This window comes from Ambystoma mexicanum, chromosome 10, assembly GCF_040938575.1.
Source record: "Ambystoma mexicanum isolate Mex_15411 chromosome 10, UKY_AmexF1_1, whole genome shotgun sequence".
Classification (NCBI taxonomy): domain Eukaryota; kingdom Metazoa; phylum Chordata; class Amphibia; order Caudata; family Ambystomatidae; genus Ambystoma; species Ambystoma mexicanum.
In genome coordinates this window covers 585,329,128-585,401,216 of record NC_090932.1, presented here as the reverse complement: position 1 = coordinate 585,401,216, position 72,089 = coordinate 585,329,128, and positions in this window count along the sequence as shown.

Below are 72,089 nucleotides of genomic sequence, written 5' to 3'. Positions count from 1 at the left end.
AATGATTCTAATAACAAACCTGAGACCCGTCCTATAACATGAGATGGGATATCCAACTCCTTCCATTTCCAATCCTGAGACACTTCCGATAGCATGAGATGTGATATCTCAATGCTTCTACCAAACCCGAGACCCTTCCTTTAGCATGAGATGTGATATCCAACTCCTTCCCATTCCAATCCTGAGACCCTTCCTATAGCATGAGATGTGATATCTCAATACTTCTAATACCAATCCTGAGATCCTTCCTATAGCATGAGATGTGATATCTCAATGCTTCTAATACCAAACCTGAGACCCTTCCTACAGCATGCGATGTGATATCTCACTGCTTATACCAAACCTGAGACCCTTCCTATAGCATGAGATGTGATATCCAACTCCTTCCCATTCCAATCCTGAGACCCTTCCTATAGCATGAGATGTGATATCTCAATGCTTCTAATATCAAACTTGAGAGCCTCCCTATAGCATGAGATGTGATATCCAAGTCCTTCCCATTCCAATCCTGAGACACTTCCTATAGCATGAGATGTGATATCTCAATGCTTCTAATACCAAACCTGAGACTCTTCCTATAACATGAGATGGGATATCCAACTCCTTCCCATTCCAATCCTGAGACCCTTCCGATAGCAGAGATGTGATATCTCAATGCTTATACCAAACCTGAGACCCTTCCTACGGCATGAGATGTCATATACAACTCCTTCCCATTGCAATCCTGAGACCCTTCCTATAGCATGAGATGTGATATCTCAATGCTTATACCAAACCTGAGACCCTTCCTATAGCATGAGATGTGATATCCAACTCCTTCCCATTCCAATCCTGAGACCCTTCCTATAGCACGAGATGTGATATCTCAATGCTTATACCAAACCTGAGACCCTTCCTACGGCATGAGATGTCATATACAACTCCTTCCCATTCCAATCCTGAGACCCTTCCTATAGCATGAGATGTGATATCTCAATGCTTATACCAAACCTGAGACCCTTCCTATAGCATGAGATGTGATATCCAACTCCTTCCCATTCCAATCCTGAGACCCTTCCTATAGCATGAGATGTGATATCTCAATGCTTATACCAAACCTGAGACCCTTCCTATAACATGAGATGGGATATCCAACTCCTTCCCATTCCAATCCTGAGACACTTCCGATAGCAGAGATGTGATATCTCAATGCTTATACCAGACCTTAGACCCTTCCTATAACATGAGATCGGATATCCAACTCCTTCCCGTTCCAAACCTGAGACCCTTCCTTTAGCATGAGATGTGATATCCAGCTCCTTCCCATTCCAATCCTGAGACCCTCCCTTTAGCATGAGATGTGATATCTCAATGCTTCTAATATCAAAACAGAAACCCTCCCTATAGCATGATATGTGATATCTAAGTCCTTCCCATTCCAATCCTGAGACCCTTCCTATAGCATGAGATGTGATATCTCAATGCTTCTACCAAACCTCAGACCCTTCCTTTAGCATGAGATGTGATATCCAACTCCTTCCCATTCCAATCCTGAGACCCTTCCTATAGCATGAGATGTGATATCTCAATACTTCTAATACCAAACCTGAAATCCTTCCGATAACATGAGATGTGATATCCAAATCCTTCCCCTTCCAAACCTGAGACCCTCCCTTTAGCATGAGATGTGATATCCAACTCCTTCCCATTCCAATCCTGAGACCCTTCTGATAGCATGAGATGTGATATCTCAATGCTTCTAATACCAAACCTGAGATCCTTCCGATAGCATGAGATGTGATATCTCAATGCTTCTAATACCAAACCTGAGATCCTTCCTATAACATGAGATGTGATATCCAAATCCTTCCCCTTCCAATTCTGAGACCCTCCCTTTAACATGAGATGTGATATCCAACTCCTTCCCATTCCAACCTGAGACCCTTCCTATAGCATGAGATGTGATATCTCAATGCTTATACCAAACCTGAGACCCTTCCTATAACATGAGATGGGATATCCAACTCCTTCCCATTCCAATCCTGAGACACTTCCCATAGCAGAGATGTGATATCTCAATGCTTATACCAGACCTTAGACCTTTCCTATAACATGAGATCGGATATCCAACTCCTTCCCGTTCCAAACCTGAGACCCTTCCTTTAGCATGAGATGTGATATCCAGCTCCTTCCCGTTCCAATCCTGAGACACTTCTGATAGCATGAGATGTGATATCTCAATGCTTCTAATATCAAAACGGAAACCCTCCCTATAGCATGATATGTGATATCTAAGTCCTTCCCATTCCAATCCTGAGACCCTTCCTATAGCATGAGATGTGATATCTCAATGCTTCTAATACCAAACCTGAGATCCTTCTGATAGCATGAGATCGGATATCCAACTCCTTCCCATTCCAATCCTGAGACACTTCCGATAGCAGAGATGTGATATCTCAATGCTTATACCAGACCTTAGACCCTTCCTATAACATGAGATCGGATATCCAACTCCTTCCCGTTCCAAACCTGAGACCCTTCCTTTAGCATGAGATGTGATATCCAGCTCCTTCCCATTCCAATCCTGAGACACTTCCTATAGCATGAGATGTGATATCTCAATGCTTCTACCAAACCTGAGACCCTTCCTTTAGCATGAGATGTGATATCCAACTCCTTCCCATTCCAATCCTGAGACCCTTCCTATAGCATGAGATGTGATATCTCAATACTTCTAATACCAAACCTGAGATCCTTCCGATAACATGAGATGTGATATCCAAATCCTTCCCCTTCCAAACCTGAGACCCTCCCTTTAGCATGAGATGTGATATCCATCTCCTTCCCATTCCAATCCTGAGACCCTTCTGATAGCATGAGATGTGATATCTCAATGCTTCTAATACCAAACCTGAGATCCTTCCGATAGCATGAGATGTGATATCTCAATGCTTCTAATACCAAACCTGAGATCCTTCCTATAACATGAGATGTGATATCCAAATCCTTCCCCTTCCAATTCTGAGACCCTCCCTTTAACATGAGAAGTGATATCCAACTCCTTCCCATTCCAACCTGAGACCCTTCCTATAACATGAGATGTGATATCTCAATGCCTCTAATACCAAACCTGAGATCCTTCCTCTAACATGAAATGTGATATCCAACTCCTTCCCTTTCCAAACCTGAGAGATCTATAGCATGAGATGTGATATCCAAGTCCTTCCCATTCCAATCCTTAGACCCTTCCTACAGCATGCAATATGATATCTCAATGATTCTAATAACAAACCTGAGACCCGTCCTATAACATGAGATGGGATATCCAACTCCTTCCATTTCCAATCCTGAGACACTTCCGATAGCAGAGATGTGATATCTCAATGCTTATACCAAACCTGAGACCCTTCCTATAACATAAGATGTGATATCCAACTCCTTCCCGTTCCAAACCTGAGACTCTTCCTTTAGCATGAGATGTGATATCCAGCTCCTTCCCATTCCAATCCTGAGACACTTCCGATAGCATGAGATGTGATATCTCAATGCTTCTAATATCAAAACTGAGACCCTCCCTATAGCATGATATGTGATATCTAAGTCCTTCCCATTCCAATCCTGAGACCCTTCCTATAGCATGAGATGTGATATCTCAATGCTTCTACCAAACCTGAGACCCTTCCTATAGCATGAGATGTGATATCTCAATGTTTCTAATACCAAACCTGAGACCCTTCCTACAGCATTGGATGTGATATCTCACTGCTTATACCAAACCTGAGACCCTTCCTATAGCATGAGATGTGATATCCAACTCCTTCCCATTCCAATCCTGAGACCCTTCCTATAGCATGAGATGTGATATCTCAATGCTTCTAATATCAAACTTTAGAGCCTCCCTATAGCATGAGATGTGATATCCAAGTCCTTCCCATTCCAATCCTGAGACACTTCCTATAGCATGAGATGTGATATCTCAATGCTTCTAATACCAAACCTGAGACTCTTCCTATAACATGAGATGGGATATCCAACTCCTTCCCATTCAAATCCAGAGACCCTTGCGATAGCAGAGATGTGATATCTCAATGCTTATACCAAACCTGAGACCCTTCCTACGGCATGAGATGTCATATACAACTCCTTCCCATTCCAATCCTGAGACCCTTCCTATAGCATGAGATGTGATATCTCAATGCTTATACCAAACCTGAGACCCTTCCTATAGCATGAGATGTGATATCCAACTCCTTCCCATTCCAATCCTGAGACCCTTCCTATAGCATGAGATGTGATATCTCAATGCTTATACCAAACCTGAGACCCTTCCTACGGCATGAGATGTCATATACAACTCCTTCCCATTCCAATCCTGAGACCCTTCCTATAGCATGAGATGTGATATCTCAATGCTTATACCAAACCTGAGACCCTTCCTATAGCATGAGATGTGATATCCAACTACTTCCCATTCCAATCCTGAGACCCTTCCTATAGCATGAGATGTGATATCTCAATGCTTATACCAAAGCTGAGACCCTTCCTATAACATGAGATGGGATATCCAACTCCTTCCCATTCCAATCCTGAGACAGTTCCGATAGCAGAGATGTGATATCTCAATGCTTATACCAGACCTTAGACCCTTCCTATAACATGAGATCGGATATCCAACTCCTTCCCGTTCCAAACCTGAGACCCTTCCTTTAGCATGAGATGTGATATCCAGCTCCTTCCCATTCCAATCCTGAGACACTTCCGATAGCATGAGATGTGATATCTCAATGCTTCTAATATCAAAACGGAAACCCTCCCTATAGCATGATATGTGATATCTAAGTCCTTCCCATTCCAATCCTGAGACCCTTCCTATAGAATGAGATGTGATATCTCAATGCTTCTACCAAACCTGAGACCCTTCCTTTAGCATGAGATGTGATATCCAACTCCTTCCCATTCTAATCCTGAGACCCTTCCTATAGCATGAGATGTGATATCTCATTACTTCTAATACCAAACCTGAGATCCTTACGATAACATGAGATGTGATATCCAAATCCTTCCCCTTCCAAACCTGAGACCCTCCATTTTAGCATGAGATGTGCTATCCAACTCCTTCCCATTCCAATCCTGAGACCCTTCTGATAGCATGAGATGTGATATCTCAATGCTTCTAATACCAAACCTGAGATCCTTCCGATAGCATGAGATGTGATATCTCAATGCTTCTAATACCAAACCTGAGATCCTTCCTATAACATGAGATGTGATATCCAAATCCTTCCCCTTCCAATTCTGAGACCCTCCCTTTAACATGAGATGTGATATCCAACTCCTTCCCATTCCAACCTGAGACCCTTCCTATAGCATGAGATGTGATATCTCAATGCCTCTAATACCAAACCTGAGATCCTTCCTCTAACATGAAATGTGATATCCAACTCCTTCCCTTTCCAAACCTGAGAGCCTATCTATAGCATGAGATGTGATATCCAAGTCCTTCCCATTCCAATCCTTAGACCCTTCCTACAGCATGCAATATGATATCTCAATGATTCTAATAACAAACCTGAGACCCGTCCTATAACATGAGATGGGATATCCAACTCCTTCCCATTCCAATCCTGAGACACTTCCGATAGCAGAGATGTGATATCTCAATGCTTATACCAAACCTGAGACCCTTCCTATAACATGAGATGTGATATCCAACTCCTTCCCGTTCCAAACCTGAGACTCTTCCTTTAGCATGAGATGTGATATCCAGCTCCTTCCCATTCCAATCCTGAGACACTTCCTATAGCATGAGATGTGATATCTCAATACTTCTAATACCAAACCTGAGATCCTTCCTATAGCATGAGATGTGATATCTCAATGCTTCTAATACCAAACCTGAGACCCTTCCTACAGCATGCGATGTGATATCTCACTGCTTATACCAAACCTGAGACCCTTCCTATAGCATGAGATGTGATATCCAACTCCTTCCCATTCCAATCCTGAGACCCTTCCTATAGCATGAGATGTGATATCTCAATGCTTCTAATATCAAACTTGAGAGCCTCCCTATAGCATGAGATGTGATATCCAAGTCCTTCCCATTCCAATCCTGAGACACTTCCTATAGCATGAGATGTGATATCTCAATGCTTCTAATACCAAACCTGAGACTCTTCCTATAACATGAGATGGGATATCCAACTCCTTCCCATTCAAATCCAGAGACCCTTGCGATAGCAGAGATGTGATATCTCAATGCTTATACCAAACCTGAGACCCTTCCTACGGCATGAGATGTCATATACAACTCCTTCCCATTCCAATCCTGAGACCCTTCCTATAGCATGAGATGTGATATCTCAATGCTTATACCAAACCTGAGACCCTTCCTATAGCATGAGATGTGATATCCAACTCCTTCCCATTCCAATCCTGAGACCCTTCCTATAGCATGAGATGTGATATCTCAATGCTTATACCAAACCTGAGACCCTTCCTACGGCATGAGATGTCATATACAACTCCTTCCCATTCCAATCCTGAGACCCTTCCTATAGCATGAGATGTGATATCTCAATGCTTATACCAAACCTGAGACCCTTCCTATAGCATGAGATGTGATATCCAACTACTTCCCATTCCAATCCTGAGACCCTTCCTATAGCATGAGATGTGATATCTCAATGCTTATACCAAACCTGAGACCCTTCCTATAACATGAGATGGGATATCCAACTCCTTCCCATTCCAATCCTGAGACACTTCCGATAGCAGAGATGTGATATCTCAATGCTTATACCAGACCTTAGACCCTTCCTATAACATGAGATCGGATATCCAACTCCTTCCCGTTCCAAACCTGAGACCCTTCCTTTAGCATGAGATGTGATATCCAGCTCCTTCCCATTCCAATCCTGAGGCACTTCCGATAGCATGAGATGTGATATCTCAATGCTTCTAATTTCAAAACGGAAACCCTCCCTATAGCATGATATGTGATATCTAAGTCCTTCCCATTCCAATCCTGAGACCCTTCCTATAGCATGAGATGTGATATCTCAATGCTTCTACCAAACCTGAGACCCTTCCTTTAGCATGAGATGTGATATCCAACTCCTTCCCATTCTAATCCTGAGACCCTTCCTATAGCATGAGATGTGATATCTCAATACTTCTAATACCAAACCTGAGATCCTTCCGATAACATGAGATGTGATATCCAAATCCTTCCCCTTCCAAACCTGAGACCCTCCATTTTAGCATGAGATGTGCTATCCAACTCCTTCCCATTCCAATCCTGAGACCCTTCTGATAGCATGAGATGTGATATCTCAATGCTTCTAATACCAAACCTGAGATCCTTCCGATAGCATGAGATGTGATATCTCAATGCTTCTAATACCAAACCTGAGATCCTTCCTATAACATGAGATGTGATATCCAAATCCTTCCCCTTCCAATTCTGAGACCCTCCCTTTAACATGAGATGTGATATCCAACTCCTTCCCATTCCAACCTGAGACCCTTCCTATAGCATGAGATGTGATATCTCAATGCCTCTAATACCAAACCTGAGATCCTTCCTCTAACATGAAATGTGATATCCAACTCCTTCCCTTTCCAAACCTGAGAGCCTATCTATAGCATGAGATGTGATATCCAAGTCCTTCCCATTCCAATCCTTAGACCCTTCCTACAGCATGCAATATGATATCTCAATGATTCTAATAACAAACCTGAGACCCGTCCTATAACATGAGATGGGATATCCAACTCCTTCCCATTCCAATCCTGAGACACTTCCGATAGCAGAGATGTGATATCTCAATGCTTATACCAAACCTGAGACCCTTCCTATAACATGAGATGTGATATCCAACTCCTTCCCGTTCCAAACCTGAGACTCTTCCTTTAGCATGAGATGTGATATCCAGCTCCTTCCCATTCTAATCCTGAGACACTTCCGATAGCATGAGATGTGATATCTCAATGCTTCTAATATCAAAACTGAGACCCTCCCTATAGCATGATATGTGATATCTAAGTCCTTCCCATTCCAATCCTGAGACCCTTCTGATAGCATGAGATGTGATATCTCAATGCCTCTAATACCAAACCTGAGATCCTACCTCTAACATGAAATGTGATATCCAACTCTCTCCCCTTCCAAACCTGAGAGCCTTCCTATAGCATGAGATGTGATATCCAAGTCCTTCCCATTCCAATCCTGAGACCCTTCCTATAACATGAGATGTGATATCCAACTCCTTCCCATTCCAACCTGAGACCCTTCCTATAGCATGAGATGGGATATCCAACTCCTTCCAAATCCAATCCTGATACCATTCCGATAGCATGAGATGTGATATCCCAATGCTTCTACCAAACCTGAGACCCATACTATGGCATGAGATGTGATATCAAACTCCTTCCCATTCCAATTCTGAGACCCTTCCTATACCATGAGACTTGCTATCTCAATGCTTCTAATACCAAACCTGAGACCCGTCCTATAACATGAGATGTGATATCCAAATCCTTCCCCTTCCAAACCTTAGACCCTTCCTTTATCATGAGATGTGATATCCAACTCCTTCCCATTCCAATCCTGAGACCCTTCCGATATCATGAGATGTGATATCTCAATGCTTCTAATATCAAATTTGAGACCCTCCCTATAGCATGAGATGTGATATCCAAGTCCTTCCCATTCCAATCCTGACACCCTTCCTATAGCATGAGATGTGATATCTCAATGCTTCTAATACCAAACCTGAGACCCTTCCTATAACATGAGATGGGAATATCCAACTCCTTACATTCCAATCCTGAGACCCTTCCGATAGCAGAGATGTGATATCTCAATGTTTATACCAAACCTGAGATCCTTCCTATAACATGAGATGTGATATCCAACTCCTTCCCATTCCAATACTGAGACACTGCCTATAGCATGAGATGTGATATCTCACTGCTTATACCAAACCTGAGACCCTTCCTATAGCATGAGATGTGATATCCAACTCCTTCCCATTCCAATCCTGAGACCCTTCCTATAGCATGAGATGTGATATCTCAATGCTTCTAATATCAAACTTGAGAGCCTCCCTATAGCATGAGATGTGATATCCAAGTCCTTCCCATTCCAATCCTGAGACCCTTCCTATAACATGAGATGTGATATCCAACTCTCTCCCCTTCCAAACCTGAGAGCCTTCCTATAGCATGAGATGTGATATCCAAGTCCTTCCCATTCCAATCCTGAGACCCTTCCTATAACATGAGATGTGATATCCAACTCCTTCCCATTCCAACCTGAGACCCTTCCTATAGCATGAGATGGGATATCCAACTCCTTCCAAATCCAATCCTGATACCATTCCGATAGCATGAGATGTGATATCCCAATGCTTCTACCAAACCTGAGACCCATACTATGGCATGAGATGTGATATCAAACTCCTTCCCATTCCAATTCTGAGACCCTTCCTATACCATGAGACTTGCTATCTCAATGCTTCTAATACCAAACCTGAGACCCGTCCTATAACATGAGATGTGATATCCAAATCCTTCCCCTTCCAAACCTTAGACCCTTCCTTTATCATGAGATGTGATATCCAACTCCTTCCCATTCCAATCCTGAGACCCTTCCGATATCATGAGATGTGATATCTCAATGCTTCTAATATCAAATTTGAGACCCTCCCTATAGCATGAGATGTGATATCCAAGTCCTTCCCATTCCAATCCTGACACCCTTCCTATAGCATGAGATGTGATATCTCAATGCTTCTAATACCAAACCTGAGACCCTTCCTATAACATGAGATGGGAATATCCAACTCCTTACATTCCAATCCTGAGACCCTTCCGATAGCAGAGATGTGATATCTCAATGTTTATACCAAACCTGAGATCCTTCCTATAACATGAGATGTGATATCCAACTCCTTCCCATTCCAATACTGAGACACTGCCTATAGCATGAGATGTGATATCTCACTGCTTATACCAAACCTGAGACCCTTCCTATAGCATGAGATGTGATATCCAACTACTTCCCATTCCAATCCTGAGACCCTTCCTATAGCATGAGATGTGATATCTCAATGCTTCTAATATCAAACTTGAGAGCCTCCCTATAGCATGAGATGTGATATCCAAGTCCTTCCCATTCCAATCCTGAGACACTTCCTACAGCATGAGATGTGATATCTCAATGCCTCTAATACCAAACCTGAGACTCTTCCTATAACATGAGATGGGATATCCAACTCCTTCCCATTCCAATCCTGAGACCCTTCCGATAGCAGAGATGTGATATCTCAATGCTTATACCAAACCTGAGACCCTTCCTACGGCATGAGATGTCATATACAACTCCTTCCCATTCCAATCCTGAGACCCTTCCTATAGCATGAGATGTGATATCTCAATGCTTCTAATATCAAACTTGAGACCCTCCCTATAGCATGAGATGTGATATCCAAGTCCTTCCCATTCCAATCCTGAGACACTTCCTATAGCATGAGATGTGATATCTCAATGCTTCTAATACCAAACCTGAGACTCTTCCTATAACATGAGATGGGATATCCAACTCCTTCCCATTCCAATCCTGAGACCCTTCCGATAGCAGAGATGTGATATCTCAATGCTTATACCAAACCTGAGACCCTTCCTACGGCATGAGATGTCATATACAACTCCTTCCCATTCCAATCCTGAGACCCTTCCTATAGCATGAGATGTGATATCTCAATGCTTATACCAAACCTGAGACCCTTCCTATAGTATGAGATGTGATATCCAACTCCTTCCCATTCCAATCCTGAGACCCTTCCTATAGCATGAGATGTGATGTCTCAATGCTTCTAATACCAAACCTGAGATCCTTCCTATAACATGAGATGTGATATCCAACTCCTTCCATTCCAATCCTGAGACCCTTCCTATAGCATGAGATTTGATATCTCAATGCTTATACCAAACCTGAGACCCTTCCTATAGCATGAGATGTGATATCCAAGTCCTTCCCATTCCAATCCTTAGACCCTTCCTACAGCATGCAATATGATATCTCAATGATTCTAATAACAATCCTGAGACCCGTCCTATAACATGAGATGGGATATCCAATTCCTTCCCATTCCAATCCTGAGACACTTCCGATAGCAGAGATGTGATATCTCAATGCTTATACCAAACCTGAGACCCTTCCTATAACATGAGATCGGATATCCAACTCCTTTTCGTTCCAAACCTGAGACCCTTCCTTTAGCATGAGATGTGATATCCAGCTCCTTCGCATTCCAATCCTGAGACCCTTCCGATAGCATGAGATGTGATATCTCAATGCTTCTAATACCAAACCTGTGATCCTTCCTATAACAAGAGATGTGATATCCAAATCCTTCCCCTTACAAACCTGAGACCCTCCCTTTAGCATGAGTTGTGATATCTCAATGCCTCTAATACCAAATCTGAGATCCTTCCGATAGCATGAGATGTGATATCTCAATGCTTCTAATACCAAACCTGAGATCCTTCCTATAACATGAGACGTGATATCCAAATCCTTCCCCTTCCAAACCTGAGACCCTCCCTTTAGCATGAGATGTGATATCCAACTCCTTCCCATTCCAATCCTGAGACCCTTATGATAGATAGCATGAGATGTGATATCTCAATGCCTCTAATACCAAACCTGAGATACTTCCGATAGCATGAGATGTGATATCCAACTCTTTCCCCTTCCAAACCTGAGAGCCTTCCTATAGCATGAGATGTGATATCCGACTCCTTCCCATTCCAATCCTGAGACCCTTCCGATAGCATGAGATGTGATATCCCAATGCTTCTAATACCAAACCTGAGATCCTTCTTATAACATGTGATGTGATATCCAAATCCTTCCCCTTCCAAACCTGAGACCCTCCCTTTAGCATGAGATGTGATATCCAACTCCTTCCCATTCCAATCCTGAGACCCTTATGATAGATAGCATGAGATGTGATATCTCAATGCCTCTAATACCAAACCTGAGATACTTCCGATAGCATGAGATGTGATATCTCAATGCTTCTAATACCAAACCTGAGATCCTTCCTGTAACATGAGATGTGATATCCAAATCCTTCCCCTTCCAAACCTGAGACCCTCCCTTTAGCATGAGATGTGTTATCCAACTCCTTCCCATTCCAATCCTGAGACCCTTCCGATAGCATGAGATGTGATATCTCAATGCTTCTAATACCAAACCTGTGATCCTTCCTATAACAAGAGATGTGATATCCAAATCCTTCCCCTTCCAAACCTGAGACCCTCCCTTTAGCATGAGATGTGATATCTCAATGCCTCTAATACCAAACCTGAGATCCTTCCGATAGCATGAGATGTGATATCTCAATGCTTCTAATACCAAACCTGAGATACTTCCTATAACATGAGACGTGATATCCAAATCCTTCCCCTTCCAAACCTGAGACCCTCCCTTTAGCATGAGATGTGATATCCAACTCCTTCCCATTCCAATCCTGAGACCCTTCTGATAGCATGAGATGTGATATCTCAATGCCTCTAATACCAAACCTGAGATCCTACCTCTAACATGAAATGTGATATCCAACTCTTTCCCCTTCCAAACCTGAGGGCCTTCCTATAGCATGAGATGTGATATCCGACTCCTTCCCATTCCAATCCTGAGACCCTTCCAATAGCATGAGATGTGATATCTCAATGCTTCTAATACCAAACCTGAGATCCTTCTTATAACATGTGATGTGATATCCAAATCCTTCCCCTTCCAAACCTGAGACCCTCCCTTTAGCATGAGATGTGATATCCAACTCCTTCCCATTCCAATCCTGAGACCCTTATGATAGATAGCATGAGATGTGATATCTCAATGCCTCTAATACCAAACCTGAGATACTTCCGATAGCATGAGATGTGATATCTCAATGCTTCTAATACCAAACCTGAGATCCTTCCTATAACATGAGATGTGATATCCAAATCCTTCCCCTTCCAAACCTGAGACCCTCCCTTTAGCATGAGATGTGATATCCAACTCCTTCCCATTCCAATTCTGAGCCCCTTCCTATACCATGAGACTTGATATCCAACTCCTTCCCATTCCAATTCTGAGCCCCTTCCTATACCATGAGACTTGATATCTCATACTTCTAATACCAAACCTGAGACCCGTCCTATAACATGAGATGTGATATCCAAATCCTTCCCCTTCCAAACCTTAGACCCTTCCTTTATCATGAGATGTGATATCCAACTCCTTCCCATTCCAATCCTGAGACCCTTCCGATATCATGAGATGTGATATCTCAATGCTTCTAATATCAAACTTGAGACCCTCCCTATAGCATGAGATGTGATATCCAAGTCCTTCCCATTCCAATCCTGAGACCCTTCCTATAGCTTGAGTTGTGACATCCAACTCCTTCCCATTCCAATTCTGATCCCCTTTCTATACCATGAGACTTGATATCTCAATGCTTCTAATACCAAACCTGAGACCCGTCCTATAACATGAGATGTGATATCCAAATCCTTCCCCTTCCAAACCTTAGACCCTTCCTTTATCATGAGATGTGATATCCAACTCCTTCCCATTCCAATCCTGAGACCCTTCCGATATCATGAGATGTAATATCTCAATGCTTCTAATATCAAACTTGAGACCCTCCCTATAGCATGAGATGTGATATCCAAGTCCTTCCCATTCCAATCCTGAGACCCTTCCTATAGCATGAGATGTGATATCTCAATGCTTCTAATACCAAACCTGAGACCCTTTCTATAACATGAGATTGGAATATCCAACTCCTTCCCATTCCAATCCTGAGACCCTTCCGATAGCAGAGATGTGATATCTCAATTCTTATACCAAACCTGAGATCCTTCCTATAACATGAGATGTGATATCCAACTCCTTCCCATTCCAATCCTGAGACACTTCCTATAGCATGAGATGTGATATCTCACTGCTTATACCAAACCTGAGACCCTTCCAATAGCATGAGATGTGATATCCAACTCCTTCCCATTCCAATCCTGAGACCCTTCCTATAGCATGAGATGTGATATCTCAATGCTTCTAATATCAAACTTGAGAGCCTCCCTATAGCATGAGATGTGATATCCAAGTCCTTCCCATTCCAATCCTGAGACACTTCCTATAGCATGAGATGTGATATCTCAATGCTTCTAATACCAAACCTGAGACTCTTCCTATAACATGAGATGGGATATCCAACTCCTTCCCATTCCAATCCTGAGACCCTTCCGATAGCAGAGATGTGATATCTCAATGCTTATACCAAACCTGAGACCCTTCCTACGGCATGAGATGTCATATACAACTCCTTCCCATTCCAATCCTGAGACCCTTCCTATAGCATGAGATGTGATATCTCAATGCTTATACCAAACCTGAGACCCTTCCTATAGCATGAGATGTGATATCCAACTCCTTCCCATTCCAATCCTGAGACCCTTCCTATAGCATGAGATGTGATATCTCAATGCTTCTAATATCAAAACTGAGACCCTCCCTATAGCATGATATGTGATATCTAAGTCCTTCCCATTCCAATCCTGAGACCCTTCTGATAGCATGAGATGTGATATCTCAATGCCTCTAATACCAAACCTGAGATCCTACCTCTAACATGAAATGTGATATCCAACTCTCTCCCCTTCCAAACCTGAGAGCCTTCCTATAGCATGAGATGTGATATCCAAGTCCTTCCCATTCCAATCCTGAGACCCTTCCTATAGCATGAGATGTGATATCTCAATGCTTCTAATATCAAACTTGAGAGCCTCCCTATAGCATGAGATGTGATATCCAAGTCCTTCCCATTCCAATCCTGAGACACTTCCTATAGCATGAGATGTGATATCTCAATGCTTCTAATACCAAACCTGAGACTCTTCCTATAACATGAGATGGGATATCCAACTCCTTCCCATTCCAATCCTGAGACCCTTCCGATAGCAGAGATGTGATATCTCAATGCTTATACCAAACCTGAGACCCTTCCTACGGCATGAGATGTCATATACAACTCCTTCCCATTCCAATCCTGAGACCCTTCCTATAGCATGAGATGTGATATCTCAATGCTTATACCAAACCTGAGACCCTTCCTATAGCATGAGATGTGATATCCAACTCCTTCCCATTCCAATCCTGAGACCCTTCCTATAGCATGAGATGTGATATCTCAATGCTTATACCAAACCTGAGACCCTTCCTACGGCATGAGATGTCATATACAACTCCTTCCCATTCCAATCCTGAGACCCTTCCTATAGCATGAGATGTGATATCTCAATGCTTATACCAAACCTGAGACCCTTCCTATAGCATGATATGTGATATCCAACTCCTTCCCATTCCAATCCTGAGACCCTTCCTATAGCATGAGATGTGATATCTCAATGCTTATACCAAACCTGAGACCCTTCCTACGGCATGAGATGTCATATACAACTCCTTCCCATTCCAATCCTGAGACCCTTCCTATAGCATGAGATGTGATATCTCAATGCTTATACCAAACCTGAGACCCTTCCTATAGCATGAGATGTGATATCCAACTACTTCCCATTCCAATCCTGAGACCCTTCCTATAGCATGAGATGTGATATCTCAATGCTTATACCAAACCTGAGACCCTTCCTATAACATGAGATGGGATATCCAACTCCTTCCCATTCCAATCCTGAGACACTTCCGATAGCAGAGATGTGATATCTCAATGCTTATACCAGACCTTAGACCCTTCCTATAACATGAGATCGGATATCCAACTCCTTCCCGTTCCAAACCTGAGACCCTTCCTTTAGCATGAGATGTGATATCCAGCTCCTTCCCATTCCAATCCTGAGGCACTTCCGATAGCATGAGATGTGATATCTCAATGCTTCTAATTTCAAAACGGAAACCCTCCCTATAGCATGATATGTGATATCTAAGTCCTTCCCATTCCAATCCTGAGACCCTTCCTATAGCATGAGATGTGATATCTCAATGCTTCTACCAAACCTGAGACCCTTCCTTTAGCATGAGATGTGATATCCAACTCCTTCCCATTCTAATCCTGAGACCCTTCCTATAGCATGAGATGTGATATCTCAATACTTCTAATACCAAACCTGAGATCCTTCCGATAACATGAGATGTGATATCCAAATCCTTCCCCTTCCAAACCTGAGACCCTCCATTTTAGCATGTGATGTGCTATCCAACTCCTTCCCATTCCAATCCTGAGACCCTTCTGATAGCATGAGATGTGATATCTCAATGCTTCTAATACCAAACCTGAGATCCTTCCGATAGCATGAGATGTGATATCTCAATGCTTCTAATACCAAACCTGAGATCCTTCCTATAACATGAGATGTGATATCCAAATCCTTCCCCTTCCAATTCTGAGACCCTCCCTTTAACATGAGATGTGATATCCAACTCCTTCCCATTCCAACCTGAGACCCTTCCTATAGCATGAGATGTGATATCTCAATGCCTCTAATACCAAACCTGAGATCCTTCCTCTAACATGAAATGTGATATCCAACTCCTTCCCTTTCCAAACCTGAGAGCCTATCTATAGCATGAGATGTGATATCCAAGTCCTTCCCATTCCAATCCTTAGACCCTTCCTACAGCATGCAATATGATATCTCAATGATTCTAATAACAAACCTGAGACCCGTCCTATAACATGAGATGGGATATCCAACTCCTTCCCATTCCAATCCTGAGACACTTCCGATAGCAGAGATGTGATATCTCAATGCTTATACCAAACCTGAGACCCTTCCTATAACATGAGATGTGATATCCAACTCCTTCCCGTTCCAAACCTGAGACTCTTCCTTTAGCATGAGATGTGATATCCAGCTCCTTCCCATTCCAATCCTGAGACACTTCCGATAGCATGAGATGTGATATCTCAATGCTTCTAATATCAAAACTGAGACCCTCCCTATAGCATGATATGTGATATCTAAGTCCTTCCCATTCCAATCCTGAGACCCTTCTGATAGCATGAGATGTGATATCTCAATGCCTCTAATACCAAACCTGAGATCCTACCTCTAACATGAAATGTGATATCCAACTCTCTCCCCTTCCAAACCTGAGAGCCTTCCTATAGCATGAGATGTGATATCTAAGTCCTTCCCATTCCAATCCTGAGACCCTTCCTATAGCATGAGATGTGATATCTCAATGCTTCTACCAAACCTGAGACCCTTCCTTTAGCATGAGATGTGATATCCAACTCCTTCCCATTCCAATCCTGAGACCCTTCCTATAGCATGAGATGTGATATCTCAATACTTCTAATACCAAACCTGAGATCCTTCCGATAACATGAGATGTGATATCCAAATCCTTCCCCTTCCAAACCTGAGACCCTCCATTTTAGCATGAGATGTGCTATCCAACTCCTTCCCATTCCAATCCTGAGACCCTTCTGATAGCATGAGATGTGATATCTCAATGCTTCTAATACCAAACCTGAGATCCTTCCGATAGCATGAGATGTGATATCTCAATGCTTCTAATACCAAACCTGAGATCCTTCCTATAACATGAGATGTGATATCCAAATCCTTCCCCTTCCAATTCTGAGACCCTCCCTTTAACATGAGATGTGATATCCAACTCCTTCCCATTCCAACCTGAGACCCTTCCTATAGCATGAGATGTGATATCTCAATGCCTCTAATACCAAACCTGAGATCCTTCCTCTAACATGAAATGTGATATCCAACTCCTTCCCTTTCCAAACCTGAGAGCCTATCTATAGCATGAGATGTGATATCCAAGTCCTTCCCATTCCAATCCTTAGACCCTTCCTACAGCATGCAATATGATATCTCAATGATTCTAATAACAAACCTGAGACCCGTCCTATAACATGAGATGGGATATCCAACTCCTTCCCATTCCAATCCTGAGACACTTCCGATAGCAGAGATGTGATATCTCAATGCTTATACCAAACCTGAGACCCTTCCTATAACATGAGATGTGATATCCAACTCCTTCCCGTTCCAAACCTGAGACTCTTCCTTTAGCATGAGATGTGATATCCAGCTCCTTCCCATTCCAATCCTGAGACACTTCCGATAGCATGAGATGTGATATCTCAATGCTTCTAATATCAAAACTGAGACCCTCCCTATAGCATGATATGTGATATCTAAGTCCTTCCCATTCCAATCCTGAGACCCTTCTGATAGCATGAGATGTGATATCTCAATGCCTCTAATACCAAACCTGAGATCCTACCTCTAACATGAAATGTGATATCCAACTCTCTCCCCTTCCAAACCTGAGAGCCTTCCTATAGCATGAGATGTGATATCCAAGTCCTTCCCATTCCAATCCTGAGACCCTTCCTATAACATGAGATGTGATATCCAACTCCTTCCCATTCCAACCTGAGACCCTTCCTATAGCATGAGATGGGATATCCAACTCCTTCCAAATCCAATCCTGATACCATTCCGATAGCATGAGATGTGATATCCCAATGCTTCTACCAAACCTGAGACCCATACTATGGCATGAGATGTGATATCAAACTCCTTCCCATTCCAATTCTGAGACCCTTCCTATACCATGAGACTTGCTATCTCAATGCTTCTAATACCAAACCTGAGACCCGTCCTATAACATGAGATGTGATATCCAAATCCTTCCCCTTCCAAACCTTAGACCCTTCCTTTATCATGAGATGTGATATCCAACTCCTTCCCATTCCAATCCTGAGACCCTTCCGATATCATGAGATGTGATATCTCAATGCTTCTAATATCAAACTTGAGACCCTCCCTATAGCATGAGATGTGATATCCAAGTCCTTCCCATTCCAATCCTGACACCCTTCCTATAGCATGAGATGTGATATCTCAATGCTTCTAATACCAAACCTGAGACCCTTCCTATAACATGAGATGGGAATATCCAACTCCTTACATTCCAATCCTGAGACCCTTCCGATAGCAGAGATGTGATATCTCAATGTTTATACCAAACCTGAGATCCTTCCTATAACATGAGATGTGATATCCAACTCCTTCCCATTCCAATACTGAGACACTGCCTATAGCATGAGATGTGATATCTCACTGCTTATACCAAACCTGAGACCCTTCCTATAGCATGAGATGTGATATCCAACTCCTTCCCATTCCAATCCTGAGACCCTTCCTATAGCATGAGATGTGATATCTCAATGCTTCTAATATCAAACTTGAGAGCCTCCCTATAGCATGAGATGTGATATCCAAGTCCTTCCCATTCCAATCCTGAGACACTTCCTACAGCATGAGATGTGATATCTCAATGCCTCTAATACCAAACCTGAGACTCTTCCTATAACATGAGATGGGATATCCAACTCCTTCCCATTCCAATCCTGAGACCCTTCCGATAGCAGAGATGTGATATCTCAATGCTTATACCAAACCTGAGACCCTTCCTACGGCATGAGATGTCATATACAACTCCTTCCCATTCCAATCCTGAGACCCTTCCTATAGCATGAGATGTGATATCTCAATGCTTCTAATATCAAACTTGAGACCCTCCCTATAGCATGAGATGTGATATCCAAGTCCTTCCCATTCCAATCCTGAGACACTTCCTATAGCATGAGATGTGATATCTCAATGCTTCTAATACCAAACCTGAGACTCTTCCTATAACATGAGATGGGATATCCAACTCCTTCCCATTCCAATCCTGAGACCCTTCCGATAGCAGAGATGTGATATCTCAATGCTTATACCAAACCTGAGACCCTTCCTACGGCATGAGATGTCATATACAACTTCTTCCCATTCCAATCCTGAGACCCTTCCTATAGCATGAGATGTGATATCTCAATGCTTATACCAAACCTGAGACCCTTCCTATAGTATGAGATGTGATATCCAACTCCTTCCCATTCCAATCCTGAGACCCTTCCTATAGCATGAGATGTGATGTCTCAATGCTTCTAATACCAAACCTGAGATCCTTCCTATAACATGAGATGTGATATCCAACTCCTTCCATTCCAATCCTGAGACCCTTCCTATAGCATGAGATTTGATATCTCAATGCTTATACCAAACCTGAGACCCTTCCTATAGCATGAGATGTGATATCCAAGTCCTTCCCATTCCAATCCTTAGACCCTTCCTACAGCATGCAATATGATATCTCAATGATTCTAATAACAATCCTGAGACCCGTCCTATAACATGAGATGGGATATCCAATTCCTTCCCATTCCAATCCTGAGACACTTCCGATGGCAGAGATGTGATATCTCAATGCTTATACCAAACCTGAGACCCTTCCTATAACATGAGATCGGATATCCAACTCCTTTTCGTTCCAAACCTGAGACCCTTCCTTAAGCATGAGATGTGATATCCAGCTCCTTCGCATTCCAATCCTGAGACCCTTCCGATAGCATGAGATGTGATATCTCAATGCTTCTAATACCAAACCTGTGATCCTTCCTATAACAAGAGATGTGATATCCAAATCCTTCCCCTTACAAACCTGAGACCCTCCCTTTAGCATGAGATGTGATATCCCAATGCCTCTAATACCAAACCTGAGATCCTTCCGATAGCATGAGATGTGATATCTCAATGCTTCTAATACCAAACCTGAGATCCTTCCTATAACATGAGACGTGATATCCAAATCCTTCCCCTTCCAAACCTGAGACCCTCCCTTTAGCATGAGATGTGATATCCAACTCCTTCCCATTCTAATCCTGAGACCCTTCTGATAGCATGAGATGTGATATCTCAATGCCTCTAATACCAAACCTGAGATCCTACCTCTAACATGAAATGTGATATCCAACTCTTTCCCCTTCCAAACCTGAGAGCCTTCCTATAGCATGAGATGTGATATCCGACTCCTTCCCATTCCAATCCTGAGACCCTTCCGATAGCATGAGATGTGATATCCCAATGCTTCTAATACCAAACCTGAGATCCTTCTTATAACATGTGATGTGATATCCAAATCCTTCCCCTTCCAAACCTGAGACCCTCCCTTTAGCATGAGATGTGATATCCAACTCCTTCCCATTCCAATCCTGAGACCCTTATGATAGATAGCATGAGATGTGATATCTCAATGCCTCTAATACCAAACCTGAGATACTTCCGATAGCATGAGATGTGATATCTCAATGCTTCTAATACCAAACCTGAGATCCTTCCTGTAACATGAGATGTGATATCCAAATCCTTCCCCTTCCAAACCTGAGACCCTCCCTTTAGCATGAGATGTGTTATCCAACTCCTTCCCATTCCAATCCTGAGACCCTTCCGATAGCATGAGATGTGATATCTCAATGCTGCTAATAACAAACCTGTGATCCTTCCTATAACAAGAGATGTGATATCCAAATCCTTCCCCTTCCAAACCTGAGACCCTCCCTTTAGCATGAGATGTGATATCTCAATGCCTCTAATACCAAACCTGAGATCCTTCCGATAGCATGAGATGTGATATCTCAATGCTTCTAATACCAAACCTGAGATCCTTCCTATAACATGAGACGTGATATCCAAATCCTTCCCCTTCCAAACCTGAGACCCTCCCTTTAGCATGAGATGTGATATCCAACTCCTTCCCATTCCAATCCTGAGACCCTTCTGATAGCATGAGATGTGATATCTCAATGCCTCTAATACCAAACCTGAGATCCTACCTCTAACATGAAATGTGATATCCAACTCTTTCCCCTTCCAAACCTGAGGGCCTTCCTATAGCATGAGATGTGATATCCGACTCCTTCCCATTCCAATCCTGAGACCCTTCCGATAGCATGAGATGTGATATCTCAATGCTTCTAATACCAAACCTGAGATCCTTCTTATAACATGTGATGTGATATCCAAATCCTTCCCCTTCCAAACCTGAGACCCTCCCTTTAGCATGAGATGTGATATCCAACTCCTTCCCATTCCAATCCTGAGACCCTTATGATAGATAGCATGAGATGTGATATCTCAATGCCTCTAATACCAAACCTGAGATACTTCCGATAGCATGAGATGTGATATCTCAATGCTTCTAATACCAAACCTGAGATCCTTCCTATAACATGAGATGTGATATCCAACTCCTTCCCATTCCAATTCTGAGCCCCTTCCTATACCATGAGACTTGATATCCAACTCCTTCCCATTCCAATTCTGAGCCCCTTCCTATACCATGAGACTTGATATCTCAATGCTTCTAATACCAAACCTGAGACCCGTCCTATAACATGAGATGTGATATCCAAATCCTTCCCCTTCCAAACCTTAGACCCTTCCTTTATCATGAGATGTGATATCCAACTCCTTCCCATTCCAATCCTGAGACCCTTCCGATTTCATGAGATGTGATATCTCAATGCTTCTAATATCAAACTTGAGACCCTCCCTATAGCATGAGATGTGATATCCAAGTCCTTCCCATTCCAATCCTGAGACCCTTCCTATAGCTTGAGTTGTGACATCCAACTCCTTCCCATTCCAATTCTGATCCCCTTTCTATACCATGAGACTTGATATCTCAATGCTTCTAATACCAAACCTGAGACCCGTCCTATAACATGAGATGTGATATCCAAATCCTTCCCCTTCCAAACCTTAGACCCTTCCTTTATCATGAGATGTGATATCCAACTCCTTCCCATTCCAATCCTGAGACCCTTCCGATATCATGAGATGTAATATCTCAATGCTTCTAATATCAAACTTGAGACCCTCCCTATAGCATGAGATGTGATATCCAAGTCCTTCCCATTCCAATCCTGAGACCCTTCCTATAGCATGAGATGTGATATCTCAATGCTTCTAATACCAAACCTGAGACCCTTTCTATAACATGAGATTGGAATATCCAACTCCTTCCCATTCCAATCCTGAGACCCTTCCGATAGCAGAGATGTGATATCTCAATTCTTATACCAAACCTGAGATCCTTCCTATAACATGAGATGTGATATCCAACTCCTTCCCATTCCAATCCTGAGACACTTCCTATAGCATGAGATGTGATATCTCACTGCTTATACCAAACCTGAGACCCTTCCAATAGCATGAGATGTGATATCCAACTCCTTCCCATTCCAATCCTGAGACCCTTCCTATAGCATGAGATGTGATATCTCAATGCTTCTAATATCAAACTTGAGAGCCTCCCTATAGCATGAGATGTGATATCCAAGTCCTTCCCATTCCAATCCTGAGACACTTCCTATAGCATGAGATGTGATATCTCAATGCTTCTAATACCAAACCTGAGACTCTTCCTATAACATGAGATGGGATATCCAACTCCTTCCCATTCCAATCCTGAGACCCTTCCGATAGCAGAGATGTGATATCTCAATGCTTATACCAAACCTGAGACCCTTCCTACGGCATGAGATGTCATATACAACTCCTTCCCATTCCAATCCTGAGACCCTTCCTATAGCATGAGATGTGATATCTCAATGCTTATACCAAACCTGAGACCCTTCCTATAGCATGAGATGTGATATCCAACTCCTTCCCATTCCAATCCTGAGACCCTTCCTATAGCATGAGATGTGATATCTCAATGCTTATACCAAACCTGAGACCCTTCCTACGGCATGAGATGTCATATACAACTCCTTCCCATTCCAATCCTGAGACCCTTCCTATAGCATGAGATGTGATATCTCAATGCTTATACCAAACCTGAGACCCTTCCTATAGCATGAGATGTGATATCCAACTCCTTCCCATTCCAATCCTGAGACCCTTCCTATAGCATGAGATGTGATATCTCAATGCTTATACCAAACCTGAGACCCTTCCTATAACATGAGATGGGATATCCAACTCCTTCCCATTCCAATCCTGAGACACTTCCGATAGCAGAGATGTGATATCTCAATGCTTATACCAGACCTTAGACCCTTCCTATAACATGAGATAGGATATCCAACTCCTTCCCGTTCCAAACCTGAGACCCTTCCTTTAGCATGAGATGTGATATCCAGCTCCTTCCCATTCCAATCCTGAGACACTTCCGATAGCATGAGATGTGATATCTCAATGCTTCTAATATCAAAACGGAAACCCTCCCTATAGCATGATATGTGATATCTAAGTCCTTCCCATTCCAATCCTGAGACCCTTCCTATAGCATGAGATGTGATATCTCAATGCTTCTACCAAACCTGAGACCCTTCCTTTAGCATGAGATGTGATATCCAACTCCTTCCCATTCCAATCCTGAGACCCTTCCTATAGCATGAGATGTGATATCTCAATACTTCTAATACCAAACCTGAGATCCTTCCGATAACATGAGATGTGATATCCAAATCCTTCCCCTTCCAAACCTGAGACCCTCCATTTTAGCATGAGATGTGCTATCCAACTCCTTCCCATTCCAATCCTGAGACCCTTCTGATAGCATGAGATGTGATATCTCAATGCTTCTAATACCAAACCTGAGATCCTTCCGATAGCATGAGATGTGATATCTCAATGCTTCTAATACCAAACCTGAGATCCTTCTTATAACATGTGATGTGATATCCAAATCCTTCCCCTTCCAAACCTGAGACCCTCCCTTTAGCATGAGATGTGATATCCAACTCCTTCCCATTCCAATCCTGAGACCCTTATGATAGATAGCATGAGATGTGATATCTCAATGCCTCTAATACCAAACCTGAGATACTTCCGATAGCATGAGATGTGATATCTCAATGCTTCTAATACCAAACCTGAGATCCTTCCTATAACATGAGATGTGATATCCAACTCCTTCCCATTCCAATTCTGAGCCCCTTCCTATACCATGAGACTTGATATCCAACTCCTTCCCATTCCAATTCTGAGCCCCTTCCTATACCATGAGACTTGATATCTCAATGCTTCTAATACCAAACCTGAGACCCGTCCTATAACATGAGATGTGATATCCAAATCCTTCCCCTTCCAAACCTTAGACCCTTCCTTTATCATGAGATGTGATATCCAACTCCTTCCCATTCCAATCCTGAGACCCTTCCGATTTCATGAGATGTGATATCTCAATGCTTCTAATATCAAACTTGAGACCCTCCCTATAGCATGAGATGTGATATCCAAGTCCTTCCCATTCCAATCCTGAGACCCTTCCTATAGCTTGAGTTGTGACATCCAACTCCTTCCCATTCCAATTCTGATCCCCTTTCTATACCATGAGACTTGATATCTCAATGCTTCTAATACCAAACCTGAGACCCGTCCAATAACATGAGATGTGATATCCAAATCCTTCCCCTTCCAAACCTTAGACCCTTCCTTTATCATGAGATGTGATATCCAACTCCTTCCCATTCCAATCCTGAGACACTTCCGATAGCAGAGATGTGATATCTCAATGCTTATACCAAACCTGAGACCCTTCCTATAACATGAGATCGGATATCCAAGTCCTTTTCGTTCCAAACCTGAGACCCTTCCTTAAGCATGAGATGTGATATCCAGCTCCTTCGCATTCCAATCCTGAGACCCTTCCGATAGCATGAGATGTGATATCTCAATGCTTCTAATACCAAACCTGTGATCCTTCCTATAACAAGAGATGTGATATCCAAATCCTTCCCCTTACAAACCTGAGACCCTCCCTTTAGCATGAGATGTGATATCTCAATGCCTCTAATACCAAACCTGAGATCCTTCCGATAGCATGAGATGTGATATCTCAATGCTTCTAATACCAAACCTGAGATCCTTCCTATAACATGAGACGTGATATCCAAATCCTTCCCCTTCCAAACCTGAGACCCTCCCTTTAGCATGAGATGTGATATCCAACTCCTTCCCATTCCAATACTGAGACCCTTCTGATAGCATGAGATGTGATATCTCAATGCCTCTAATACCAAACCTGAGATCCTACCTCTAACATGAAATGTGATATCCAACTCTTTCCCCTTCCAAACCTGAGGGCCTTCCTATAGCATGAGATGTGATATCCGACTCCTTCCCATTCCAATCCTGAGACCCTTCCGATAGCATGAGATGTGATATCTCAATGCTTCTAATACCAAACCTGAGATCCTTCTTATAACATGTGATGTGATATCCAAATCCTTCCCCTTCCAAACCTGAGACCCTCCCTTTAGCATGAGATGTGATATCCAACTCCTTCCCATTCCAATCCTGAGACCCTTATGATAGATAGCATGAGATGTGATATCTCAATGCCTCTAATACCAAACCTGAGATACTTCCGATAGCATGAGATGTGATATCTCAATGCTTCTAATACCAAACCTGAGATCCTTCCTGTAACATGAGATGTGATATCCAAATCCTTCCCCTTCCAAACCCGAGACCCTCCCTTTATCATGAGATGTGTTATCCAACTCCTTCCCATTCCAATCCTGAGACCCTTCCGATAGCATGAGATGTGATATCTCAATGCTTCTAATACCAAACCTGTGATCCTTCCTATAACAAGAGATGTGATATCCAAATCCTTCCCCTTCCAAACCTGAGACCCTCCCTTTAGCATGAGATGTGATATCTCAATGCCTCTAATACCAAACCTGAGATCCTTCCGATAGCATGAGATGTGATATCTCAATGCTTCTAATACCAAACCTGAGATCCTTCCTATAACATGAGACGTGATATCCAAATCCTTCCCCTTCCAAACCTGAGACCCTCCCTTTAGCATGAGATGTGATATCCAACTCCTTCCCATTCCAATACTGAGACCCTTCTGATAGCATGAGATGTGATATCTCAATGCCTCTAATACCAAACCTGAGATCCTACCTCTAACATGAAATGTGATATCCAACTCTTTCCCCTTCCAAACCTGAGGGCCTTCCTATAGCATGAGATGTGATATCCGACTCCTTCCCATTCCAATCCTGAGACCCTTCCGATAGCATGAGATGTGATATCTCAATGCTTCTAATACCAAACCTGAGATCCTTCTTATAACATGTGATGTGATATCCAAATCCTTCCCCTTCCAAACCTGAGACCCTCCCTTTAGCATGAGATGTGATATCCAACTCCTTCCCATTCCAACCCTGAGACCCTTATGATAGATAGCATGAGATGTGATATCTCAATGCCTCTAATACCAAACCTGAGATACTTCCGATAGCATGAGATGTGATATCTCAATGCTTCTAATACCAAACCTGAGATCCTTCCTATAACATGAGATGTGATATCCAAATCCTTCCCCTTCCAAACCTGAGACCCTCCCTTTAGCATGAGATGTGATATCCAACTCCTTCCCATTCCAATTCTGAGCCCCTTCCTATACCATGAGACTTGATATCCAACTCCTTCCCATTCCAATTCTGAGCCCCTTCCTATACCATGAGACTTGATATCTCAATGCTTCTAATACCAAACCTGAGACCCGTCCTATAACATGAGATGTGATATCCAAATCCTTCCCCTTCCAAACCTTAGACCCTTCCTTTATCATGAGATGTGATATCCAACTCCTTCCCCTTCCAATCCTGAGACCCTTCCGATATCATGAGATGTGATATCTCAATGCTTCTAATATCAAACTTGAGACCCTCCCTATAGCATGAGATGTGATATCCAAGTCCTTCCCATTCCAATCCTGAGACCCTTCCTATAGCTTGAGTTGTGACATCCAACTCCTTCCCATTCCAATTCTGATCCCCTTTCTATACCATGAGACTTGATATCTCAATGCTTCTAATACCAAACCTGAGACCCGTCCTATAACATGAGATGTGATATCCAAATCCTTCCCCTTCCAAACCTTAGACCCTTCCTTTATCATGAGATGTGATATCCAACTCCTTCCCATTCCAATCCTGAGACCCTTCCGATAATATGAGATGTAATATCTCAATGCTTCTAATATCAAACTTGAGACCCTCCCTATAGCATGAGATGTGATATCCAAGTCCTTCCCATTCCAATCCTGAGACCCTTCCTATAGCATGAGATGTGATATCTCAATGCTTCTAATACCAAACCTGAGACCCTTCCTATAACATGAGATTGGAATATCCAACTCCTTCCCATTCCAATCCTGAGACCCTTCCGATAGCAGAGATGTGATATCTCAATTCTTATACCAAACCTGAGATCCTTCCTATAACATGAGATGTGATATCCAACTCCTTCCCATTCCAATCCTGAGACACTTCCTATAGCATGAGATGTGATATCTCACTGCTTATACCAAACCTTTGACCCTTCCAATAGCATGAGATGTGATATCCAACTCCTTCCCATTCCAATCCTGAGACCCTTCCTATAGCATGAGATGTGATATCTCAATGCTTCTAATATCAAACTTGAGAGCCTCCCTATAGCATGAGATGTGATATCCAAGTCCTTCCCATTCCAATCCTGAGACACTTCCTATAGCATGAGATGTGATATCTCAATGCTTCTAATACCAAACCTGAGACTCTTCCTATAACATGAGATGGGATATCCAACTCCTTCCCATTCCAATCCTGAGACCCTTCCGATAGCAGAGATGTGATATCTCAATGCTTATACCAAACCTGAGACCCTTCCTACGGCATGAGATGTCATATACAACTCCTTCCCATTCCAATCCTGAGACCCTTCCTATAGCATGAGATGTGATATCTCAATGCTTATACCAAACCTGAGACCCTTCCTATAGCATGAGATGTGATATCCAACTCCTTCCCATTCCAATCCTGAGACCCTTCCTATAGCATGAGATGTGATATCTCAATGCTTATACCAAACATGAGACCCTTCCTACGGCATGAGATGTCATATACAACTCCTTCCCATTCCAATCCTGAGACCCTTCCTATAGCATGAGATGTGATATCTCAATGCTTATACCAAACCTGAGACCCTTCCTATAGCATGAGATGTGATATCCAACTCCTTCCCATTCCAATCCTGAGACCCTTCCTATAGCATGAGATGTGATATCTCAATGCTTATACCAAACCTGAGACCCTTCCTATAACATGAGCTGGGATATCCAACTCCTTCCCATTCCAATCCTGAGACACTTCCGATAGCAGAGATGTGATATCTCAATGCTTATACCAGACCTTAGACCCTTCCTATAACATGAGATCGGATATCCAACTCCTTCCCGTTCCAAACCTGAGACCCTTCCTTTAGCATGAGATGTGATATCCAGCTCTTTCCCATTCCAATCCTGAGACACTTCCGATAGCATGAGATGTGATATCTCAATGCTTCTAATATCAAAACGGAAACCCTCCCTATAGCATGATATGTGATATCTAAGTCCTTCCCATTCCAATCCTGAGACCCTTCCTATAGCATGAGATGTGATATCTCAATGCTTCTACCAAACCTGAGACCCTTCCTTTAGCATGAGATGTGCTATCCAACTCCTTCCCATTCCAATCCTGAGACCCTTCCTATAGCATGAGATGTGATATCTCAATACTTCTAATACCAAACCTGAGATCCTTCCGATAACATGAGATGTGATATCCAAATCCTTCCCCTTCCAAACCTGAGACCCTCCCTTTAGCATGAGATGTGATATCCATCTCCTTCCCATTCCAATCCTGAGACCCTTCTGATAGCATGAGATGTGATATCTCAATGCTTCTAATACCAAACCTGAGATCCTTCCGATAGCATGAGATGTGATATCTCAATGCTTCTAATACCAAACCTGAGACCCTTCCTATAACATGAGATTGGAATATCCAACTCCTTCCCATTCCAATCCTGAGACCCTTCCGATAGCAGAGATGTGATATCTCAATTCTTATACCAAACCTGAGATCCTTCCTATAACATGAGATGGAATATCCAACTCCTTCCATTCCAATCCTGAGACACTTCCTATAGCATGAGATGTGATATCTCACTGCTTATACCAAACCTGAGACCCTTCCTATAGCATGAGATGTGATATCTCAATGCTTCTAATACCAAACCTGAGACTCTTCCTATAACATGAGATGGGATATCCAACTCCTTCCCATTCCAATCCTGAGACCCTTCCGATAGCAGAGATGTGATATCTCAATGCTTATACCAAACCTGAGATCCTTCCTATAACATGAGATGTGATATCCAAATCCTTCCCCTTCCAAACCTTAGACCCTTCCTTTATCATGAGATGTGATATCCAACTCCTTCCCATTCCAATCCTGAGACCCTTCCGATATCATGAGATGTAATATCTCAATGCTTCTAATATCAAACTTGAGACCCTCCCTATAGCATGAGATGTGATATCCAAGTCCTTCCCATTCCAATCCTGAGACCCTTCCTATAGCATGAGATGTGATATCTCAATGCATCTAATACCAAACCTGAGACCCTTCCTATAACATGAGATTGGAATATCCAACTCCTTCCCATTCCAATCCTGAGACCCTTCCGATAGCAGAGATGTGATATCTCAATTCTTATACCAAACCTGAGATCCTTCCTATAACATGAGATGTGATATCCAACTCCTTCCCATTCCAATCCTGAGACACTTCCTATAGCATGAGATGTGATATCCAACTCCTTCCCATTCCAATCCTGAGACCCTTCCTATAGCATGAGATGTGATATCTCAATGCTTCTAATATCAAACTTGAGAGCCTCCCTATAGCATGAGATGTGATATCCAAGTCCTTCCCATTCCAATCCTGAGACACTTCCTATAGCATGAGATGTGATATCTCAATGCTTCTAATACCAAACCTGAGACTCTTCCTATAACATGAGATGGGATATCCAACTCCTTCCCATTCCAATCCTGAGACCCTTCCGATAGCAGAGATGTGATATCTCAATGTTTCTACCAAACCTGAGACCCTTCCTACGGCATGAGATGTCATATACAACTCCTTCCCATTCCAATCCTGAGACCCTTCCTATAGCATGAGATGTGATATCTCAATGCTTATACCAAACCTGAGACCCTTCCTATAGCATGAGATGTGATATCCAACTCCTTCCCATTCCAATCCTGAGACCCTTCCTATAGCATGAGATGTGATATCTCAATGCTTATACCAAACCTGAGACCCTTCCTACGGCATGAGATGTCATATACAACTCCTTCCCATTCCAATCCTGAGACCCTTCCTATAGCATGAGATGTGATATCTCAATGCTTATACCAAACCTGAGACCCTTCCTATAGCATGAGATGTGATATCCAACTCCTTCCCATTCCAATCCTGAGACCCTTCCTATAGCATGAGATGTGATATCTCAATGCTTATACCAAACCTGAGACCCTTCCTATAACATGAGATGGGATATCCAACTCCTTCCCATTCCAATCCTGAGACACTTCCGATAGCAGAGATGTGATATCTCAATGCTTATACCAGACCTTAGACCCTTCCTATAACATGAGATCGGATATCCAACTCCTTCCCGTTCCAAACCTGAGACCCTTCCTTTAGCATGAGATGTGATATCCAGCTCTTTCCCATTCCAATCCTGAGACACTTCCGATAGCATGAGATGTGATATCTCAATGCTTCTAATATCAAAACGGAAACCCTCCCTATAGCATGATATGTGATATCTAAGTCCTTCCCATTCCAATCCTGAGACCCTTCCTATAGCATGAGATGTGATATCTCAATGCTTCTACCAAACCTGAGACCCTTCCATTAGCATGAGATGTGATATCCAACTCCTTCCCATTCCAATCCTGAGACCCTTCCTATAGCATGAGATGTGATATCTCAATACTTCTAATACCAAACCTGAGATCCTTCCGATAACATGAGATGTGATATCCAAATCCTTCCCCTTCCAAACCTGAGACCCTCCCTTTAGCATGAGATGTGATATCCATCTCCTTCCCATTCCAATCCTGAGACCCTTCTGATAGCATGAGATGTGATATCTCAATGCTTCTAATACCAAACCTGAGATCCTTCCGATAGCATGAGATGTGATATCTCAATGCTTCTAATACCAAACCTGAGACCCTTCCTATAACATGAGATTGGAATATCCAACTCCTTCCCATTCCAATCCTGAGACCCTTCCGATAGCAGAGATGTGATATCTCAATTCTTATACCAAACCTGAGACCCTTCCTATAACATGAGATGTGATATCCAACTCCTTCCCATTCCAATCCTGAGACCCTTCCGATAGCAGAGATGTGATATCTCAATTCTTATACCAAACCTGAGACCCTTCCTATAACATGAGATGTGATATCCAACTCCTTCCCATTCCAATCCTGAGACCCTTCCTATAGCATGAGATGTGATATCTCAATGCTTCTAATATCAAACTTGAGAGCCTCCCTATAGCATGATATGTGATATCTAAGTCCTTCCCATTCCAATCCTGAGACCCTTCCTATAGCATGAGATGTGATATCTCAATGCTTCTACCAAACCTGAGACCCTTCCATTAGCATGAGATGTGATATCCAACTCCTTCCCATTCCAATCCTGAGACCCTTCCTATAGCATGAGATGTGATATCTCAATGCTTCTAATACCAAACCTGAGATCCTTCCGATAGCATGAGATGTGATATCTCAATGCTTCTAATACCAAACCTGAGACCCTTCCTATAACATGAGATGTGATATCCAACTCCTTCCCATTCCAATCCTGAGACCCTTCCTATAGCATGAGATGTGATATCTCAATGCTTCTAATATCAAACTTGAGAGCCTCCCTATAGCATGAGATGTGATATCCAAGTCCTTCCCATTCCAATCCTGAGACACTTCCTATAGCATGAGATGTGATATCTCAATGCTTCTAATACCAAACCTGAGACTCTTCCTATAACATGAGATGGGATATCCAACTCCTTCCCATTCCAATCCTGAGACCCTTCCGATAGCAGAGATGTGATATCTCAATGCTTCTACCAAACCTGAGACCCTTCCTACGGCATGAGATGTCATATACAACTCCTTCCCATTCCAATCCTGAGACCCTTCCTATAGCATGAGATGTGATATCTCAATGCTTATACCAAACCTGAGACCCTTCCTATAGCATGAGATGTGATATCCAACTCCTTCCCATTCCAATCCTGAGACCCTTCCTATAGCATGAGATGTGATATCTCAATGCTTATACCAAACCTGAGACCCTTCCTACGGCATGAGATGTCATATACAACTCCTTCCCATTCCAATCCTGAGACCCTTCCTATAGCATGAGATGTGATATCTCAATGCTTATACCAAACCTGAGACCCTTCCTATAGCATGAGATGTGATATCCAACTCCTTCCCATTCCAATCCTGAGACCCTTCCTATAGCATGAGATGTGATATCTCAATGCTTATACCAAACCTGAGACCCTTCCTATAACATGAGATGGGATATCCAACTCCTTCCCATTCCAATCCTGAGACACTTCCGATAGCAGAGATGTGATATCTCAATGCTTATACCAGACCTTAGACCCTTCCTATAACATGAGATCGGATATCCAACTCCTTCCCGTTCCAAACCTGAGACCCTTCCTTTAGCATGAGATGTGATATCCAGCTCTTTCCCATTCCAATCCTGAGACACTTCCGATAGCATGAGATGTGATATCTCAATGCTTCTAATATCAAAACGGAAACCCTCCCTATAGCATGATATGTGATATCTAAGTCCTTCCCATTCCAATCCTGAGACCCTTCCTATAGCATGAGATGTGATATCTCAATGCTTCTACCAAACCTGAGACCCTTCCATTAGCATGAGATTTGATATCCAACTCCTTCCCATTCCAATCCTGAGACCCTTCCTATAGCATGAGATGTGATATCTCAATACTTCTAATACCAAACCTGAGATCCTTCCGATAACATGAGATGTGATATCCAAATCCTTCCCCTTCCAAACCTGAGACCCTCCCTTTAGCATGAGATGTGATATCCATCTCCTTCCCATTCCAATCCTGAGACCCTTCTGATAGCATGAGATGTGATATCTCAATGCTTCTAATACCAAACCTGAGATCCTTCCGATAGCATGAGATGTGATATCTCAATGCTTCTAATACCAAACCTGAGACCCTTCCTATAACATGAGATTGGAATATCCAACTCCTTCCCATTCCAATCCTGAGACCCTTCCGATAGCAGAGATGTGATATCTCAATTCTTATACCAAACCTGAGATCCTTCCTATAACATGAGATGTGATATCCAACTCCTTCCCTTCCAATCCTGAGACACTTCCTATAGCATGAGATGTGATATCTCACTGCTTATACAAAACCTGAGACCCTTCCTATAACATGAGATTGAAATATCCAACTCCTTCCCATTCCAATCCTGAGACCCTTCCGATAGCAGAGATGTGATATCTCAATTCTTATACCAAACCTGAGATCCTTCCTATAACATGAGATGTGATATCCAACTCCTTCCCATTCCAATCCTGAGACACTTCCTATAGCATGAGATGTGATATCTCAATGCTTCTAATATCAAACTTGAGAGCCTCCCTATAGCATGAGATGTGATATCCAAGTCCTTCCCATTCCAATCCTGAGACACTTCCTATAGCATGAGATGTGATATCTCAATGCTTCTAATACCAAACCTGAGACTCTTCCTATAACATGAGATGGGATATCCAACTCCTTCCCATTCCAATCCTGAGACCCTTCCGATAGCAGAGATGTGATATCTCAATGCTTATACCAAACCTGAGACCCTTCCTACGGCATGAGATGTCATATACAACTCCTTCCCATTCCAATCCTGAGACCCTTCCTATAGCATGAGATGTGATATCTCAATGCTTATACCAAACCTGAGACCCTTCCTATAGCATGAGATGTGATATCCAACTCCTTCCCATTCCAATCCTGAGACCCTTCCTATAGCATGAGATGTGATATCTCAATGCTTATACCAAACCTGAGACCCTTCCTACGGCATGAGATGTCATATACAACTCCTTCCCATTCCAATCCTGAGACCCTTCCTATAGCATGAGATGTGATATCTCAATGCTTATACCAAACCTGAGACCCTTCCTATAGCATGAGATGTGATATCCAACTCCTTCCCATTCCAATCCTGAGACCCTTCCTATAGCATGAGATGTGATATCTCAATGCTTATACCAAACCTGAGACCCTTCCTATAACATGAGCTGGGATATCCAACTCCTTCCCATTCCAATCCTGAGACACTTCCGATAGCAGAGATGTGATATCTCAATGCTTATACCAGACCTTAGACCCTTCCTATAACATGAGATCGGATATCCAACTCCTTCCCGTTCCAAACCTGAGACCCTTCCTTTAGCATGAGATGTGATATCCAGCTCTTTCCCATTCCAATCCTGAGACACTTCCGATAGCATGAGATGTGATATCTCAATGCTTCTAATATCAAAACGGAAACCCTCCCTATAGCATGATATGTGATATCTAAGTCCTTCCCATTCCAATCCTGAGACCCTTCCTATAGCATGAGATGTGATATCTCAATGCTTCTACCAAACCTGAGACCCTTCCTTTAGCATGAGATGTGCTATCCAACTCCTTCCCATTCCAATCCTGAGACCCTTCCTATAGCATGAGATGTGATATCTCAATACTTCTAATACCAAACCTGAGATCCTTCCGATAACATGAGATGTGATATCCAAATCCTTCCCCTTCCAAACCTGAGACCCTCCCTTTAGCATGAGATGTGATATCCATCTCCTTCCCATTCCAATCCTGAGACCCTTCTGATAGCATGAGATGTGATATCTCAATGCTTCTAATACCAAACCTGAGATCCTTCCGATAGCATGAGATGTGATATCTCAATGCTTCTAATACCAAACCTGAGACCCTTCCTATAACATGAGATTGGAATATCCAACTCCTTCCCATTCCAATCCTGAGACCCTTCCGATAGCAGAGATGTGATATCTCAATTCTTATACCAAACCTGAGATCCTTCCTATAACATGAGATGTGATATCCAACTCCTTCCCTTCCAATCCTGAGACACTTCCTATAGCATGAGATGTGATATCTCACTGCTTATACCAAACCTGAGACCCTTCCTATAGCATGAGATGTGATATCTAACTCCTTCCCATTCCAATCCTGAGACCCTTCCTATAGCATGAGATGTGATATCTCAATGCTTCTAATACCAAACCTGAGACTCTTCCTATAACATGAGATGGGATATCCAACTCCTTCCCATTCCAATCCTGAGACCCTTCCGATAGCAGAGATGTGATATCTCAATGCTTATACCAAACCTGAGATCCTTCCTATAACATGAGATGTGATATCCAAATCCTTCCCCTTCCAAACCTTAGACCCTTCCTTTATCATGAGATGTGATATCCAACTCCTTCCCATTCCAATCCTGAGACCCTTCCGATATCATGAGATGTAATATCTCAATGCTTCTAATATCAAACTTGAGACCCTCCCTATAGCATGAGATGTGATATCCAAGTCCTTCCCATTCCAATCCTGAGACCCTTCCTATAGCATGAGATGTGATATCTCAATGCTTCTAATACCAAACCTGAGACCCTTTCTATAACATGAGATTGGAATATCCAACTCCTTCCCATTCCAATCCTGAGACCCTTCCGATAGCAGAGATGTGATATCTCAATTCTTATACCAAACCTGAGATCCTTCCTATAACATGAGATGTGATATCCAACTCCTTCCCATTCCAATCCTGAGACCCTTCCTATAGCATGAGATGTGATATCTCAATGCTTCTAATATCAAACTTGAGAGCCTCCCTATAGCATGAGATGTGATATCCAAGTCCTTCCCATTCCAATCCTGAGACACTTCCTATAGCATGAGATGTGATATCTCAATGCTTCTAATACCAAACCTGAGACTCTTCCTATAACATGAGATGGGATATCCAACTCCTTCCCATTCCAATCCTGAGACCCTTCCGATAGCAGAGATGTGATATCTCAATGCTTATACCAAACCTGAGACCCTTCCTACGGCATGAGATGTCATATACAACTCCTTCCCATTCCAATCCTGAGACCCTTCCTATAGCATGAGATGTGATATCTCAATGCTTATACCAAACCTGAGACCCTTCCTATAGCATGAGATGTGATATCCAACTCCTTCCCATTCCAATCCTGAGACCCTTCCTATAGCATGAGATGTGATATCTCAATGCTTATACCAAACCTGAGACCCTTCCTACGGCATGAGATGTCATATACAACTCCTTCCCATTCCAATCCTGAGACCCTTCCTATAGCATGAGATGTGATATCTCAATGCTTATACCAAACCTGAGACCCTTCCTATAGCATGAGATGTGATATCCAACTCCTTCCCATTCCAATCCTGAGACCCTTCCTATAGCATGAGATGTGATATCTCAATGCTTATACCAAACCTGAGACCCTTCCTATAACATGAGATGGGATATCCAACTCCTTCCCTTTCCAATCCTGAGACACTTCCGATAGCAGAGATGTGATATCTCAATGCTTATACCAGACCTTAGACCCTTCCTATAACATGAGATAGGATATCCAACTCCTTCCCGTTCCAAACCTGAGACCCTTCCTTTAGCATGAGATGTGATATCCAGCTCCTTCCCATTCCAATCCTGAGACACTTCCGATAGCATGAGATGTGATATCTCAATGCTTCTAATATCAAAACGGAAACCCTCCCTATAGCATGATATGTGATATCTAAGTCCTTCCCATTCCAATCCTGAGACCCTTCCTATAGCATGAGATGTGATATCTCAATGCTTCTACCAAACCTGAGACCCTTCCTTTAGCATGAGATGTGATATCCAACTCCTTCCCATTCCAATCCTGAGACCCTTCCTATAGCATGAGATGTGATATCTCAATACTTCTAATACCAAACCTGAGATCCTTCCGATAACATGAGATGTGATATCCAAATCCTTCCCCTTCCAAACCTGAGACCCTCCATTTTAGCATGAGATGTGCTATCCAACTCCTTCCCATTCCAATCCTGAGACCCTTCTGATAGCATGAGATGTGATATCTCAATGCTTCTAATACCAAACCTGAGATCCTTCCGATAGCATGAGATGTGATATCTCAATGCTTCTAATACCAAACCTGAGATCCTTCCTATAACATGAGATGTGATATCCAAATCCTTCCCCTTCCAATTCTGAGACCCTCCCTTTAACATGAGATGTGATATCCAACTCCTTCCCATTCCAACCTGAGACCCTTCCTATAGCATGAGATGTGATATCTCAATGCCTCTAATACCAAACCTGAGATCCTTCCTCTAACATGAAATGTGATATCCAACTCCTTCCCTTTCCAAACCTGAGAGCCTATCTATAGCATGAGATGTGATATCCAAGTCCTTCCCATTCCAATCCTGAGACCCTTCCTACAGCATGCAATATGATATCTCAATGATTCTAATAACAAACCTGAGACCCGTCCTATAACATGAGATGGGATATCCAACTCCTTCCCATTCCAATCCTGAGACACTTCCGATAGCAGGGATGTGATATCTCAATGCTTATACCAAACCTGAGACCCTTCCTATAACATGAGATGTGATATCCAACTCCTTCCCGTTCCAAACCTGAGACTCTTCCTTTAGCATGAGATGTGATATCCAGCTCCTTCCCATTCCAATCCTGAGACACTTCCGATAGCATGAGATGTGATATCTCAATGCTTCTAATATCAAAACTGAGACCCTCCCTATAGCATGATATGTGATATCTAAGTCCTTCCCATTCCAATCCTGAGACCCTTCTGATAGCATGAGATGTGATATCTCAATGCCTCTAATACCAAACCTGAGATCCTACCTCTAACATGAAATGTGATATCCAACTCTCTCCCCTTCCAAACCTGAGAGCCTTCCTATAGCATGAGATGTGATATCCAAGTCCTTCCCATTCCAATCCTGAGACCCTTCCTATAACATGAGATGTGATATCCAACTCCTTCCCATTCCAACCTGAGACCCTTCCTATAGCATGAGATGGGATATCCAACTCCTTCCAAATGCAATCCTGATACCATTCCGATAGCATGAGATGTGATATCCCAATGCTTCTACCAAACCTGAGACCCATACTATGGCATGAGATGTGATATCAAACTCCTTCCCATTCCAATTCTGAGACCCTTCCTATACCATGAGACTTGCTATCTCAATGCTTCTAATACCAAACCTGAGACCCGTACTATAACATGAGATGTGATATCCAAATCCTTCCCCTTCCAAACCTTAGACCCTTCCTTTATCATGAGATGTGATATCCAACTCCTTCCCATTCCAATCCTGACACCCTTCCGATATCATGAGATGTGATATCTCAATGCTTCTAATATCAAACTTGAGACCCTCCCTATAGCATGAGATGGGAATATCCAACTCCTTACATTCCAATCCTGAGACCCTTCCGATAGCAGAGATGTGATATCTCAATGTTTATACCAAACCTGAGATCCTTCCTATAACATGAGATGTGATATCCAACTCCTTCCCATTCCAATACTGAGACACTGCCTATAGCATGAGATGTGATATCTCACTGCTTATACCAAACCTGAGACCCTTCCTATAGCATGAGATGTGATATCCAACTCCTTCCCATTCCAATCCTGAGACCCTTCCTATAGCATGAGATGTGATATCTCAATGCTTCTAATATCAAACTTGAGAGCCTCCCTATAGCATGAGATGTGATATCCAAGTCCTTCCCATTCCAATCCTGAGACACTTCCTACAGCATGAGATGTGATATCTCAATGCCTCTAATACCAAACCTGAGACTCTTCCTATAACATGAGATGGGATATCCAACTCCTTCCCATTCCAATCCTGAGACCCTTCCGATAGCAGAGATGTGATATCTCAATGCTTATACCAAACCTGAGACCCTTCCTACGGCATGAGATGTCATATACAACTCCTTCCCATTCCAATCCTGAGACCCTTCCTATAGCATGAGATGTGATATCTCAATGCTTCTAATATCAAACATGAGACCCTCCCTATAGCATGAGATGTGATATCCAAGTCCTTCCCATTCCAATCCTGAGACACTTCCTATAGCATGAGATGTGATATCTCAATGCTTCTAATACCAAACCTGAGACTCTTCCTATACCATGAGATGGGATATCCAACTCCTTCCCATTCCAATCCTGAGACCCTTCCGATAGCAGAGATGTGATATCTCAATGCTTATACCAAACCTGAGACCCTTCCTACGGCATGAGATGTCATATACAACTCCTTCCCATTCCAATCCTGAGACCCTTCCTATAGCATGAGATGTGATATCTCAATGCTTATACCAAACCTGAGACCCTTCCTATAGTATGAGATGTGATATCCAACTCCTTCCCATTCCAATCCTGAGACCCTTCCTATAGCATGAGATGTGATGTCTCAATGCTTCTAATACCAAACCTGAGATCCTTCCTATAACATGAGATGTGATATCCAACTCCTTCCATTCCAATCCTGAGACCCTTCCTATAGCATGAGATTTGATATCTCAATGCTTATACCAAACCTGAGACCCTTCCTATAGCATGAGATGTGATATCCAAGTCCTTCCCATTCCAATCCTTAGACCCTTCCTACAGCATGCAATATGATATCTCAATGATTCTAATAACAATCCTGAGACCCGTCCTATAACATGAGATGGGATATCCAATTCCTTCCCATTCCAATCCTGAGACACTTCCGATAGCAGAGATGTGATATCTCAATGCTTATACCAAACCTGAGACCCTTCCTATAACATGAGATCGGATATCCAAGTCCTTTTCGTTCCAAACCTGAGACCCTTCCTTAAGCATGAGATGTGATATCCAGCTCCTTCGCATTCCAATCCTGAGACCCTTCCGATAGCATGAGATGTGATATCTCAATGCTTCTAATACCAAACCTGTGATCCTTCCTATAACAAGAGATGTGATATCCAAATCCTTCCCCTTACAAACCTGAGACCCTCCCTTTAGCATGAGATGTGATATCTCAATGCCTCTAATACCAAACCTGAGATCCTTCCGATAGCATGAGATGTGATATCTCAATGCTTCTAATACCAAACCTGAGATCCTTCCTATAACATGAGACGTGATATCCAAATCCTTCCCCTTCCAAACCTGAGACCCTCCCTTTAGCATGAGATGTGATATCCAACTCCTTCCCATTCCAATACTGAGACCCTTCTGATAGCATGAGATGTGATATCTCAATGCCTCTAATACCAAACCTGAGATCCTACCTCTAACATGAAATGTGATATCCAACTCTTTCCCCTTCCAAATCTGAGGGCCTTCCTATAGCATGAGATGTGATATCCGACTCCTTCCCATTCCAATCCTGAGACCCTTCCGATAGCATGAGATGTGATATCTCAATGCTTCTAATACCAAACCTGAGATCCTTCTTATAACATGTGATGTGATATCCAAATCCTTCCCCTTCCAAACCTGAGACCCTCCCTTTAGCATGAGATGTGATATCCAACTCCTTCCCATTCCAATCCTGAGACCCTTATGATAGATAGCATGAGATGTGATATCTCAATGCTTCTAATACCAAACCTGAGACTCTTCCTATACCATGAGATGGGATATCCAACTCCTTCCCATTCCAATCCTGAGACCCTTCCGATAGCAGAGATGTGATATCTCAATGCTTATACCAAACCTGAGACCCTTCCTACGGCATGAGATGTCATATACAACTCCTTCCCATTCCAATCCTGAGACCCTTCCTATAGCATGAGATGTGATATCTCAATGCTTATACCAAACCTGAGACCCTTCCTATAGTATGAGATGTGATATCCAACTCCTTCCCATTCCAATCCTGAGACCCTTCCTATAGCATGAGATGTGATGTCTCAATGCTTCTAATACCAAACCTGAGATCCTTCCTATAACATGAGATGTGATATCCAACTCCTTCCATTCCAATCCTGAGACCCTTCCTATAGCATGAGATTTGATATCTCAATGCTTATACCAAACCTGAGACCCTTCCTATAGCATGAGATGTGATATCCAAGTCCTTCCCATTCCAATCCTTAGACCCTTCCTACAGCATGCAATATGATATCTCAATGATTCTAATAACAATCCTGAGACCCGTCCTATAACATGAGATGGGATATCCAATTCCTTCCCATTCCAATCCTGAGACACTTCCGATAGCAGAGATGTGATATCTCAATGCTTATACCAAACCTGAGACCCTTCCTATAACATGAGATCGGATATCCAAGTCCTTTTCGTTCCAAACCTGAGACCCTTCCTTAAGCATGAGATGTGATATCCAGCTCCTTCGCATTCCAATCCTGAGACCCTTCCGATAGCATGAGATGTGATATCTCAATGCTTCTAATACCAAACCTGTGATCCTTCCTATAACAAGAGATGTGATATCCAAATCCTTCCCCTTACAAACCTGAGACCCTCCCTTTAGCATGAGATGTGATATCTCAATGCCTCTAATACCAAACCTGAGATCCTTCCGATAGCATGAGATGTGATATCTCAATGCTTCTAATACCAAACCTGAGATCCTTCCTATAACATGAGACGTGATATCCAAATCCTTCCCCTTCCAAACCTGAGACCCTCCCTTTAGCATGAGATGTGATATCCAACTCCTTCCCATTCCAATACTGAGACCCTTCTGATAGCATGAGATGTGATATCTCAATGCCTCTAATACCAAACCTGAGATCCTACCTCTAACATGAAATGTGATATCCAACTCTTTCCCCTTCCAAATCTGAGGGCCTTCCTATAGCATGAGATGTGATATCCGACTCCTTCCCATTCCAATCCTGAGACCCTTCCGATAGCATGAGATGTGATATCTCAATGCTTCTAATACCAAACCTGAGATCCTTCTTATAACATGTGATGTGATATCCAAATCCTTCCCCTTCCAAACCTGAGACCCTCCCTTTAGCATGAGATGTGATATCCAACTCCTTCCCATTCCAATCCTGAGACCCTTATGATAGATAGCATGAGATGTGATATCTCAATGCCTCTAATACCAAACCTGAGATACTTCCGATAGCATGAGATGTGATATCTCAATGCTTCTAATACCAAACCTGAGATCCTTCCTGTAACATGAGATGTGATATCCAAATCCTTCCCCTTCCAAACCCGAGACCCTCCCTTTAGCATGAGATGTGTTATCCAACTCCTTCCCATTCCAATCCTGAGACCCTTCCGATAGCATGAGATGTGATATCTCAATGCTTCTAATACCAAACCTGTGATCCTTCCTATAACAAGAGATGTGATATCCAAATCCTTCCCCTTCCAAACCTGAGACCCTCCCTTTAGCATGAGATGTGATATCTCAATGCCTCTAATACCAAACCTGAGATCCTTCCGATAGCATGAGATGTGATATCTCAATGCTTCTAATACCAAACCTGAGATCCTTCCTATAACATGAGACGTGATATCCAAATCCTTCCCCTTCCAAACCTGAGACCCTCCCTTTAGCATGAGATGTGATATCCAACTCCTTCCCATTCCAATACTGAGACCCTTCTGATAGCATGAGATGTGATATCTCAATGCCTCTAATACCAAACCTGAGATCCTACCTCTAACATGAAATGTGATATCCAACTCTTTCCCCTTCCAAACCTGAGGGCCTTCCTATAGCATGAGATGTGATATCCGACTCCTTCCCATTCCAATCCTGAGACCCTTCCGATAGCATGAGATGTGATATCTCAATGCTTCTAATACCAAACCTGAGATCCTTCTTATAACATGTGATGTGATATCCAAATCCTTCCCCTTCCAAACCTGAGACCCTCCCTTTAGCATGAGATGTGATATCCAACTCCTTCCCATTCCAATCCTGAGACCCTTCTGATAGATAGCATGAGATGTGATATCTCAATGCCTCTAATACCAAACCTGAGATACTTCCGATAGCATGAGATGTGATATCTCAATGCTTCTAATACCAAACCTGAGATCCTTCCTATAACATGAGATGTGATATCCAAATCCTTCCCCTTCCAAACCTGAGACCCTCCCTTTAGCATGAGATGTGATATCCAACTCCTTCCCATTCCAATTCTGAGCCCCTTCCTATACCATGAGACTTGATATCCAACTCCTTCCCATTCCAATTCTGAGCCCCTTCCTATACCATGAGACTTGATATCTCAATGCTTCTAATACCAAACCTGAGACCCGTCCTATAACATGAGATGTGATATCCAAATCCTTCCCCTTCCAAACCTTAGACCCTTCCTTTATCATGAGATGTGATATCCAACTCCTTCCCCTTCCAATCCTGAGACCCTTCCGATATCATGAGATGTGATATCTCAATGCTTCTAATATCAAACTTGAGACCCTCCCTATAGCATGAGATGTGATATCCAAGTCCTTCCCATTCCAATCCTGAGACCCTTCCTATAGCTTGAGTTGTGACATCCAACTCCTTCCCATTCCAATTCTGATCCCCTTTCTATACCATGAGACTTGATATCTCAATGCTTCTAATACCAAACCTGAGACCCGTCCTATAACATGAGATGTGATATCCAAATCCTTCCCCTTCCAAACCTTAGACCCTTCCTTTATCATGAGATGTGATATCCAACTCCTTCCCATTCCAATCCTGAGACCCTTCCGATAATATGAGATGTAATATCTCAATGCTTCTAATATCAAACTTGAGACCCTCCCTATAGCATGAGATGTGATATCCAAGTCCTTCCCATTCCAATCCTGAGACCCTTCCTATAGCATGAGATGTGATATCTCAATGCTTCTAATACCAAACCTGAGACCCTTCCTATAACATGAGATTGGAATATCCAACTCCTTCCCATTCCAATCCTGAGACCCTTCCGATAGCAGAGATGTGATATCTCAATTCTTATACCAAACCTGAGATCCTTCCTATAACATGAGATGTGATATCCAACTCCTTCCCATTCCAATCCTGAGACACTTCCTATAGCATGAGATGTGATATCTCACTGCTTATACCAAACCTTTGACCCTTCCAATAGCATGAGATGTGATATCCAACTCCTTCCCATTCCAATCCTGAGACCCTTCCTATAGCATGAGATGTGATATCTCAATGCTTCTAATATCAAACTTGAGAGCCTCCCTATAGCATGAGATGTGATATCCAAGTCCTTCCCATTCCAATCCTGAGACACTTCCTATAGCATGAGATGTGATATCTCAATGCTTCTAATACCAAACCTGAGACTCTTCCTATAACATGAGATGGGATATCCAACTCCTTCCGATTCCAATCCTGAGACCCTTCCGATAGCAGAGATGTGATATCTCAATGCTTATACCAAACCTGAGACCCTTCCTACGGCATGAGATGTCATATACAACTCCTTCCCATTCCAATCCTGAGACCCTTCCTATAGCATGAGATGTGATATCTCAATGCTTATACCAAACCTGAGACCCTTCCTATAGCATGAGATGTGATATCCAACTCCTTCCCATTCCAATCCTGAGACCCTTCCTATAGCATGAGATGTGATATCTCAATGCTTATACCAAACCTGAGACCCTTCCTACGGCATGAGATGTCATATACAACTCCTTCCCATTCCAATCCTGAGACCCTTCCTATAGCATGAGATGTGATATCTCAATGCTTATACCAAACCTGAGACCCTTCCTATAGCATGAGATGTGATATCCAACTCCTTCCCATTCCAATCCTGAGACCCTTCCTATAGCATGAGATGTGATATCTCAATGCTTATACCAAACCTGAGACCCTTCCTATAACATGAGCTGGGATATCCAACTCCTTCCCATTCCAATCCTGAGACACTTCCGATAGCAGAGATGTGATATCTCAATGCTTATACCAGATCTTAGACCCTTCCTATAACATGAGATCGGATATCCAACTCCTTCCCGTTCCAAACCTGAGACCCTTCCTTTAGCATGAGATGTGATATCCAGCTCTTTCCCATTCCAATCCTGAGACACTTCCGATAGCATGAGATGTGATATCTCAATGCTTCTAATATCAAAACGGAAACCCTCCCTATAGCATGATATGTGATATCTAAGTCCTTCCCATTCCAATCCTGAGACCCTTCCTATAGCATGAGATGTGATATCTCAATGCTTCTACCAAACCTGAGACCCTTCCTTTAGCATGAGATGTGCTATCCAACTCCTTCCCATTCCAATCCTGAGACCCTTCCTATAGCATGAGATGTGATATCTCAATACTTCTAATACCAAACCTGAGATCCTTCCGATAACATGAGATGTGATATCCAAATCCTTCCCCTTCCAAACCTGAGACCCTCCCTTTAGCATGAGATGTGATATCCATCTCCTTCCCATTCCAATCCTGAGACCCTTCTGATAGCATGAGATGTGATATCTCAATGCTTCTAATACCAAACCTGAGATCCTTCCGATAGCATGAGATGTGATATCTCAATGCTTCTAATACCAAACCTGAGACCCTTCCTATAACATGAGATTGGAATATCCAACTCCTTCCCATTCCAATCCTGAGACCCTTCCGATAGCAGAGATGTGATATCTCAATTCTTATACCAAACCTGAGATCCTTCCTATAACATGAGATGTGATATCCAACTCCTTCCCTTCCAATCCTGAGACACTTCCTATAGCATGAGATGTGATATCTCACTGCTTATACCAAACCTGAGACCCTTCCTATAGCATGAGATGTGATATCTAACTCCTTCCCATTCCAATCCTGAGACCCTTCCTATAGCATGAGATGTGATATCTCAATGCTTCTAATACCAAACCTGAGACTCTTCCTATAACATGAGATGGGATATCCAACTCCTTCCCATTCCAATCCTGAGACCCTTCCGATAGCAGAGATGTGATATCTCAATGCTTATACCAAACCTGAGATCCTTCCTATAACATGAGATGTGATATCCAAATCCTTCCCCTTCCAAACCTTAGACCCTTCCTTTATCATGAGATGTGATATCCAACTCCTTCCCATTCCAATCCTGAGACCCTTCCGATATCATGAGATGTAATATCTCAATGCTTCTAATATCAAACTTGAGACCCTCCCTATAGCATGAGATGTGATATCCAAGTCCTTCCCATTCCAATCCTGAGACCCTTCCTATAGCATGAGATGTGATATCTCAATGCTTCTAATACCAAACCTGAGACCCTTCCTATAACATGAGATTGGAATATCCAACTCCTTCCCATTCCAATCCTGAGACCCTTCCGATAGCAGAGATGTGATATCTCAATTCTTATACCAAACCTGAGATCCTTCCTATAACATGAGATGTGATATCCAACTCCTTCCCATTCCAATCCTGAGACACTTCCTATAGCATGAGATGTGATATCCAACTCCTTCCCATTCCAATCCTGAGACCCTTCCTATAGCATGAGATGTGATATCTCAATGCTTCTAATATCAAACTTGAGAGCCTCCCTATAGCATGAGATGTGATATCCAAGTCCTTCCCATTCCAATCCTGAGACACTTCCTATAGCATGAGATGTGATATCTCAATGCTTCTAATACCAAACCTGAGACTCTTCCTATAACATGAGATGGGATATCCAACTCCTTCCCATTCCAATCCTGAGACCCTTCCGATAGCAGAGATGTGATATCTCAATGCTTCTACCAAACCTGAGACCCTTCCTACGGCATGAGATGTCATATACAACTCCTTCCCATTCCAATCCTGAGACCCTTCCTATAGCATGAGATGTGATATCTCAATGCTTATACCAAACCTGAGACCCTTCCTATAGCATGAGATGTGATATCCAACTCCTTCCCATTCCAATCCTGAGACCCTTCCTATAGCATGAGATGTGATATCTCAATGCTTATACCAAACCTGAGACCCTTCCTACGGCATGAGATGTCATATACAACTCCTTCCCATTCCAATCCTGAGACCCTTCCTATAGCATGAGATGTGATATCTCAATGCTTATACCAAACCTGAGACCCTTCCTATAGCATGAGATGTGATATCCAACTCCTTCCCATTCCAATCCTGAGACCCTTCCTATAGCATGAGATGTGATATCTCAATGCTTATACCAAACCTGAGACCCTTCCTATAACATGAGATGGGATATCCAACTCCTTCCCATTCCAATCCTGAGACACTTCCGATAGCAGAGATGTGATATCTCAATGCTTATACCAGACCTTAGACCCTTCCTATAACATGAGATCGGATATCCAACTCCTTCCCGTTCCAAACCTGAGACCCTTCCTTTAGCATGAGATGTGATATCCAGCTCTTTCCCATTCCAATCCTGAGACACTTCCGATAGCATGAGATGTGATATCTCAATGCTTCTAATATCAAAACGGAAACCCTCCCTATAGCATGATATGTGATATCTAAGTCCTTCCCATTCCAATCCTGAGACCCTTCCTATAGCATGAGATGTGATATCTCAATGCTTCTACCAAACCTGAGACCCTTCCATTAGCATGAGATGTGATATCCAACTCCTTCCCATTCCAATCCTGAGACCCTTCCTATAGCATGAGATGTGATATCTCAATACTTCTAATACCAAACCTGAGATCCTTCCGATAACATGAGATGTGATATCCAAATCCTTCCCCTTCCAAACCTGAGACCCTCCCTTTAGCATGAGATGTGATATCCATCTCCTTCCCATTCCAATCCTGAGACCCTTCTGATAGCATGAGATGTGATATCTCAATGCTTCTAATACCAAACCTGAGATCCTTCCGATAGCATGAGATGTGATATCTCAATGCTTCTAATACCAAACCTGAGACCCTTCCTATAACATGAGATTGGAATATCCAACTCCTTCCCATTCCAATCCTGAGACCCTTCCGATAGCAGAGATGTGATATCTCAATTCTTATACCAAACCTGAGATCCTTCCTATAACATGAGATGTGATATCCAACTCCTTCCCTTCCAATCCTGAGACACTTCCTATAGCATGAGATGTGATATCTCACTGCTTATACCAAACCTGAGACCCTTCCTATAACATGAGATTGGAATATCCAACTCCTTCCCATTCCAATCCTGAGACCCTTCCGATAGCAGAGATGTGATATCTCAATTCTTATACCAAACCTGAGATCCTTCCTATAACATGAGATGTGATATCCAACTCCTTCCCATTCCAATCCTGAGACACTTCCTATAGCATGAGATGTGATATCTCACTGCTTATACCAAACCTTTGACCCTTCCAATAGCATGAGATGTGATATCCAACTCCTTCCCATTCCAATCCTGAGACCCTTCCTATAGCATGAGATGTGATATCTCAATGCTTCTAATATCAAACTTGAGAGCCTCCCTATAGCATGAGATGTGATATCCAAGTCCTTCCCATTCCAATCCTGAGACACTTCCTATAGCATGAGATGTGATATCTCAATGCTTCTAATACCAAACCTGAGACTCTTCCTATAACATGAGATGGGATATCCAACTCCTTCCCATTCCAATCCTGAGACCCTTCCGATAGCAGAGATGTGATATCTCAATGCTTATACCAAACCTGAGACCCTTCCTACGGCATGAGATGTCATATACAACTCCTTCCCATTCCAATCCTGAGACCCTTCCTATAGCATGAGATGTGATATCTCAATGCTTATACCAAACCTGAGACCCTTCCTATAGCATGAGATGTGATATCCAACTCCTTCCCATTCCAATCCTGAGACCCTTCCTATAGCATGAGATGTGATATCTCAATGCTTATACCAAACCTGAGACCCTTCCTACGGCATGAGATGTCATATACAACTCCTTCCCATTCCAATCCTGAGACCCTTCCTATAGCATGAGATGTGATATCTCAATGCTTATACCAAACCTGAGACCCTTCCTATAGCATGAGATGTGATATCCAACTCCTTCCCATTCCAATCCTGAGACCCTTCCTATAGCATGAGATGTGATATCTCAATGCTTATACCAAACCTGAGACCCTTCCTATAACATGAGCTGGGATATCCAACTCCTTCCCATTCCAATCCTGAGACACTTCCGATAGCAGAGATGTGATATCTCAATGCTTATACCAGACCTTAGACCCTTCCTATAACATGAGATCGGATATCCAACTCCTTCCCGTTCCAAACCTGAGACCCTTCCTTTAGCATGAGATGTGATATCCAGCTCTTTCCCATTCCAATCCTGAGACACTTCCGATAGCATGAGATGTGATATCTCAATGCTTCTAATATCAAAACGGAAACCCTCCCTATAGCATGATATGTGATATCTAAGTCCTTCCCATTCCAATCCTGAGACCCTTCCTATAGCATGAGATGTGATATCTCAATGCTTCTACCAAACCTGAGACCCTTCCTTTAGCATGAGATGTGCTATCCAACTCCTTCCCATTCCAATCCTGAGACCCTTCCTATAGCATGAGATGTGATATCTCAATACTTCTAATACCAAACCTGAGATCCTTCCGATAACATGAGATGTGATATCCAAATCCTTCCCCTTCCAAACCTGAGACCCTCCCTTTAGCATGAGATGTGATATCCATCTCCTTCCCATTCCAATCCTGAGACCCTTCTGATAGCATGAGATGTGATATCTCAATGCTTCTAATACCAAACCTGAGATCCTTCCGATAGCATGAGATGTGATATCTCAATGCTTCTAATACCAAACCTGAGACCCTTCCTATAACATGAGATTGGAATATCCAACTCCTTCCCATTCCAATCCTGAGACCCTTCCGATAGCAGAGATGTGATATCTCAATTCTTATACCAAACCTGAGATCCTTCCTATAACATGAGATGTGATATCCAACTCCTTCCCTTCCAATCCTGAGACACTTCCTATAGCATGAGATGTGATATCTCACTGCTTATACCAAACCTGAGACCCTTCCTATAGCATGAGATGTGATATCTAACTCCTTCCCATTCCAATCCTGAGACCCTTCCTATAGCATGAGATGTGATATCTCAATGCTTCTAATACCAAACCTGAGACTCTTCCTATAACATGAGATGGGATATCCAACTCCTTCCCATTCCAATCCTGAGACCCTTCCGATAGCAGAGATGTGATATCTCAATGCTTATACCAAACCTGAGATCCTTCCTATAACATGAGATGTGATATCCAAATCCTTCCCCTTCCAAACCTTAGACCCTTCCTTTATCATGAGATGTGATATCCAACTCCTTCCCATTCCAATCCTGAGACCCTTCCGATATCATGAGATGTAATATCTCAATGCTTCTAATATCAAACTTGAGACCCTCCCTATAGCATGAGATGTGATATCCAAGTCCTTCCCATTCCAATCCTGAGACCCTTCCTATAGCATGAGATGTGATATCTCAATGCTTCTAATACCAAACCTGAGACCCTTCCTATAACATGAGATTGGAATATCCAACTCCTTCCCATTCCAATCCTGAGACCCTTCCGATAGCAGAGATGTGATATCTCAATTCTTATACCAAACCTGAGATCCTTCCTATAACATGAGATGTGATATCCAACTCCTTCCCATTCCAATCCTGAGACACTTCCTATAGCATGAGATGTGATATCCAACTCCTTCCCATTCCAATCCTGAGACCCTTCCTATAGCATGAGATGTGATATCTCAATGCTTCTAATATCAAACTTGAGAGCCTCCCTATAGCATGAGATGTGATATCCAAGTCCTTCCCATTCCAATCCTGAGACACTTCCTATAGCATGAGATGTGATATCTCAATGCTTCTAATACCAAACCTGAGACTCTTCCTATAACATGAGATGGGATATCCAACTCCTTCCCATTCCAATCCTGAGACCCTTCCGATAGCAGAGATGTGATATCTCAATGCTTCTACCAAACCTGAGACCCTTCCTACGGCATGAGATGTCATATACAACTCCTTCCCATTCCAATCCTGAGACCCTTCCTATAGCATGAGATGTGATATCTCAATGCTTATACCAAACCTGAGACCCTTCCTATAGCATGAGATGTGATATCCAACTCCTTCCCATTCCAATCCTGAGACCCTTCCTATAGCATGAGATGTGATATCTCAATGCTTATACCAAACCTGAGACCCTTCCTACGGCATGAGATGTCATATACAACTCCTTCCCATTCCAATCCTGAGACCCTTCCTATAGCATGAGATGTGATATCTCAATGCTTATACCAAACCTGAGACCCTTCCTATAGCATGAGATGTGATATCCAACTCCTTCCCATTCCAATCCTGAGACCCTTCCTATAGCATGAGATGTGATATCTCAATGCTTATACCAAACCTGAGACCCTTCCTATAACATGAGATGGGATATCCAACTCCTTCCCATTCCAATCCTGAGACACTTCCGATAGCAGAGATGTGATATCTCAATGCTTATACCAGACCTTAGACCCTTCCTATAACATGAGATCGGATATCCAACTCCTTCCCGTTCCAAACCTGAGACCCTTCCTTTAGCATGAGATGTGATATCCAGCTCTTTCCCATTCCAATCCTGAGACACTTCCGATAGCATGAGATGTGATATCTCAATGCTTCTAATATCAAAACGGAAACCCTCCCTATAGCATGATATGTGATATCTAAGTCCTTCCCATTCCAATCCTGAGACCCTTCCTATAGCATGAGATGTGATATCTCAATGCTTCTACCAAACCTGAGACCCTTCCATTAGCATGAGATGTGATATCCAACTCCTTCCCATTCCAATCCTGAGACCCTTCCTATAGCATGAGATGTGATATCTCAATACTTCTAATACCAAACCTGAGATCCTTCCGATAACATGAGATGTGATATCCAAATCCTTCCCCTTCCAAACCTGAGACCCTCCCTTTAGCATGAGATGTGATATCCATCTCCTTCCCATTCCAATCCTGAGACCCTTCTGATAGCATGAGATGTGATATCTCAATGCTTCTAATACCAAACCTGAGATCCTTCCGATAGCATGAGATGTGATATCTCAATGCTTCTAATACCAAACCTGAGACCCTTCCTATAACATGAGATTGGAATATCCAACTCCTTCCCATTCCAATCCTGAGACCCTTCCGATAGCAGAGATGTGATATCTCAATTCTTATACCAAACCTGAGATCCTTCCTATAACATGAGATGTGATATCCAACTCCTTCCCTTCCAATCCTGAGACACTTCCTATAGCATGAGATGTGATATCTCACTGCTTATACCAAACCTGAGACCCTTCCTATAACATGAGATTGGAATATCCAACTCCTTCCCATTCCAATCCTGAGACCCTTCCGATAGCAGAGATGTGATATCTCAATTCTTATACCAAACCTGAGATCCTTCCTATAACATGAGATGTGATATCCAACTCCTTCCCATTCCAATCCTGAGACACTTCCTATAGCATGAGATGTGATATCTCACTGCTTATACCAAACCTTTGACCCTTCCAATAGCATGAGATGTGATATCCAACTCCTTCCCATTCCAATCCTGAGACCCTTCCTATAGCATGAGATGTGATATCTCAATGCTTCTAATATCAAACTTGAGAGCCTCCCTATAGCATGAGATGTGATATCCAAGTCCTTCCCATTCCAATCCTGAGACACTTCCTATAGCATGAGATGTGATATCTCAATGCTTCTAATACCAAACCTGAGACTCTTCCTATAACATGAGATGGGATATCCAACTCCTTCCCATTCCAATCCTGAGACCCTTCCGATAGCAGAGATGTGATATCTCAATGCTTATACCAAACCTGAGACCCTTCCTACGGCATGAGATGTCATATACAACTCCTTCCCATTCCAATCCTGAGACCCTTCCTATAGCATGAGATGTGATATCTCAATGCTTATACCAAACCTGAGACCCTTCCTATAGCATGAGATGTGATATCCAACTCCTTCCCATTCCAATCCTGAGACCCTTCCTATAGCATGAGATGTGATATCTCAATGCTTATACCAAACCTGAGACCCTTCCTACGGCATGAGATGTCATATACAACTCCTTCCCATTCCAATCCTGAGACCCTTCCTATAGCATGAGATGTGATATCTCAATGCTTATACCAAACCTGAGACCCTTCCTATAGCATGAGATGTGATATCCAACTCCTTCCCATTCCAATCCTGAGACCCTTCCTATAGCATGAGATGTGATATCTCAATGCTTATACCAAACCTGAGACCCTTCCTATAACATGAGCTGGGATATCCAACTCCTTCCCATTCCAATCCTGAGACACTTCCGATAGCAGAGATGTGATATCTCAATGCTTATACCAGACCTTAGACCCTTCCTATAACATGAGATCGGATATCCAACTCCTTCCCGTTCCAAACCTGAGACCCTTCCTTTAGCATGAGATGTGATATCCAGCTCTTTCCCATTCCAATCCTGAGACACTTCCGATAGCATGAGATGTGATATCTCAATGCTTCTAATATCAAAACGGAAACCCTCCCTATAGCATGATATGTGATATCTAAGTCCTTCCCATTCCAATCCTGAGACCCTTCCTATAGCATGAGATGTGATATCTCAATGCTTCTACCAAACCTGAGACCCTTCCTTTAGCATGAGATGTGCTATCCAACTCCTTCCCATTCCAATCCTGAGACCCTTCCTATAGCATGAGATGTGATATCTCAATACTTCTAATACCAAACCTGAGATCCTTCCGATAACATGAGATGTGATATCCAAATCCTTCCCCTTCCAAACCTGAGACCCTCCCTTTAGCATGAGATGTGATATCCATCTCCTTCCCATTCCAATCCTGAGACCCTTCTGATAGCATGAGATGTGATATCTCAATGCTTCTAATACCAAACCTGAGATCCTTCCGATAGCATGAGATGTGATATCTCAATGCTTCTAATACCAAACCTGAGACCCTTCCTATAACATGAGATTGGAATATCCAACTCCTTCCCATTCCAATCCTGAGACCCTTCCGATAGCAGAGATGTGATATCTCAATTCTTATACCAAACCTGAGATCCTTCCTATAACATGAGATGTGATATCCAACTCCTTCCCTTCCAATCCTGAGACACTTCCTATAGCATGAGATGTGATATCTCACTGCTTATACCAAACCTGAGACCCTTCCTATAGCATGAGATGTGATATCTAACTCCTTCCCATTCCAATCCTGAGACCCTTCCTATAGCATGAGATGTGATATCTCAATGCTTCTAATACCAAACCTGAGACTCTTCCTATAACATGAGATGGGATATCCAACTCCTTCCCATTCCAATCCTGAGACCCTTCCGATAGCAGAGATGTGATATCTCAATGCTTATACCAAACCTGAGATCCTTCCTATAACATGAGATGTGATATCCAAATCCTTCCCCTTCCAAACCTTAGACCCTTCCTTTATCATGAGATGTGATATCCAACTCCTTCCCATTCCAATCCTGAGACCCTTCCGATATCATGAGATGTAATATCTCAATGCTTCTAATATCAAACTTGAGACCCTCCCTATAGCATGAGATGTGATATCCAAGTCCTTCCCATTCCAATCCTGAGACCCTTCCTATAGCATGAGATGTGATATCTCAATGCTTCTAATACCAAACCTGAGACCCTTCCTATAACATGAGATTGGAATATCCAACTCCTTCCCATTCCAATCCTGAGACCCTTCCGATAGCAGAGATGTGATATCTCAATTCTTATACCAAACCTGAGATCCTTCCTATAACATGAGATGTGATATCCAACTCCTTCCCATTCCAATCCTGAGACACTTCCTATAGCATGAGATGTGATATCCAACTCCTTCCCATTCCAATCCCGAGACCCTTCCTATAGCATGAGATGTGATATCTCAATGCTTCTAATATCAAACTTGAGAGCCTCCCTATAGCATGAGATGTGATATCCAAGTCCTTCCCATTCCAATCCTGAGACACTTCCTATAGCCTGAGATGTGATATCTCAATGCTTCTAATACCAAACCTGAGACTCTTCCTATAACATGAGATGGGATATCCAACTCCTTCCCATTCCAATCCTGAGACCCTTCCGATAGCAGAGATGTGATATCTCAATGCTTCTACCAAACCTGAGACCCTTCCTACGGCATGAGATGTCATATACAACTCCTTCCCATTCCAATCCTGAGACCCTTCCTATAGCATGAGATGTGATATCTCAATGCTTATACCAAACCTGAGACCCTTCCTATAGCATGAGATGTGATATCCAACTCCTTCCCATTCCAATCCTGAGACCCTTCCTATAGCATGAGATGTGATATCTCAATGCTTATACCAAACCTGAGACCCTTCCTACGGCATGAGATGTCATATACAACTCCTTCCCATTCCAATCCTGAGACCCTTCCTATAGCATGAGATGTGATATCTCAATGCTTATACCAAACCTGAGACCCTTCCTATAGCATGAGATGTGATATCCAACTCCTTCCCATTCCAATCCTGAGACCCTTCCTATAGCATGAGATGTGATATCTCAATGCTTATACCAAACCTGAGACCCTTCCTATAACATGAGATGGGATATCCAACTCCTTCCCATTCCAATCCTGAGACACTTCCGATAGCAGAGATGTGATATCTCAATGCTTATACCAGACCTTAGACCCTTCCTATAACATGAGATCGGATATCCAACTCCTTCCCGTTCCAAACCTGAGACCCTTCCTTTAGCATGAGATGTGATATCCAGCTCTTTCCCATTCCAATCCTGAGACACTTCCGATAGCATGAGATGTGATATCTCAATGCTTCTAATATCAAAACGGAAACCCTCCCTATAGCATGATATGTGATATCTAAGTCCTTCCCATTCCAATCCTGAGACCCTTCCTATAGCATGAGATGTGATATCTCAATGCTTCTACCAAACCTGAGACCCTTCCATTAGCATGAGATGTGATATCCAACTCCTTCCCATTCCAATCCTGAGACCCTTCCTATAGCATGAGATGTGATATCTCAATACTTCTAATACCAAACCTGAGATCCTTCCGATAACATGAGATGTGATATCCAAATCCTTCCCCTTCCAAACCTGAGACCCTCCCTTTAGCATGAGATGTGATATCCATCTCCTTCCCATTCCAATCCTGAGACCCTTCTGATAGCATGAGATGTGATATCTCAATGCTTCTAATACCAAACCTGAGATCCTTCCGATAGCATGAGATGTGATATCTCAATGCTTCTAATACCAAACCTGAGACCCTTCCTATAACATGAGATTGGAATATCCAACTCCTTCCCATTCCAATCCTGAGACCCTTCCGATAGCAGAGATGTGATATCTCAATTCTTATACCAAACCTGAGATCCTTCCTATAACATGAGATGTGATATCCAACTCCTTCCCTTCCAATCCTGAGACACTTCCTATAGCATGAGATGTGATATCTCACTGCTTATACCAAACCTGAGACCCTTCCTATAGCATGAGATGTGATATCTAACTCCTTCCCATTCCAATCCTGAGACCCTTCCTATAGCATGAGATGTGATATCTCAATGCTTCTAATACCAAACCTGAGACTCTTCCTATAACATGAGATGGGATATCCAACTCCTTCCCATTCCAATCCTGAGACCCTTCCGATAGCAGAGATGTGATATCTCAATGCTTATACCAAACCTGAGACCCTTCCTACGGCATGAGATGTCATATACAACTCCTTCCCATTCCAATCCTGAGACCCTTCCTATAGCATGAGATGTGATATCTCAATGCTTATACCAAACCTGAGACCCTTCCTATAGCATGAGATGTGATATCCAACTCCTTCCCATTCCAATCCTGAGACCCTTCCTATAGCATGAGATGTGATATCTCAATGCTTATACCAAACCTGAGACCCTTCCTACGGCATGAGATGTCATATACAACTCCTTCCCATTCCAATCCTGAGACCCTTCCTATAGCATGAGATGTGATATCTCAATGCTTATACCAAACCTGAGACCCTTCCTATAGCATGAGATGTGATATCCAACTCCTTCCCATTCCAATCCTGAGACCCTTCCTATAGCATGAGATGTGATATCTCAATGCTTATACCAGACCTTAGACCCTTCCTATAACATGAGATCGGATATCCAACTCCTTCCAGTTCCAAACCTGAGACCCTTCCTTTAGCATGAGATGTGATATCCAGCTCCTTCCCATTCCAATCCTGAGACACTTCCGATAGCATGAGATGTGATATCTCAATGCTTCTAATATCAAAACGGAAACCCTCCCTATAGCATGATATGTGATATCTAAGTCCTTCCCATTCCAATCCTGAGACCCTTCCTATAGCATGAGATGTGATATCTCAATGCTTCTACCAAACCTGAGACCCTTCCTTTAGCATGAGATGTGATATCCAACTCCTTCCCATTCCAATCCTGGACCCTTCCTATAGCATGAGATGTGATATCTCAATACTTCTAATACCAAACCTGAGATCCTTCCGATAACATGAGATGTGATATCCAAATCCTTCCCCTTCCAAACCTGAGACCCTCCCTTTAGCATGAGATGTGATATCCATCTCCTTCCCATTCCAATCCTGAGACCCTTCTGATAGCATGAGATGTGATATCTCAATGCTTCTAATACCAAACCTGAGATCCTTCCGATAGCATGAGATGTGATATCTCAATGCTTCTAATACCAAACCTGAGACCCTTCCTATAACATGAGATTGGAATATCCAACTCCTTCCCATTCCAATCCTGAGACCCTTCTGTTAAGACGGATTTCTGAACTCTGTCCTGGTGGCGCAGAAGTTCAGAAGGCCAACCTAATTACTTGGAACAGGGTAACCTCTGGACGAGCCAGACCAATCAAGGTAGCGATCGCGGCGGTCAAGACTAGGTCTCAAGAGGGGTGAGGGTGACTGAAAGCCCGCAATGAGCACACAAAGCAAGAGCGCATACAAACTACTCCAAACAGGTGTTATATCAAAAATATAAACACATTTATTTTAAGGCCTTTAAAACAATGACCGTAGCAAGAAAATCACTCTATAACAATATTAAACCAACACATACCAAATCAACACAATCTATATACAAATACACAGTCGCAAGCGTTTAAAGCACGAAATATGTAGTCCACCTGAAAGGGAAGGAAAACAGGCAGTGCGATAATGCTTTAGACTCAGTTCGCCTTCAGAGGCACCTAACTAGATGGAAGTCCGAGCCCTGAGAAGAGTGGAGCCTTGTGCTCAAAGTACCTGCAAGTGCTGGTGCCAACGGGCAAAAGGAGAAGCTCTTCGGAGGAGGTCAGGCAGTTCGTGTTAGTGCACAGCAGAAGAAGAACAGGTTCCGCAACTCAAGCGCAGCCTCCACAGCGAGCAGAAGCAGAGCGCGAGTACGGACGAAAAGGGTGCTGTTTTACACAGCGGGGAAAAGCAATGGGTTACTGCAGGAGGGCGACCAGATCCTAGCTAAACTACTCACCGGTCCCCGAAGCAAGCAGACCCAGGCTTCTCCACGTTAGTTTCAGCAGCTGGCAGGTTCAGAAGAGCAGGGAACGCTTTCCAGTCGTGTAGATCAAAAAGACGTCCCAATCGACGAAACCAGCACAGTTTTGTTGCCGCAGCAGGACAACGGAGCGGCCGTGCGTATCGGAGTCAAAAGTACACTCCTCCCTTCAGACTTGGGAACGCCAAGTGTACGAAGCGTGGGAGAGTGACAAGGACTCGAGATACGGCACAACCTGGCGGCGGTTACAGAGCAGGACTCCCTTGTAAGCTGGTCAGTCAACTGGATGGCCCAGAGACGCTTCCGAAGGCTTACTGCGAGGAGTTGATGAAGATGCCGGGAATAGCTGTTCCTGCTATTCTAATAGGTCGAAGCACCAATACAGGCCTTCTGGTTCGATCAAAGGAGGACGGGGGCTCTCAGGACGACAGCAGTGCAAAGGAGGATTCCTTCAGCGGGTCACCAGCGATTCCTCGGTCCAGCCTCTTGGTTGCAGGATACTTGGCTCCTGTATTCCTTCGTTCGTGAGAACTCAGGAGATCGACATGGTAGTGGTGTTTCCAGCCCCCACTTATCCACGGTTCCCTTCGCGCCAAAACGGAGGGGAACCAATGGGAGATCCGCTCATCAAAACACATACCATACGTGGACCAATCACGGACCACGGTGGTCCCAGGCATTCACACCACCCTAGACTCTCTGGCACCCAGGATGTGTATTGGGACCAGACATCCCAGCCCACACCCTGGAGGCACACAAACGGCATGTAGAAGCCCGCGAAAGCAACCACGTTTCGCGGGAAAGTACATGCCCAAATAAGGAAGGCCCCGGGTCGCTGGACCTGGGGAAGGTGAAGGGAGCAAGACGGACAGTGGACAGGACAAAGGAGCCTCGTGGTCTGGCCATTTTGGGGAGCCAGGCCACCATTTTGGGTTCAGTGCAAAAACGTGCTCAGAACGGCAAAAGGAGCTCAAAATATACAAAACGATCGCTGCCACCATTCCAGTCCCTGAATGACTTGCACCGATCAAATACCATCCTAAAAGAGTATCTAGGGCCTGTAGAAGGCTAGAGACCCAAGAGAGCTGTAACTTAGCTTACAGTGCTCTCTTGTGTCGTGTTGCACTAAAGCGGCGACACGATAAAAGAAACTACGGGAAACAACGTTCCCCGGTACTGACTGTCATAAGGGCATGTCAGTTTCCCCGTAAGAAAGGAGCGAAAGCCCAGGGAAGTGCGGCAGAAGGCTGTACTTCCCTGGCAAAGTCAAGAACAAGGTTAAAAACAATAGCAAAAAGTTTAGGGGTTGCCACATGGAAGGAAATTTCCCTACAATAACGAAATCTTTCCTAACACTCGCCCCTCCCAGACTATGGACAGGGGGAACTAATCCACCCCTGGATGAGTCTCATGTTCAGGTCGGTTAAACATTCTGGACAACCCATCAGCATTGCTATGTTGGACACCTGGCCTATGCTCAATAGTGAAGTCGAAGCCTTGTAGACTTATGGACCACCTAAGCAACTTTGGATTCTCCCCCTTCATGTTCATTAGCCACTTTAACGGCTTATGGTCAGTTTGCACAGTGAAGTGGGTCCCATAGAGGTAGGGCCTCAGCTTCCTTAGGGCCCACACAACAGAGAAACATTCTTTCTCTACCGTGGACCATCTGAGCTCTCTGTCCTTAAGCTGGCGACTCATAAAACCGATAGGGTGTTCCTTACCCTTCTCATCTACTTGTGATAGTACAGCTCCTATCCCAGTGTCAGAGGCGTCCGTCTGCACGATAAAAGTTCTTTGATAATCAGGGGCCCTGAGCACAGGGGCCTGGCACAAGGAGTCTTTCAAGCCATTGAAGGCCTTCTCACACTCGTCGGTCCAAGTTACCTCCTTGGGTTTCTTCGGAGTTGTGAGGGCAGTCAGAGGAGCAGCTATGGTGCCATAGTCTGCCATAAAATTGCGATAATACCCCGTGAGTCCTAAGAAGGCTCTCACTTGGGTTTGCGTAGTGGGGGTAGGCCAGTCTTGTACTGCTTGTACTTTACTGGGAAGAGGCTGTATCCTCCCTCCACCTACTTCATGTCCAAGGTAAACCACTGAGCCTTGTCCAATCTGGCATTTACTAGCCTTTCTGGTCAAGTGGGCTTTCTGAAGAGCCTGGAGCACAATCCCGAGGTGTTTCACATGGTCTTCCCAGGTGGCACTGAAAACTGCGATATCGTCCAGATATGCGAGACAGAATTCGTCCAACCCATTCAACACATGATTCACAAGCCTCTGGAAAGTGGCAGGTGCATTCTTCAACCCGAACGGCATTACCCGGAATTGGTAAAGGCCGTCTGGAGTAGAAAATGCTGTCTTCTCCTTAGCATGTTCTGCTAACGCTATTTGCCAATAGCCAGCAGTAAGGTCAAACGTGCTGAGGTACTTGGAGGCACCCAAAGTATCCACCAGCTCATCTGTTCGAGGCAAGGGGTGTGCATCTGTCTTGGTGACAGCATTCAGAGCCCTGTAATCCATGCAGAACCTCAATTCAGAAGTGCCTGCCTTTGGAACCAAAACCACAGGGCTGGACCAAGGACTACTAGAGGGTTCAATCACCCCAAGGTCTAACATCTTGTTGACCTCGGTCTTAATATAAGACCGTACTTTATCCGACATTCTGTATCCCCTACTTTTGGTAGGTACACTGTCTCCTGTGTCTATGTTATGTTTGCACCAAGGTGTCAAACCATGCGACTGTGAAAACAGGGGGGAAAACTGCCGAAGCAAACTTTTCACCTCAGCCTGCTGATCAGAAGTCAGGTGAGGGGCCACACGGACACCCTCAAAGGAGCAATCTGAAGGACCACCTTGGAACAGGTCGGGGAGAGGTTCAGACTCCTCTTCCTCGACGTCTGAAGCCAGTAGCAGTGCTGCGATTTCGACTCTTGGGACGAAAGCCTTCAGCCTATTCACGTGAAACACTTTTGGAGCCTGTCCAGGCCTTCCAAGGTCCACTAAATAGTTCACCTCACCCAGGGGCTCCACCACTGTGTAAGGGCCTGACCATTTGTCCTGTAAAGCGCGAGGCCTTATTGGATTCATGATCAGGACTTGCTGACCAGGTGTAAAGTTGATGAGGGAAGCTTTCTGGTCGTACCAATGTTTCACCAGCGCTTGCCCTGCCTTCAATTTCTCACTAGCCAAGCCCATCAGAAGTACCATCCGTTTTCTGAGCCCTAGCACATAATCAACTACGTTGGTAGTAACAGGGGGAGTGGGTATCTCCCATCCCTCTTTGACGATGGCTAAGGGTCCCCGTACGGGATGACCGAACAGAAGTTCGAAGGGGCTGAAGCCAACACCCTCCTGTGGTACCTCTCGGTAGGCAAACAGCAAGCATGGTAAAAGAAGATCCCATTTTCTTCTCTGAGGCTCCTCCAGAGCCCCAATCATGCTCTTTAACGTTCTGTTGAAACGTTCCACCAGATCATTGGTCTGGGGTGGTATGCAGAAGAGAACTTGTAGGTGACCCCCCATTCTTTCCACATAGCCTGCATATACTTCGACATAAAGTTGCTGCCACGATCTGACACAACTTCTTTAGGGAAGCCAACCCTAGTAAATATGCCGAGTAAAGCTTTTGCAACTGACTTGGCAGTTACAGTTTTTAATGGGATGGCCTCAGGATACCTGGTTGCATGGTCGACCAGCACCAGGATAAACCTATTGCCCGAGGATGTTTGCGGGTCAAGGGGACCGACGATGTCGATCCCTACCCTTTCAAATGGTACCCCCACAACTGGGAGCGGTACCAACGGAGCTTGGATTGTCGCGCCAACCTTACCAGATAATAGGCAGGAGGCACAACTCCGGCAGTGACTTTCTACTTGCACCCCCATCTTGGGCCAGTAGAAGTGCATGGATAACCTTTGCTTGGTCCTCTTCATACCAAGGTGACCAGCAAGGGGAACTTCATGCGCCAACTGCAGGAGGAAGGGCCTAACAGAAAGGGGAACCACCAACCTCCTATGGTCTCCTTCTGTAGACTCTGTGGGCTCACTATAGAGGAGTCCACCTTCCCAATAAATCCTGTGCGTCCCAGGAGGTTCACCCTCAAGCTGGGAGCAGGCCTGTCTCCTTAGGCCTTCCAGAGATGGGCACTCACGTTGGCCTTTACTGAACTCGTCCCTATCAGGACCTCCTTCAACTAACAAGTCTTTTAGTTCAGGATGATCGTTGGGGTCGAATACTTCAGGCATCGCCACTTCCTCGTCAGGCTCGGGCGATCGACCAACTTCCTCCACCGCAGTGGTAGGCGAGCTCGGGGGAATATTCTCTTTCCCTCGTCGTGACTTGTAGACTCCTTTCGCCTTGGGTTTCCCCTTCGGCTGGGGCGGCGTATTGGACTTGGCCAATGCTGCCCGTGCTTGAGACCGTGTGTAGGGTCTTTCGGCAGTGTCTCCTACGAGCCCTAAAGCTCTGAGATCATTGCCTAACAAGACCTTTCCCGGGACGTTTATCTGAATGCTCACTGGAATCCTGACTGCTGTACCATTTAAAGTAAGATTTACAGGGATCACGGGAAACATACGGAGGGGGCCGTCAGCCAACTTAGTGGGCATCAGAGTAGCTCTGGCAACTTCCTCTGAGTCTACCAAGGTAGAATCCACTACAGTGCGACTGCACCCACTATCCCTAAGAGCTGGAGTATCTACTCCATTGATCAGCACACTGTCTTTAAAGTAGTGCTTGGTATTATCCGGAATCCTAGCATACGCCTCTGCGACTTTAGGCTCCCAGGAACCCAGGGACACTAAAACTACCTCAGCCTCTATTCCGCTGGGAAATGAGTCTGAGGAGAAGGATGCTCCTGTAATCTCTTCTTCCTCGTAGGAGGAGAAGGCCAGATTAGCGGAGTGGACCCCCAAAGGTCTAACCTTACAACGGGGATCCCCCTTCACATGGTCAGTTGCTCCACAAGCAAAACAAGATCCATTGGGTCTGTTTACATAGGGAGGCTTATTGTAACCAGAGTTCTGTTTCGGAGGCTGACCTCCACTACCCTGTGAGTTCTCTTGTGTCTTACCCTTGTTTTTCTTTTTGTGGCCCTTTTGGGAAGAAGATTTAGCAGATTCCCCACCCTCCATATCTTTGGACTTTTTCCCTTCCTCCTGCTTACCAGGATGAGTTTTGTCCTTATGGGACACTCGATGTGACACCCATAAGTCCGCTGCAATGGCCAGCTTCTTAGGATCTATCTCCTTCGAATCGGCCAAATGCTGCTTAAGCTCCGGGGAAGAAGAAGCAAAAATGTGTTCAAGCATGACAAGATTTATCATGCCTTCGAAGGTAGAAACCTTATATCCTTCGACCCAGCCAGTTAAGTTTTTCAAAGATTCAGTGACATAAGATACCCAAGTACCACCTTCCTTTTTCTTATACTCTCGAAAACGCTTTAAATATTGGGCCGGAGTCTTCCCTAACTTTAAAATGAGAGTCTGCTTCAACATTGCGAAATCAGCTCGCTCAGCCTTCGACATCTCCATAATGGCACTACAGCCAGAATGGGGCAGTCTACTGAGCAACCACGCAATCTTGTCAGCATTGTCAACTTTCTGAACTTCGCATGCATACTCAAACGCCTTCAGCCAGTCCATAATGTCATTCCGTTCTTCATACACACTGAGCAGATCTTTTGGAAACCGTGGATGAGAGGAGGCCCCAGACCCATGTCCAGGACCCGTGGACCCATTTGCAACCTGAAGCTTGGCCAGTTCCAACTGGTGATCCCTGTCTTTTTGTTTTTCTGCCTGTTCGATTTTCAGTTTGGCTATGCTGAATTCAAGCTCCTGCTGCCTAAACCGCAGCTCTTGCTTCTTGAATTCAAGCATAGCCTCCCCATCAGCACTGGCAGAGGAAACATTAGACATCTCGTCCTCCCTGTCCTCGTGGTCGCGGTGGGTCAGTGCAGCGGCAGAACCGTCGGTTCTGCCAGTGAGAGCAGCCCCACCACCTTCCGCACTGTCCTCAGAAGTAATAGCGTCAAGCTGTGCTTCTTGCCACGCCACGATTCTTTGGATCATTTCCAATTTTGTGCCTTGAGAGGAAACACCTCTCTCCGCACACATCTTTTTCAGCGTTTCTGATTTGGAAGCATTTAAAGTTAACAACATATTTGTTTCCATACTGTGTGATAGGACTATGGCCTGTTTAAAGTTATATTACAACAATCCACTACGTGTACTGGTTGGAATAACCTGAAATGCCTTAGCCCGTGCGCAACACTGGATACCTTCAGTCGTATCCCACCGCTGTACACCAATTTGGTAAGACGGATTTCTGACTTCCTGTCCTGGTGGCGCAGAAGTTCAGAAGGCCAACCTAATTACTTGGAACAGGGTAACCTCTGGACGAGCCAGACCAATCAAGGTAGCGATCGCGGCGGTCAAGACTAGGTCTCAAGAGGGGTGAGGGTGACTGAAAGCCCGCAATGAGCACACAAAGCAAGAGCGCTTACAAACTACTCCAAACAGGTGTTATATCAAAAATATAAACACATTTATTTTAAGGCCTTTAAAACAATGACCGTAGCAAGAAAATCACTCTATAACAATATTAAACCAACACATACCAAATCAACACAATATATATACAAATACACAGTCGCAAGCGTTTAAAGCACGAAATATGTAGTCCACCTGAAAGGGAAGGAAAACAGGCAGTGCGATAATGCTTTAGACTCAGTTCGCCTTCAGAGGCACCTAACTAGATGGAAGTCCGAGCCCTGAGAAGAGTGGAGCCTTGTGCTCAAAGTACCTGCAAGTGCTGGTGCCAACGGGCAAAAGGAGAAGCTCTTCGGAGGAGGTCAGGCAGTTCGTGTTAGTGCACAGCAGAAGAAGAACAGGTTCCGCAACTCAAGCGCAGCCTCCACAGCGAGCAGAAGCAGAGCGCGAGTACGGACGAAAAGGGTGCTGTTTTACACAGCGGGGAAAAGCAATGGGTTACTGCAGGAGGGCGACCAGATCCTAGCTAAACTACTCACCGGTCCCCGAAGCAAGCAGACCCAGGCTTCTCCACGTTAGTTTCAGCAGCTGGCAGGTTCAGAAGAGCAGGGAACGCTTTCCAGTCGTGTAGATCAAAAAGACGTCCCAATCGACGAAACCAGCACAGTTTTGTTGCCGCAGCAGGACAACGGAGCGGCCGTGCGTATCGGAGTCAAAAGTACACTCCTCCCTTCAGACTTGGGAACGCCAAGTGTACGAAGCGTGGGAGAGTGACAAGGACTCGAGATACGGCACAACCTGGCGGCGGTTACAGAGCAGGACTCCCTTGTAAGCTGGTCAGTCAACTGGATGGCCCAGAGACGCTTCCGAAGGCTTACTGCGAGGAGTTGATGAAGATGCCGGGAATAGCTGTTCCTGCTATTCCAATAGGTCGAAGCACCAATACAGGCCTTCTGGTTCGATCAAAGGAGGACGGGGGCTCTCAGGACGACAGCAGTGCAAAGGAGGATTCCTTCAGCGGGTCACCAGCGATTCCTCGGTCCAGCCTCTTGGTTGCAGGATACTTGGCTCCTGTATTCCTTCGTTCGTGAGAACTCATTGGTGTTTCCAGCCCCCTCTTATCCACGGTTCCCTTCGCGCCAAAACGGAGGGGAACCAATGGGAGATCCGCTCATCAAAACACATACCATACGTGGACCAATCACGGACCACGGTGGTCCCAGGCATTCACACCACCCTAGACTCTCTGGCACCCAGGATGTGTATTGGGACCAGACATCCCAGCCCACACCCTGGAGGCACACAAACGGCATGTAGAAGCCCGCGAAAGCAACCACGTTTCGCGGGAAAGTACATGCCCAAATAAGGAAGGCCCCGGGTCGCTGGACCTGGGGAAGGTGAAGGGAGCAAGACGGACAGTGGACAGGACAAAGGAGCCTCGTGGTCTGGCCATTTTGGGGAGCCAGGCCACCATTTTGGGTTTAGTGCAAAAACGTGCTCAGAACGGCAAAAGGAGCTCAAAATATACAAAACAATCGCTGCCACCATTCCAGTCCCTGAATGACTTGCACCGATCAAATACCATCCTAAAAGAGTATCTAGGGCCTGTAGAAGGCTAGAGACCCAAGAGAGCTGTAACTTAGCTTACAGTGCTCTCTTGTGTCGTGTTGCACTAAAGCGGCGACACGATAAAAGAAACTACGGGAAACAACGTTCCCCGGTACTGACTGTCATAAGGGCATGTCAGTTTCCCCGTAAGAAAGGAGCGAAAGCCCAGGGAAGTGCGGCAGAAGGCTGTACTTCCCTGGCAAACTCAAGAACAAGGTTAAAAACAATAGCAAAAAGTTTAGGGGTTGCCACATGGAAGGAAATTTCCCTACAATAACGAAATCTTTCCTAACACCTTCCGATAGCAGAGATGTGATATCTCAATTCTTATACCAAACCTGAGATCCTTCCTATAACATGAGATGTGATATCCAACTCCTTCCCATTCCAATCCTGAGACACTTCCTATAGCATGAGATGTGATATCTCACTGCTTATACCAAACCTGAGACCCTTCCTATAGCATGAGATGTGATATCTAACTCCTTCCCATTCCAATCCTGAGACCCTTCCTATAGCATGAGATGTGATATCTCAATGCTTCTAATATCAAACCTGAGACTCTTCCTATAACATGAGATGGGATATCCAACTCCTTCCCATTCCAATCCTGAGACCCTTCCGATAGCAGAGATGTGATATCTCAATGCTTATACCAAACCTGAGACCCTTCCTACGGCATGAGATGTCATATACAACTCCTTCCCATTCCAATCCTGAGACCCTTCCTATAGCATGAGATGTGATATCTCAATGCTTATACCAAACCTGAGACCCTTCCAATAGCATGAGATGTGATATCCAACTCCTTCCCATTCCAATCCTGAGACCCTTAGTATAGCATGAGATGTGATATCTCAATGCTTATACCAAACCTGAGACCCTTCCTACGGCATGAGATGTCATATACAACTCCTTCCCATTCCAATCCTGAGACCCTTCCTATAGCATGAGATGTGATATCTCAATGCTTATACCAAACCTGAGACCCTTCCTATAGCATGAGATGTGATATCTCAATGCTTATACCAAACCTGAGACCCTTCCTATAACATGAGATGGGATATCCAACTCCTTCCCATTCCAATCCTGAGACACTTCCGATAGCAGAGATGTGATATCTCAATGCTTATACCAGACCTTAGACCCTTCCTATAACATGAGATCGGATATCCAACTCCTTCCCGTTCCAAACCTGAGACCCTTCCTTTAGCATGAGATGTGATATCCAGCTCCTTCCCATTCCAATCCTGAGACACTTCCGATAGCATGAGATGTGATATCTCAATGCTTCTAATATCAAAACGGAAACCCTCCCTATCGCATGATATGTGATATCTAAGTCCTTCCCATTCCAATCCTGAGACCCTTCCTATAGCATGAGATGTGATATCTCAATGCTTCTAATACCAAACCTGAGATCCTTCCGATAGCATGAGATCGGATATCCAACTCCTTCCCATTCCAATCCTGAGACACTTCCGATAGCAGAGATGTGATATCTCAATGCTTATACCAGACCTTAGACCCTTCCTATAACATGAGATCGGATATCCAACTCCTTCCCGTTCCAAACCTGAGACCCTTCCTTTAGCATGAGATGTGATATCCAGCTCCTTCCCATTCCAATCCTGAGACACTTCCTATAGCATGAGATGTGATATCTCAATGCTTCTACCAAACCTGAGACCCTTCCTTTAGCATGAGATGTGATATCCAACTCCTTCCCATTCCAATCCTGAGACCCTTCCTATAGCATGAGATGTGATATCTCAATACTTCTAATACCAAACCTGAGATCCTTTCCGATAACATGAGATGTGATATCCAACTCCTTCCCCTTCCAAACCTGAGACCCTCCCTTTAGCATATGTGATATCCATCTCCTTCCCATTCCAATCCTGAGACCCTTCTGATAGCATGAGATGTGATATCTCAATGCTTCTAATACCAAACCTGAGATCCTTCCGATAGCATGAGATGTGATATCTCAATGCTTCTAATACCAAACCTGAGATCCTTCCTATAACATGAGATGTGATATCCAAATCCTTCCACTTCCAATTCTGAGACCCTCCCTTTAACATGAGATGGGATATCCAACTCCTTCCCATTCCAACCTGAGACCCTTCCTATAGCATGAGATGTGATATCCAAGTCCTTCCCATTCCAATCCTTAGACCCTTCCTACAGCATGCAATATGATATCTCAATGCCTCTAATACCAAACCTGAGATCCTTCCTCTAACATGAAATGTGATATCCAACTCCTTCCCTTTCCAAACCTGAGAGCCTATCTATAGCATGAGATGTGATATCCAAGTCCTTTCCATTCCAATCCTTAGACCCTTCCTACAGCATGCAATATGATATCTCAATGATTCTAATAACAAACCTGAGACCCGTCCTATAACATGAGATGGGATATCCAACTCCTTCCATTTCCAATCCTGAGACACTTCCGATAGCAGAGATGTGATATCTCAATGCTTATACCAAACCTGAGACCCTTCCTATAACATGAGATGTGATATCCAACTCCTTCCCGTTCCAATCCTGAGACTCTTCCTTTAGCATGAGATGTGATATCCAGCTCCTTCCCATTCCAATCGTGAGACACTTCCGATAGCATGAGATGTGATATCTCAATGCTTCTAATATCAAAACTGAGACCCTCCCTATAGCATGATATGTGATATCTAAGTCCTTCCCATTCCAATCCTGAGACCCTTCCTATAGCATGAGATGTGATATCTCAATGCTTCTACCAAACCTGAGACCCTTCCTTTAGCATGAGATGTGATATCCAACTCCTTCCCATTCCAATCCTGAGACCCTTCCTATAGCATGAGATGTGATATCTCAATACTTCTAATACCAAACCTGAGATCCTTCCTATAGCATGAGATGTGATATCTCAATGCTTCTAATACCAAACCTGAGACCCTTCCTACAGCATGCGATGTGATATCTCACTGCTTATACCAAACCTGAGACCCTTCCTATAGCATGAGATGTGATATCCAACTCCTTCCCATTCCAATCCTGAGACCCTTCCTATAGCATGAGATGTGATATCTCAATGCTTCTAATATCAAACTTGAGAGCCTCCCTATAGCATGAGATGTGATATCCAAGTCCTTCCCATTCCAATCCTGAGACACTTCCTATAGCATGAGATGTGATATCTCAATGCTTCTAATACCAAACCTGAGACTCTTCCTATAACATGAGATGGGATATCCAACTCCTTCCCATTCCAATCCTGAGACCCTTCCGATAGCAGAGATGTGATATCTCAATGCTTATACCAAACCTGAGACCCTTCCTACGGCATGAGATGTCATATACAACTCCTTCCCATTCCAATCCTGAGACCCTTCCTATAGCATGAGATGTGATATCTCAATGCTTATACCAAACCTGAGACCCTTCCTATAGCATGAGATGTGATATCCAACTCCTTCCCATTCCAATCCTGAGACCCTTCCTATAGCATGAGATGTGATATCTCAATGCTTATACCAAACCTGAGACCCTTCCTATAGCATGAGATGTGATATCCAACTCCTTCCCATTCCAATCCTGAGACCCTTCCTATAGCATGAGATGTGATATCTCAATGCTTATACCAAACCTGAGACCCTTCCTATAGCATGAGATGTGATATCCAACTCCTTCCCATTCCAATCCTGAGACCCTTCCTATAGCATGAGATGTGATATCTCAATGCTTATACCAAACCTGAGACCCTTCCTATAGCATGAGATGTGATATCCAACTCCTTCCCATTCCAATCCTGAGACCCTTCCTATAGCATGAGATGTGATATCTCAATGCTTATACCAAACCTGAGACCCTTCCTATAACATGAGATGGGATATCCAACTCCTTCCCATTCCAATCCTGAGACACTTCCGATAGCAGAGATGTGATATCTCAATGCTTATACCAAACCTGAGACCCTTCCTATAACATGAGATGTGATATCCAACTCCTTCCCGTTCCAATCCTGAGACTCTTCCTTTAGCATGAGATGTGATATCCAGCTCCTTCCCATTCCAATCGTGAGACACTTCCGATAGCATGAGATGTGATATCTCAATGCTTCTAATATCAAAACTGAGACCCTCCCTATAGCATGATATGTGATATCTAAGTCCTTCCCATTCCAATCCTGAGACCCTTCCTATAGCATGAGATGTGATATCTCAATGCTTCTACCAAACCTGAGACCCTTCCTTTAGCATGAGATGTGATATCCAACTCCTTCCCATTCCAATCCTGAGACCCTTCCTATAGCATGAGATGTGATATCTCAATACTTCTAATACCAAACCTGAGATCCTTCCTATAGCATGAGATGTGATATCTCAATGCTTCTAATACCAAACCTGAGACCCTTCCTACAGCATGCGATGTGATATCTCACTGCTTATACCAAACCTGA